Source organism: Oryctolagus cuniculus, chromosome 11, assembly GCF_051225735.1.
Source record: "Oryctolagus cuniculus isolate XC-2025 breed Fujian yellow rabbit chromosome 11, ASM5122573v1, whole genome shotgun sequence".
NCBI classification, from domain to species: Eukaryota; Metazoa; Chordata; class Mammalia; order Lagomorpha; family Leporidae; genus Oryctolagus; species Oryctolagus cuniculus.
Genome location: NC_142877.1, coordinates 71,694,422 through 71,765,846, shown reverse-complemented (window position 1 = coordinate 71,765,846; position 71,425 = coordinate 71,694,422). Strand labels below are relative to the sequence as shown.

The 71,425-nt window shown below is 45.4% G+C and overlaps 2 protein-coding genes and 1 pseudogene across 2 annotated transcripts; 1 reads left to right on the top strand and 2 right to left on the bottom strand.

Moving 5' to 3' along the window:
• The first annotated feature begins 14,994 nt into the window (after positions 1–14,994).
• LOC149123519 (uncharacterized) lies at positions 14,995–40,023 on the top strand. The gene is made up of 4 exons (XM_089309065.1): positions 14,995–15,064; positions 15,319–16,592; positions 38,025–38,131; positions 38,584–40,023. The coding sequence occupies exons 1-2, from the start codon at positions 14,995–14,997 to the stop codon at positions 15,945–15,947; spliced, it is 699 nt and encodes a 232-aa protein (XP_089165191.1). The 3' UTR covers positions 15,948–16,592; positions 38,025–38,131; positions 38,584–40,023.
• Positions 23,103–23,215, bottom strand: LOC127489776 (small nucleolar RNA SNORA40; annotated as a pseudogene).
• LOC103347294 (lysozyme C) lies at positions 23,598–30,001 on the bottom strand. The gene is made up of 4 exons (XM_070052614.2): positions 29,838–30,001; positions 29,121–29,285; positions 26,464–26,542; positions 23,598–24,342 (listed from the first exon to the last, which is right to left on the bottom strand). The coding sequence occupies exons 1-4, from the start codon at positions 29,971–29,973 to the stop codon at positions 24,276–24,278; spliced, it is 447 nt and encodes a 148-aa protein (XP_069908715.1). The 5' UTR covers positions 29,974–30,001; the 3' UTR covers positions 23,598–24,275.
• Positions 40,024–71,425: the final 31,402 nt, after the last annotated feature.

Genomic DNA, 71,425 nt, shown 5'->3' with positions numbered 1-71,425 from the left:
GGTATTGTTCGACTAGTAGTGTTGTTTTTAAGTTTCATAGTAGAACACATTAAGGACAGAGATCCTACGTGGGGAGCATGTACCCAGTGACTCCTGTTGTTGATTAACAACTGGCACTCTTATTTATGACGTCAGCAATCACCCGACTCTTGCTATGAGCTGTCTAGGCTATGGAAGCCCCTTGAGTTCACCGACTCTGAACTTGTTTAGTCAAGGCTGTATCACAGTGGAGGTTCCTTCCTCCCTTCAGAGAAAGGCGCCTCTCTCCTTGATGGCCTGTTCCTTCTGCTGGGGTCTTGTTCACCAGGATCTTTCATTTAGATTATTTTTTGCAACCGTGTCATGGCTTTCCATGCCTGTGAGACTCTCATGGACCTTTTAGCCAGATCTGAATGTCCCAAGGATTGATTCTGAGGCAGGAGTGCTGACATTCTATGAGTCTGCTGTGTGTCCTGCTTCCCCCGCAGGATCCTTCTCTCCCTTTTATTTCTATCCTTCATTATTTGCTTACACTGGTCTTATTTGTAAAGTCTCATCGACACATACCCTATCTTTTTGATCAGTTGTGTATTTATACTTATCACTTTACCAAGTGCGCTGGCTTTGGTACCTGCCTCCTTGTAAGATTGAGTTGAAATCCCCTGGCACATTTCTAGTTCCACCATTGGAGGTAAGTCCGAGTGAGCATGTGCCAACCTATATATCTCCTCCCTCTCTTATTCCCACTCCTGTGTTTAACAGAGATCACTTTTCTGTTAATTTTAAACGCCTAAGAATGATTGTGCATTGATTACAGAGTTCAACCAGTGGTCTTATGTAGAACAAACAGAGCAACAACAACAACAACAACAACACTAAAAGGAATAAAATAGTAAGTTTTTCCTCATCAGTCTAGACAAGGGCTGATCATGTCATTGTCTCTCATAGTGTCCATTTCACTTCAATGGGTATATTTTAGATGCTCGTTTAGTTGCCATCGATCAGGGAGAACATATGATATTTGTCGCTTTTGGACTGGCTTATTTCACTCAGCATGATGTTTTCCAGCTTCCTCCATTTTGTTGTAAATGCCCGGATTTCATTGTTTTTTACTGCAGTATAGTGTTCCATAGAGTACATATCCCATAGTTTCTTTATCCAGTCATCCGTTGATGGACATTTAGGTTGATTCCATGTCTTAACTATTGTGAATTGAGCTGCAACAAATATTGAGGTGCAAATGGCTCTTTTTTTCTCCCCTTTAATTTAATTAATGGAAGTGTTCAACATCTGTGGAAGGGAACATTTTAAAGTGATACATTCCTAAATGCCTACTGGTCATACATCACTAAGCTTTAAAAAGCACTTAAGGGAGCAAGCAGTGGGAAGGGGGGAAGTTTAGCTTGACATATTCAGCAAACAACTGAAAATTTACAATTATAAAATCATTCTAACTTCTACTCACCACTCTGCTGACCACCACCTCTCAGAGCCTCCTATGGGAGAGCAGAATGTTATAGGGCCAGCGTTCGCTGTGGCACAGCAGGTTGAGTCGCTGCCCACGCTGTAGGTCCTGCCCGCTCCACTGCTAATGTGCCTGTGAAAGCAACAGAGGATGGCCCAAGTCCTTGTTCCCTGCCACCCACGTGGGAGATCTGAATGAAGCTCCTGGCTTTGGCCTAGCCTAGCTCTGCTGGTTACTGCCATCTGGGGAGTGAACCAGCAGATGGAAGATCTCTGCCTTTCCCTGTGTGTGTAAAGTCTGATTTTCAAACAAACAAATCTTTAAAAATATGTTATCCAATCTACTTTATGGGGTGACAAAGAAACTAGAGGGGTAAAAAACACAAAAGCAACTTTAAGGGGCTGGCAGTGTGCCTGCCACAGAGGGTTAAAGTCCCGGCCTGAAGCACCGGCATCCAATATGGGCTCCAGTTTGCGTCCCACCTGCTCCACTTCTGATCCAGCTCTCTGTTAGGGCCTGGGAGAGCAGTAAAAGATGGCCCAAGTCCTTTATCCCTTGCACCCACGAGGGAGACCTGGAAGGAGCTCCTGGCTCTTGACTTTGGACTGGCTCAGCTCCAGCCATTGCAGCATTTTGGGGAATGAACCAGCAGATGGAAGACTCTACCTCTTTCCATAACTTTCAAATACATCTTTAAACAACAAAAAAGCAACTTTAAAATGGGACTAGAACCCGGGTGCCGGCGCCACAGGCAGAGGATTAGCCAAGTGAGCCGCGGCACCGGCCATGGCTAACCCTAAATGTAAAATGAAATCGCTGTGCAATTTGTTTTCATTTCTCACCACCTCTTTTTCAGATTTGTTGCAAGATGACATCACTCAAGCTGTAGCTTGTGCAAAGAGGGTCGTCAGTGATCCACAAGGCATAAGAGCATGGTATGTGTTTCATATATGACGTGAAAGGAGACTTTCTTTTTTTTATTTTTATTTAGTAAATATAAATTTCCAAAGTACAGCTTATGGATTACAATGGCTTCCCCCCCTTAATTTCCCTCCCACTCGCACCACCCCATCTCCTGCTCCCTCTCCCATTCCATTCACATCAAGATTCATTTTCAATTATCTTTATATACAGAAGATCGATTCAGTTTATATTAAGTAAAGATTTCATCAGTTTGTACCCACACAAACACAAAGTGTAAAATACTGTTTCAGTACTAGTTATAGCATTACTTCACATTGGACAACACTTTAAGGACAGATCCCACATGAGAAGTAAGTACACAGTGACTCCTGTTGTTGACTTAACAAGTTGACACTCTTGTTTATGGCATCAGTAATCTCCCTAGGCTCTAGTCATGAGTTGCCAAGGCTAAGGAAGCCTTTTGAGTTCGCCGACTTCGATCTTATTCCGACAGGGTCACAGTCAAAGTGGAAGTTCTCTCCTCCCTTCAGAGAAAGGTACCTCCTTCTTTGATGCCCCGTTCTTTCCACTGGGATCTCACTCGCAGAGATCTTGCATTTAGGTCTTTTTTTTCCCCCCCAGAGTGTCTTGTCTTTCCATGCCTAAAATACTCTCATGGGCTCTTCAGCCAGATCCGCATGCCTTAAGGGCTGATTTGAGGCCAGAGTGCTGTTCAGGACATCTGCCATTCTGTGAGTCTGCTGTGTATCCCGCTTCCCATGTTGGATCGTTCTCTCCTTTTTTGATTCTATCAGTTAGTATTAGCAGACACTAGTCTTGTTTTTTGATCCCTTTGACTCTCAGACCTATCAGTATGATCAGTTGTGAACTGAAATTGATCACTTAGACTAGTGAGATGGCATTGGTACATGCCACCTTGATGGGATTGTATTGGAATCCCCTGGCACGTTTCTAACTCCACCATTTGGGGCAAGTCCAATTGAGCATGTCCCAAATTGTACATGAGAGAAGACTTTCTAAGCCCAAAATATGCTGTTGAGAAGTGAATATGGTAGTTTTGAGTCTGTGCTACAGTGTATTGCCTAAATCCTTGAAGAAATAATATACTTTAATGGATTCAGAATCTCATTCTTTCATTCCTCATTTTAGGGGATTTCTAGGGTTTCTTTTTTTTTTTTTTTTTTTTTTTTTTTTTTTTTTTTTTTTTTTTGACAGGCAGAGTGGACAGTGAGAGAGAGAGACAGAGAGAAAGGTCTTCCTTTTGCCGTTGGTTCACCCTCCAATGGCCGCCGCTGCAGCTGGCGCACCGCGCTGATCCTGGCAGGAGCCAGGAGCCAGGTGCTTTTCCTGGTCTCCCATGGGGTGCAGGGCCCAAGCACCTGGGCCATCCTCCACTGCACTCCCTGGCCATAGCAGAGAGCTGGCCTGGAAGAGGGGCAACTGGGACAGAATCCGGTGCCCCAACCGGGACTAGAACCCGGTGTGCCGGCGCCGCAAGGTGGAGGATTAGCCTATTGAGCCACGGCGCCGGCTTCTAGGGTTTCTAAGACTGTCCGCACTCTGCCAGTTCCTTGCCGTGTCTTGAGATTAGGTTTAGAATAAGCGAATGTGGAACGTGCTTTGCACCTGCTGTTGCACAGAGCACCTCACTCAGTGTTTGCACTTGGCATCCTGTGCTCTCCTGAGGGCAGAAGGGAGGCTGAGGTGCTTTGTGTGCGTATTTCCTTTAGCAAGTAGCAATGCCTCAGTCTGTCTGTGGTCTTCACTTTATTTACTTATCTCCTTTTCTTTTATAAAAACTGAACTAGATAGTGTAAAATGTCATAACGTCAGCTGGAACTGCATAAAACATTTTGGCTTCCTTTTCTTCGGAGAAAGGTATTATTTGGAAACTTTCCCATCTGATCCACCCAACGCCCATTCTACATCCAAAGTCAAAGGCAGGCTATCTTACCGGATCCATCACATCTTCTGAATTGTAAAACCACTCATCCCACTTTTTACAAAACTTTATTGAGTTACTAGATTTAAGGGGCAAAGAGACAGAGACAGAAAAGATCTTCTATGCACTGATTCAGTCTGACATGGCCACAACAGCCAGGGCAGGGTCAGGCCAAAGCCAGGAGGCCAGAACACAGTCTTAGTTTCCCACATGGGTGGCAGACATGCAAGTACTTGAGCCATCAGCTTCTGCCTCCCAGGGTGCGCATTAGCAGGCAGCTGGCATCAGAAGGGAAGACCCGGATTCTCACACCAGCACCATGGTGGATGCAGACATCTGGACAAGCATCTTCATGGCTGCACAGAAGCCTGCTCCCCTGCTTAAGCCACTTTTCTCCCATCTTCAGCAACCTAGAAAACTTGTGCTGTGCCAGGGAAGACTCCACAAAAAGGATGGCGCACTTTGTAACACAGCAGCCTCCCATCCTAGGAGGTGAACAGCCCTCTACCCCAGACACAGAACTCTCTTGTTTTCTTTCCATGTCCTTTTTTTTTTTTTAATTATTTATTTGACAGAGTGAGACAGTGAGGGAGAGAGGCAGAGAGGAGAAAGATCTTCCTTCTGTTGGTTCACCCCCTAAATAGCTGCCACAGCCAGAGCTACACCAATCTGAAGCCAGGAGCCAGGAACTTCTTCCTGGCCTCTGACGCGGGTGCAGGCGCCCAAACACTTGGCCATCCTCCACTGCCTGGGCCACAGCAGATAGCTGGGCTGGAAGAGGAGCAACTGTGACCAGAACCCGGCGCCCATATGGGATGCTGGCACCACAGGCTAGGACTAACCAAGTGAGCCATGGTGCCGGCCCCTCCATGTCCTTTTGACTAGACTGAAGCATGTGTTCATTGGGATAGCCGCAGCACAATCTGGTCCCTTCTTAGAGAAATGAAAAACACAAAACACCAGCCATCTAATGACTTCCGAGAAGGAAGTCAGCAACAACATGAAGAAAAATTTCTCTTTTCAACCAAAGATGTGGATTTACCCAGGTAAATATGCATATTTGAGAAGAAACTGAAGATTTATTGACATACGAAATTAACCGTGATTTCTTGTCTTTATGCTTTTTTGTCACATCAAAGGTTTAATTGCAACATTGGACCTCAGTTTTTTTTTTTTTTTTTTTTTTTTTTGACAGGCAGAGTGGACAGTGAGAGAGACAGAGAGAAAGGTCTTCCTTTTGCCATTGTTCACCCTCCAATGGCTGCTGCGCCGCACTGATCCGAAGGCAGGAGCCAGGTGCTTATCCTGGTCTCCCATGGGGTGCAGGGCCCAAGCACTTGGGCCATTCTCCACTGCACTCCCGGGCCACAGCAGAGAGCTGGCCTGGAGGAGGGGCAACCTTCACCCTTGCCTGTGCCTTTCCCTGATCCACATTCATCTCCACCCTGCCTCTCCCTCAAGCCCCTCCCCCACCTCCCCCTGCATCCATTCCCGAGTCACTTGCTCCTGATCAGCAGCCAGGGAACCCACTTCCATGCTACCCCTACAGATAGTGGCAGGGGTGCAAGGCATCGTAAGGGTCCATGTTCCTTTCTCACTTGATCTTTCACAGATCAGAACTCCCTGGCCACAGCAGAGAGCTGGCCTGGAAGAGGGGCAACCGGGAGTGCAGAGGAGGATGGCCCTAGTCCTTGGGCCCTACACCCATATCGGAGACCAGGAGAAGCACCTGGCTCCTTACTTCCGATCAGTGGGGTGCGCCGGCCGCAGCGGCCATTGGAGGGTGAATCAATGGTAAAGGGCGACCTTTCTCTCTGTCTCTCTCACTGTCCACTCTGCCTGTTAAAAAAAAAAAAAATGAAAGACATAATGTTTTTAATTCATTTAAAAATCCTTCAACAAGAAATACACAGAGAAGAAGCAACTACTTCAAAAAGTTAAAAATTTAAAAGCAGATATCTGAGGGCAGTCATTAGGCAAAGCAAAAAAGATGCCACTTGGAAGCCTGCATCCCATATCGATTGCCTGGGTTCAGAGTCCTCACTCTGCTCCCAATCCTAGCTCCCTGCTATCCGGAGATGGAGCAGGTAATGGCTCCGGTAGCTGGGTCCCTGCCACACACATGGCAGGCTGAGATTGAGTTCTGGGATCCTAGCTTTTGCCTGGCCCACACCCTGCTGTTGTGGGTATTTAGGGAATAAGAAGTAGATATGAGATCTGTGTGTCTGTCCTTCTGTATTTAAAATAAAGTACAAAGTTGACTTATGCGGGCCAGCATGTGGTGCAGTGGGTTATATTGCATGCCTACAATGCTGGGATCCGATATGGCTGCTGGTTCCAATCATGGCTCCCTGCTAATGTACCTGCATAAGCAGCAGAAGATGGCTCATGTGCTTGAGCCCCTACACCCACCCGGATGAAGCTCCTGGCTCCTGGCTCTGGCATGCCCAGCCCCTGCTGTTGCAGTCATTTAGGGAGTGAAACAGCAGATGGAAGACCTCTCTGTCTCTCCCTCTCTCTGCATAACTCTATCTTTCAAATAAATAAATTACTAAAATATTTTTTAAAAGTTGCATTAATGGCTGTTTAATAAACTACTATCTCAATTTTCTGTGTATTCAGAACATTTCATAGTAATACATACACAATCAAAAAAGGAACCAAGACCAAATTACTCTTCTCCTCCCCTAAGTCAGCAGGAGGAAAGCATCAGTGAGGCCATTTACAATCAGTTAACAGATCATTTGGAAACATCCAGGATATCCTGGATGCGGTGGATGATGGGCCTGTGGAGGAGGGGCTGAGCCAGGGGTTTATGTGACAGCTGGTGCAAGATCCCAGTCCCCACAGGAGCCAGAGCAATAGCTATTTTGAAAGAGTTTTACAATGAGCTACTGCTGAAATCCTGGTCAAGTTCCAGAACAAATGCAATCATACAGTATTTGCATGGAAGACAGGAAGAGGGGAACTCTTCCAGGATTTGCAACAAAGCATTGCCTGAGAACCTAGCGCTCCTTCAGTCCCTACACTTGCCTATCAGTGTTCTCCAGCAGGAGGACATGCCAGCTCCCCGACCCCAGCACCAAGAAACATGCTGCCTCCTAAGCCCAGGCCCCGGCCTCTACCACCTGTGCTTGCAGCAAGTAGTGCTCCTTCTGCACATTTTTAAAAGCGATGCAATCAGCACTCCAGAGAAACTGTCCTTCCAGATCAACCTATGAAGACAGATTCTGAGCCACACAAGAATACCATCACTTTGTAGCTATCCTTATTTTTCATCAGCGACAGTCTCTTTCTCTTTGGCCTTTACAGACTGTCAGTATTGGCTATGACTGCTGGACCCTGTCCAAAAACCAAGTATAACTCTATGTATTAGGTCAGGCCTAATTTTGAAACAGTGAGACAGATTTTTCAGGATGCAAAGAGACAAAAAAGGAGCTAAAAGAGTTCATCTCTAGTCTCATATATTCTTCTAAACTCAAGGGCAAAGATCATCCAGTTGTTACCTATGCTGGTTTCGACCATGAGATTAGATCTTCTTTTCAAATGTTTGGACAGTTAAAGTCTAATTTCTTGGAATGGAATAAAAAAATATTTGGAAACTGAGAGCACAATAATATGTAACTATTTAAAGAGGTGTTTTTAGTCCCTTTAACTCTGAGATCAAAAGGCCTAAAATGGCCTGAACCCCAGGGAAGAGAAACACCCACTAGATTTATCTGAGTGGCGGCACTGAGCTATTACTCTTATTAGGTTAGTTTGATATGGGTGATGTGTACATCTAGAACAACCCTGAGCTATCCTTTGCTGATATATTTCTTATCTATTCTCAGAAATATTCTCCCTAATGTTAATCTGTAATATTTTCAATAGCTGCTTTCCAACAGACAATACTCTTCCCTGTCCCTGAAGATGAAGAAAACAATACTCAACCAGTAAGAAATTTATTCTCCCCCCTTTACCTAAATCCCATCTTTTTAGGCCAAGCCAATGTGGGCTCACTGGGTGATCCATAAATCATAAATTCTTGCAAGAACTGACCACTAAAGAACACTTCCCAAGTCTCACTGAAAGTCACTGGGCTTCTGCCCTGAATACACCTTAAATTCGTCCTTTTACAGATCTTGCTTATTTCCATCAACAGTATTTTGGTGCCCAACATGGGACCCAGAGAAGACTCAGGACCCCTGGAGGTCCAGATTCGCACTTGGTACCAGCATGGGACCCTTATGCTCCTCTGACGTAAGCTTCTCCCCTGGGTGGAATGCTAACTACTACATTGTTTAAAAAATCTTAAAAAAAAATGTATATGCTGATATCTATATTTAGTTTTTAAAAAATTAAATTGGCTTTATACTGTAATGATGTCTCAATATCTTGCTTGTAGGGGCCAGCACTATGGCATAGAAGGCTAAGCCTTTGCTTGCAGTGGCAACATCCCATGTGTGTGCCAGTTCGAGTCCTGGCTGCTCCACTGCCAATCCAGCTCCCTGATAATGCACCTGGGATAGCAGTGGAGGATGGCCCAATTGGTCGGGCCCTGCACCCACATGGGAGACCCACATGAAGCTCCTGGCTTTGGCATGGCCCAGCCCTGGCAGTTGTGGTCATTTGGGGAGTGAACCAGCAGATGTAAGACCTCTCTGTTTCTTCCTCTCTCTCCTTCTTTGTGGCTCTGCCTTTCAAATAAATAAAATATCTTTAAAAAAAAAATCTTGTATCATAACGATTTATTCTGAGGTAGACTTTCATATGCATCTCTGAAGACTATTTTTGGGAATACTTCATTTCTTTTACAAATATTTAAGTGACCACCAATACTGCTATACCAGCTAAGTAAACAATGGTAATTGTAGAGTCTTGCCCTCAGGTACAAGGCACTTACTGTGGAGTAGGGGACACTCAGTCTAATATGTGTTTTTTGTTTTTTGTTTTTTTTTTTTTTACGATTTATTTATTTATTTGAAAGGCAAAGAAATGGAGAGAAGAAATGAGAGAGAAAGATCTCCCATCCACTGGTTCACTCTCCAAATGGTTGCAATGGCCAGGGCTGGGCCAAGCCAAAGCCAGGAGCTTCTTCTGTTTCCCATGTTGGTGTAGGGGTCCAAGCACTTGAACCATCTACTTCTGTCCCAGGCACCTAAGCAGGGAGCTGGATCAAAAGTGGAGTAGTTGAGACCTGAACCAGCACCCATATGGATGCCAGCACTGCAGGCAGAGGCTTAACCTTCTATGCCACAGTGCCGGCCCCCAATGTAGTATGAAGAGGACTACAGGGACAAGGTCTGTAGTTGGGTCCCGATACGGTGGTTAAAAAGGGGAATTCCAGTGGCCAGCACTATGGCGTAGCAGGTACAGCCACCACCTGCAATGCCAGCATCCCATATTGGTATCTGGTCCCCGCTGTTTCACTTCTGATCCAGCTCTCTGCTAATGCACCTAGGAAAGCAGCAGAAGATGGCCCAATGCTTGGGCCCCTGCACCCACGTGGGAGACCCAGAGGAAGCTCCTGGCTCCTGGTTTCTTTGGCTTAGCTCCGGCCATTACAGCCATATTCTGCCACATTTTATTTATCCAGTCATTGCTTGAGATTTTTCCCCCCATTTTTGGCTATTATGAATAATACTGATATAAAAACTCATGCACAAGTTTTTGTGTGGAATTTGAAGGTTTTATTTTTTATTTACTTGTGGTGGGGTTCTCTTCCAGCTGCTGTTTCACTCCCCAAAAGCCTTTCACAGCCAGCTCTGAGCTGCACCAGACAAAAGCCAGGAACTAGGAACTCCACCTGGGTCTTCCACGTGGGCAGCAATAACTTAGCTACTTAGCCATCACCTGATGCACTCGCAGGAAACACAGGGAGGATCTGAACCCAGGCACTGTGATGCAGGATACAGATGTCCCAAACGACACCTTAAGTGCTGCGCCAAATGCCTGCCCCTTTGAGAGGTTTTAAATAGAGGAGCTCTTCATTCAATAACTACCTGTTGAATACCTACTGCTTACTGGCTATGTTCCAGGCACTGAAGATTTAGCAGCAAAACAAAATTAACAGCAACCAGATTAAACTCATAGAGCATATCTTTCACATTCCCTGATGGTCTTATAACCATACTGTCATTTTAAGTATGAGCTGCCAGTCCTGAAATATCTGGTTCAATCCTGCTACTTTCAGGTGTGATGTCTGGCATTCTCACTTGAAGTATCAGCTGCTATTCCTGAAACATTTGATTCAATACTATGTTAACTTGAGATGTGATGTTTGGAAGGTATACCTATGTGTCTATTTATAGCACACTAGTTCTTGTTTCCTGATTTTAATTAGAAAACATTTCTTGGAAATTGATTTCTACTAATAATTATACGATAATGACAGTTCTTAGTTTATTCTTTCAAACTTATTTGGCAAAATTTTTACAAAGGGCCTATTTTATACTCAGCAAATTACTTTAAAAGAGTAGTACAGGGGCCAGCGCTGTGGCCCAGTGGGTTAACACCCTGGCCTGAAGCACCAGCATCCCATATGGGCACTGGTTCTAGTCTCGGCTGCTCCTCTTCCCATCCAGCTCTCTGCGGTGGCCTGGGAAAGCAGAACACGGCCCAAATCCTTGGGCCCCTGCATCCGCGTGGGAGACCCCGAGGAAGCTCCTGGCTCCTGGCATCAGATCGGCGCAGCTCTGGCTGTTGCTGCCATCTGGGGTGTGAACCACTGGATGGAAGACTCTCTCTCTCTGCCTCTCCTCTCTCTCTGCAACTCTGACTTTCAAATAAATAAATAAATCTCAAAAAAAAAAAAAGAATAGTATAGTTCTGCTTTTTTGTATCACCACATGATTATTCCTCTGCAACCAACTCTGCCACTGCCAGCCTCTATAAGACACCAGAGCAATGCGGTCCCCATTCCTGATCTGTGAACCTCCAAACTGTAAGTCAAAATAAACCATTTCCTTCCCAGGAAAAAAATGGAGGGAGGGTGGGCGTTGTGGTACAGCACTTTAAGCTGCTACTAAGCTTGCAATCAACATCAGTGTCTGAGTCCCAGCTACTCTACTTCCAATCCAGCTTCCTGCTAATGCATCCTGGAAGGAAGATGATGGCTCTAGTGTTTGGGCTCCCAGTTTTGGCCTGGCCCAGCCCTAGCTGTTGTACACATCCTGGGAGTGAACCAGTGGATGGAAGAGCTCTCCCTGTCACTCTGCCTTTTAAGTAGATGAAAATAGACATCTTTTTAATTAAACAAAAACAGAATTTGTTTTCAAGCAAAACAAATTATAGCTTCAAAAACAAAGTTATAGGAAAAATGAGTGCCTACCTCATTTCTATAGGGCTTTACATATACCTCCACTGATGTGTGTGCCCATCTTCTTCTCTTTTCTTTCCAAAATATCGAGCGACATTACCATAAACTATTGGTTTAACAATAGTTACTCCCTAAAAGAAAATAATTTAAAAACCATTAAGTTTTTTTCATAAGCTTTTCCATTACCTAAATAGAAAGGCTGAAAATACTGAAAGCTTATTAAAGAATCCCAGTCTAACAATCTAGAGTTGTTATAACATGGATTTCTCTTATATGAATTTCAGACAGTTACCATCATTTTATAGTAACATCAGATTAATTACAACATTTCCACTTTGAAAATGTTATTTAAATTGCCACATAAACCATTTTGACAGTTTTGTTAAAGGGAACATAAAAAGCCCTGGGCATTGATATAAAAATCACCAATTTTGACTGGCATCCCCTGATGACAATATCCTTAGTCTATGGCAGTGTTCCCAAAGCATGGGGCAAATATCAAAAGCAGTTTGTGAGAGGATTTTAGATAGAGTAAGGGCAAACATTTTTCACTTTATTACTTTGTGTTTACTTTAATCAGTACGAGAAAGATCGTAACTGTAACTAGAATTTCAAATCCACAATTTCTAAAATATTAGTGCTTAAGGAAGAAGCTTTGGAAAACTGGATCAATTTAAAGGTGTCACAATAAATGTTACAGTAAGATTCAGCCAAGGCAAATACGGTAAAGTGGTGCCTGTATAATGCAGCCTGGTCAGCACCGGCTGATGCATGTCTGCTCCATTTGTGCTCAGCTCTGAAATGCAGATGCTTGTTTCTCATCACATTTGACAAGTATAAAGGAAGTTGAGTGTTGACACAGTCAGATGGAGGGTTTAACATTTTTAAATGAAAACAGTGACAGTTCCACGTGAATGTAAGACCAATTGTTCAACAGTAGGAAAGAGCAAGCTATACCATGTGGAAAACAAACAACAAAATTAGAAAAACACAAGGAAAAAGAATAAAAGGGAAAAACTTAATTGTAGTTGGATAATTTACAATGAAGTCCAACATTGGGGCCGGCGTCGCGGCTCACTAGGCTAATCCTCCGCCTTGCATCACCGGCACACCGGGTTTTAGTCCTGGTTGGGGCACCGGATTCTGTCCCGGTTGCCCCTCTTCCAGGTCAGCTCTCTGCTGGGGCCGAGGAGGGCAGTGGAGGATGGCCCAAGTGCTTGGGTCCTTCCACCCACATGGGAGACTGAGAGGAAGTACCTGGCTCCTGGCTTCGGATCGGCGCAGCGCCGGCCGTGGTGGCCATTTGGGGAGTAAACTGACAGAAGGAAGACCTTTCTCTCTCTCTTTCTCTCACTGTCTATAACTCTACCTGTCAAAAAAAAAAAAAAAAAAAAAAAAAGGCAAGCAGTTTGGATAAAAAGTTAAATAATCATAGTAAATTCTACTGCTGACATTTTTATGGCGAGCAGATAGGAACGCAGGTTCAAGGCCTGACTGAGTACAAGCACCCTGATGTGGTGAGTGCGTAACAGACCCCATAGCTGCTATGGTGTTGCTAGGAACTTGCAGTTCAGTGAAGAGAGCACTCACCCAGAGGCTACCTGGAAGAAATTTATCTAAATGGGAAAAAGATGCCTAAAAGAGCACATAGTAATCAGTGAGGAAGAGTAATAAATCCCCTAACTTTGAAGCTTCATGTCATTAGTCATTATTATTGGTGAAAAAGCATTTGCAGACTGTAAAATTTACCTTCTCAAATCACTCTGGACTGAAACCTAGAAACTTTTAGAACCCAACACAATTTCATCTAGAGAAAGTTCTCTAACTTTTTCTCCTAAATCTAATGTTTTAACCCTTTGTCCGATAGCAGCTTCCTATCAGTCCAAACCCTGCCCCAGAAGGCTGGGCAAAATGTATGTTTTTTTTTCAAAGATTTATTTATTTTACTTGAAAGTCAGAGTTACACAGAGAGAGGAGAGGCAGAGAGAGAGAGAGAGAGAGAGGTCTTCCATCTGCTGGTTCACTCCCCAGTTGGCTGCAAGCCAGGAAGGCCGAAGCCAGGAGCCAGGAGCTTCTTCCGGGTCTCCCACGTGAGTGCAGGGGCCCAAGGACTTGGGCCATCCTCCACTGCTTTCCCAGGCCACATCAGAGAGCTGAATGGGAAGTCCAGCAGCCGGGACTCGAACTGGTGCCCATATGGGATGTCAGCACTTCAGGCCAGGGTGTTAACCCACTGTGCCACAGCACCGGCCCCCAAAATGTATGTTTATGGAGCTTATGTTTATGTTATGAAGCTGAGATAGTGAACTGGCTATCTCTTTCCACTTCTAGGATATTTCAGTAGTTTTTGATTTTTAGAGAATTTCCACCGTGTGTGGATATTAAAACACAATGTGACACCGGCAATTAATATAAAGTGTAGTCTTATAGTGAAGGTGTATGCAAAGTTTCATGAAAAAGTTAACCAAAAGCACACTTACACTCTTAAACTTTTCCCACCTAGACTGACCATACCCAGTCATAACCTGAATATAAAAAACTCAAATAATTTATTTTTATACAGCATCTAGGGGCCGGTGCTGTGGCGAAGCAGGTTAAAAAGCTGCCTGCAGTGCCAGCATTCCATATGGACGCTGGTTAGATCCTGGCTACTCTACTTTCGATCCAGCTCTCTGCTACGGCCTGGGAAAGCAGTACAAGTTGGCCCAAGTCCTTGGGCTGCTGCACCCGCCTGGGAGACATGCAAAAAGCTCCTGGCTCCTGGCTTTGGATCAGTGCAGCACCGGCCCATGCGGCCACCAGGGGGGTGAACCAGTGGATGGAAGACCTCTCTCTGCCTATGCCTCTCTGTGACTCTGCTTTTCAAATAAATAAATCTTTTTAAAAAACACAATGTAATCATTTTAGACACACTATAATTAAGATAATGTAAAACATAACATGACAAGGAGGACTCAGAAAGAACTACAGACTAACTAGATTGGTGCACAAGTGGGCGTTTGGCTCAGCAGTTAAGCTGAGTTGTAGAACCCACAGCCAAGTGCATGAATCAACACAGCTCCTCCGATTCCCACCCAGCTTCCTGCTAATACACACACTGGGGGCAGCACAAGCCATGATTCAAGCACTTGCGTCCCTGCCACCCACATGCGAGACCTGGATGGAGTTGCAGGTCCTTGGCTCCAGCCTGGCCCTTACGGGTATTGGGGGGAGTGAACCAATACATGGGAGATGACTGTGCTTGTCTTTAAAATGTAAAGAAGTTTTTTTTTTAAAGTGGTCGATTTCTTTTTTAGAGAAAAATCTCCTTTCTGCGCTAAGAACCAGGAGGGGGTAGGAACAGGTTCTCAGCATCAGGAGCAGCCGCCGTCCACCGCTTCCTAGATGCCGGGCAGGCACAAGTGTTGTTCCTCGCACGCATCCAGTCGTCTCTTGCCGGCCGCCTTGGCGTCTCGTGAACCACGGCCAATTTCCTGAACTTCCTACGCCTGGGTGCCTCCGCGGGGCACCCGCCTACCGGGGACCTGGGCGGGCAGCAGCGTCGGGGCTCCCCAAGTCCCCGCTGGTCGTGTCTGTGTTCTGGCGGGGGTGGGGGTGGGTGGGGGCGGTGACGCGCCGAAGCTGGGGACCAACAGACACTGCTTTTTCGCTCTCCGCCTTTGGCTCGCTCTCCGCCTTGAATTCGCGGTTCAAATCCCCGGGGAGAAGGCGCGAAGGGGAAACACGCGGGAGAGAGCGCCACCCCCGGCAGGGCGGCGCGGGCCGGCACTGACCTTTACTCTCCCGCCGGAGTCAGGCCCAAATTCGGCCATTCTCTTGAACATATTGTCCCCCGGAAGAAGCCGCCGCCGCCGCCGCCAGGGAAAGAGACTGGGGCCGGCGGGGTCGCCGCTGCCCTCAGAGGGCCCGCTCCTCCCGCGCGGGCGCAGGCGGAGGCTTTCCGGCTAAGGGAAGGCGAGTCACAGCGGCTCGAGGCGCGCAGCTGCCGCCAACCCTTCCAGGCGGACGCCGTCCCTGAAGGCCATTCAGCCCCGGCACGGGAGGAGGGCAGAGCGGGAGGAGGGGCGGCGGCGACGCAGAACGCAGGCGCGCCGGGGTGGCGCGCGCACGCCGGGCACACCGCGCACGCGCCTGAGCGCGGCCCTGCCGACACCGGAGGGCCGCTCAGAGAACACAGTGGGAGGGGGGGCGTAATTAATACACGGTTTCAGAGGGCTTGCCGGAACTTAAGGATAGGAGTTTCCACACTGGAAGGGTCCACCCTGTGCCAAGATGCAGACAGACCCACCTGGCGAACTTTGCAGAGCATCGGGGACCCTCCACATGGCCAGTTATGAAGATTCTGGAATCAGAACGGCTTCAGATTGCTCAGTAGCAGCAGTCTAGGGAGCAGTGAAGTGCTACCCTCGATTTTCTGAAGGAAACTTACTTCCAACTTAGTTGTCAACACTTGGACGACTAGCCTCCAAGTTTCAGACATGCGCAATCTAAACTAAACGTGCCTCTCAGTCACCTTTCTCAGGAAGATGCTAGAGATGTGATCCATCACAATGCGGGAATAAGCCAAGAAGGAGAACATTGGGAAACCCAGGAAACACAATAGATACGAAAGGTAAGGGGAGCATAGTGAATGCCAAGAGGATGCTGAAAGAGCCCGCAATGCCAGCTGTGCGCAGGCAGCCAGCCAGCTGCCCCGGCCAGATTTCCTTTTGGTCAGAAATGTCTGGGAAATTCTGTGTCAGAGGATGGATTTGACAGCACTCCGGCTGCACCTGAACCTGAAGAGATTTAATGTTCAACCTAGAGTCTGGGAGTTGAACGGATACACAGAAACCCAAAGAGATTCAAGGATCATGCAGGTACTAGCTTCAGGGAAAACAAGATCTGTGCAACAGAAGGAGCTGTATTTATGACTACTGAGTATTGATTTAACCCCACGCGTGGAAGGCCGGGCTTTGGAGAGAGTGATCTACATGATTAAGGTAGGAGAGGAGGGTATAGAGCTTCATCTTTAACTCCCATAGGTTTAGAAACCAATATCCTAAAATGTGTGTGTGTCGGGGCGGGGGGGGGGGGAGAGTAATATAAACCTAATATTTATTTTTTAAAGATTTATTCATTTATTTGAAAGTCAGAGTTACACAAAGAGCGTAGGAGAGGCAGAGAGAGAGAGAGAGAGAGAGAGAGAGGTCTTCAATCCATTGGTTCACTCCCCAATTGGTCGCAGTGGCTGGAGCTGGACTGATCTGAAGCCAGGAGCCAGGGTCTTCCTTCAGGTCTCCCATGCAGGTGCAGGGGCCCAAGGACTTGGGCCATCCTCCACTGCTTTCCCAGGCCATAGCAGAGAGCTAGATGGGAAGCGGAGTAGCCAGGACTAGAACCGGCACCTTATGGCATGCCAGCGCCACAGGCGGTGGCTTAACCCACTACACCACAGCGCTGCCCCCAAACCTAATATATAAAGCCATCAAAGTAACTACAACACTCCTCATGGTAAGCTAAAAGAGAGGAAAATTACAACTGCTAATTTTTAGAAATCCCAGCAAATTTTAAAGAAAGATTTATTTATTCATTTGAAGGGCATAGTTACAAAGAGAGAGAAGAGACAGAGAGAGAGAGAGCTTCCATCTCCTGGTTCACTCCCCTAAGGCCACAACAGCCAGGACTGAGCCAGGCTGCAGCCAGGGGCCAGGAGTTTCTTCCAGGTCTCCCACATGGCTGCAGTGCATCTTCCACTGTTTTCCCAGGCGCACTGGCAACAGAGCTGGATCGGAAGTGGAACAGTGGGGGCATGAACCAGCACCCATATGGAAGCTGGCGTGGCAGGTAGTGGCTTAACGTACTGCCCACAGGCGGGCCCCAGCCTGCCTTCTTCAGTCGACTTTTGTTGATCTCTGGCCATTTCTCCAGTCAGCCCGTTATTGGGCTATCATATAGGCCCCATCTTTGTTTATGAACTGTCATTCTCCAAGTCTCAGTACTCTACTTTGACTCATTCTTGTACACGTTGGGCTATACTGATCTGAATTAACTCAAATTCTTTCTGAGTATATTGGCATCAGAGTGGCACGAGAATTGAAGCCCAAGCATGCACCAGCATAAAGGCCCTCTGCTGCCCTCTCATGGCTGATCTATGAACTACACTTACATAAACAGTTCAAACTGGATTGCAGAAACTATTGCGTGGGAATCCTGTGGGTTAAAGAGTAAGGAAAATCTTAGAGTGCTCAACACAGAAGGAATGTACTACATGAGCAATATGGCTATTCAGTCGACTTAAGTTCATTCCAATCACTGCTCTAGGTGTTTGAAATAAGGAGGTGACCAAGAGCCAAACACGTCTCTCTTATCAGGACAGTGGCTCTGCATGGTGTGTCAGAGATGTGACAAGATAGAGAGCATCCAGTGGGGAGAAGGAGCAGCCCCCCGAGGGGCTTCAGAGCCTTAGTGGAGGCACCTGTTACATGGTGTGCCTGTGTTGAGAGATTGATTGATATATTTTGAGGCTATTTATTAAGCACGGTGGATATATGTTTCTCATTGTCAGACAATCGAGCACAAAACATGGAAAAGGAAAAATTCAAACCCCATGGCATGGTGTAAGATTAGAATTGCAGGTATTGGTGTGAATTAATGAATTTTGATATAAATATAAAGATATAGGGGAAATATAATTGGGGCGAGCATTTGGCACAGCAGTTAAAATACCACTTGGCATACTCATATCCCATATTGGAGTGCCTGAATTCAAGTTTCAGCTCTGCTTCCCATCCAGCTTCCTGATAATGTGCACCCTTAGAGGCAGCAGGCAATGGCTCAAGGAGTTGGGTCCCTAACACTCATATGGGAGACCTAGATTGAAATCCAGGCTCCTGCCTTTGGCCTGGCCCAGGCTTGGCTGTTATGGGCATTTGGGAAGGAACCAGCAGACCGAAGATCGGTCTCTCTGTATCTCTTTTCTGAGTCTCTGTGTCTGCCTGCCCTCTGTTTCTCTGTCTTTCATATAAATAAAAATACAAAAATGGGGCCGGTGCCGCGGCACAACAGGCTAATCCTCTGCCTGCGGTGCAAGCACCCTGAGTTCTAGTACCAGTCGGGCCTCGCATTCTGTTCCGGTTGCTCCCCTTCCAGTCCAGCTCTCTGCTGTGGCCCGGGAGTGCAGTGGAGGATGGCCCAAGTGCTTGGGCCCTGCACCCGTGTGGGAGACCAGGGGAACCACCTGGCTCCTGGCTTCGGATCAGCGTGGTGCACCGGCCACAGCGGCCATTGAGGGGTGAACCTACGGCAAAGGAAGACCTTTCTCTCTCTCTCTCTCTCTTTCTCACTGTCCACTCTGCCTGTCACAAAAAAAAAAAAAAGTACAAAATGTTCTTTAATAAACCTCAAGGGGACGCCAGCGCTGTGGCATAGTAAGTTAAGCTGCTGCATGTGGTACCAGCATCCCATATGGGTTGCCAGTTCCTGTCCTAGATGCTCCACTTCTGATCCAGTTCTCTGCTTTGGCCTGGGAAAGCAGTAGAAGATGGCCCAAGTGCTTGGGCCACTGCAGCCATGTGGGAGACTTGAAGAAGCTCCTAGCTTCTGATTGGCTCAGCTTCCTCTGTTGCAGCCATTTGGGGAATGAACCTGCAGAAGGAATAGCTTTTACTCTGTCTCTCCCTCCTTCTGTCTGTAACTCTACCTCTCAAATAAATAAATAAAATCTTTAAAAACACAAGAGGATGGGGCTGGCACTGTGGCATAGTGTGGGTAAAGCCACCACCTGCATTGCCAGCATCTGATATGGGTGCCAGTTTGTGTCCCAGCCTCATGTCCGATCCAGCTCCCTGCTATGGCCTGGGAAAGCAGAAGATGGCCCAAGTCCATGGGCCGCTGTTCCCACGTAGGAGACTTGGAGAAAGCGCCAGGCTCCTCATTGGCTCATCTCTGGCCATGAAGCCAATTGGGGAGTGAACCAGAGGATGGAAGACCTCCCTAGCCCTTGCCCCTGCCCCCGCCCCCGCCTCCGCCCCCTTCTCTGTGTAATCTTCCAGGTAAATAAGTCTTGCCGCTGCCTGCAGCACCTGCATCCTTTTGGATGCCGATTCGAGTTCCAGCTGCTTCACTTCTTACCCAGCTCTCTGCTAATGAGCCTGGGAAAACAGCACAAAGCAGCCCAAAGCCCTGGGTCCCAGCACCCACTTGGGAGACCCAAGGGAAGCTCCTGGCTCCTGGCTTCAGATCACCCCAGCTCTGACTGTTTGCGGCTATTTGGGGAGTGAACCAGTGTATAGATCTGTCTCTCCCTCCCTCTGTTTACTCTGCCTATGAAATAAAATAAATCTTTTTTTAAAACCCCAAAACTTTAAACATTCTTTAAATTAAAAAATATGGTGTGTGTGTGTGTGTATATATATATATATATAATCTAGCTCTTTCGACTGACACTGTCACCTAGGAACACCCTAATGTCCAGATCGTGTTTTTAAAATATTATTAAGCACTGTAATAAATTAGAGTTTCTTGAATAAACGGCTATTCCAGGGCTGGAGCAAGGAAAGAACAAGGCAAATCTTAGAGTACCTTGTGCCAGGAAACAACTAAGTGCTCAAAAAATTATAGACAAGTCAAAATGAAACAGAAGTCAGCTTGCAGGGGCTCACTGGCTAAATAGGGCACAGTGTGGACAGCAAAGTAAATGGTGGTAATGAATTATAACTCATTATAATTTCACTAAGACAGAAACCATGGGTCCACAGTGATCTCATAAATGAAGCTGGAAACTTGATGAGCAACAGTCTCCTAGTACCTCCCTTACCAGAAACTTTACAATGGACATGACTTACAACCTCATTTAAATCAAGTAATCTAAGTGAACATCATCAAATCAAAACTGCATGCCACTTAAGGCAATGAGAAGGGAATCACTTCTGTGGTATTCCCACCAAAGTTGCAAAACCTACTCTAATTAAGAGAATATCAGAAGCACCTTAGAGAAATTCTGCAGTATAACTGGTCTGTGGTCTTCAAGAATGTCTAGGTCATAAAAGCAAAGAAAGAAATAATCCTTAAGAAATGACCCAGAATGAAAGAGACTAAAAAATATGGCAATCAAATACAACACATGATTTTTTGGAAAGATTTATTTTGTTTCTTTGAAAGGGTTACAGAGAGAGATAGAGAGAGAGAGAAAGAGATAGAGAGAGAGATAGGTCTTCCATCTGCTGGTTCACTCCCCAGATGGCTGCAATGGTGGGAGATGCACTGATCTGAAGCCAGGTGCCAGGAGCTTCTTCTGGGTCTCCCACGCGGATGCAGGGGCCAAAGACTTGGGCCATCTTCTACTGCTTTCCCAGGCCATAGCAGAGAGCTGAATCAGAAGAGGAACAGCCAGGACTTGAACTGGCGCCTGTATAGGATGCATGCACTGCAGGCCAGGGTATAACCTGCTGCGCCACAGTGCCGGTCCCTCACTGAAGGGGTTTGTAAGGGAAGTGATTTACAACCAGTAAGAACTGTGTCCCTCAGCACTTAGTGAGTCCTACCTCTTGGGTAAAGCCAGTGTGTGCTCACTGTGACATAGGTAAATGCTGACTAGAACTGACTCCTTGAAAGTCACTGGGCCTGTGTCTCCCAGGCTTATGTCACTCATCTTCTGCCCTGAATAAACTTAAAAGTAACCTTTCTACAGATCCTGTTTGTTTCCACCAACCAAATGAGGATGCCAAATGTGGGGCTCAGCGAACACTCACGAATCCTTGGAGGCCTTACTCAGATCGGCTCTTGGTATGAGCCTCAGCCCGTTATGGTCCTCCAGCCCTGAAATCCTCCCCTGAATGGGATGCTAAGCCCTCCTGGGTCTCCAGAATTTCTTGTTGGGTCAGTGGATCCCCAGGTTTATTCTTGGCCCATTTTTCTGGTCTTTCTTGCTGAGAACATTTGAGGAAAACATTTTTCAGCACCTGGTGTTGTGCCTTTAAGAGGCCTCTCCTCCTTGATCCTACCCACTGCCTATTTCAAATACTAAAGAACAAGGAAAAAAAAAAAAAAAGAACAAGGAGATAAACTTCTTTCTGGTGCATCAGCTGGCTTTATGTTTAATAACTGTGGCATTTTTTTCCTTGCAGTTATTTGAGTAAATGGGAAAGTCTTAGAAAAGATGATTTAAGTCTTATATTTCCAGAACAGGGAACATTCGACACTCTGAAACTAGTTTTTCTTAGGTCGAAATTGGGAAAGGCACTTAGAGCAACCCTATCCCATGTCAGAGTGCCTGGTTCAAGTTCTGGGTACCCAGTGGTTCTGATCCAGTTTCCTGCTGTTACTGGCTAGTCAGGCAGACAGGTAGGTCTGCTGAGCTAGAGGTACCAGCAAGCCACCATACCCTGTGCCCATGTGTGATTCTATCCGCCTACTTGTCAATCAAAATGCCCCCTTTCCCAGGATGCATCTGCTTTATCTGGGACCAGGGGGGATGATGCCATGAAAATATGCATATTGAACTCCACGGGGAGCTTGTGGAGGTGCCATATAATTCCCAGGAGCTCCACACGGAGAGGCTGATAAAGGAGACCAACAACTGGCAGAGGGTCTCTCTGCCACTGCAGACCATGACTGCAGGGACTGGCAGGTGCCCTTTCTGTCCCCACCCCTTCTCCTTTTGGGCAAATCTTTCGGCTCATTTCCTACCCACAGTGGGTGTTTTTCTGTGTGGGGCACCACATGCTAATGTGTGTGTGTGTGTTGGCTTTCTCACCTTTTGAATAAAATTTACCTTATTTGAGTCAGTACTTAGAATGCATATCTTTGTGCATGACAAGGACCTGCAGTGAAAAACCAAATAAATCCTCCCACTCACCCACATCACTGCTAATGCTTCTGGCATGGAGGATTGTCCCAGGGCACTTCTCAGACTGGGAAAATCCCTAGCTAAGGGTAGTGCAAATTTCCCAGCCCCACCAAGACTTGCAAATTACCTACCTGGAAAAACCTGCTGGACCACAAGAAAACTCTCCCTAAGAAGAGACTGCTATTACAAGTATATACCTCAGATTATGGTCCACGTTGCAGCCATTAGCCTCTGCCTGCCTGCCTGTTGTTCTCGTTCAGCTTCAATGAATTTAACTCTCTCCACTCTATCTGACTGCTCTGGTGAATTCTTTGAACACCCATGGTGCTGGCCTCAATCAGTCACATCCTGCAACATTTTGATGGCGCCTACAGGGACTTTTCCTCTGATCACTGGGAGCCAACCTTTAGAGTGTGGCGCGATATGTAGTGGCAGCTTGTCTGGGTGAACCCACAGCTGCTGTTAGACCCCGATCACTGTCAGTCCTTTCTCCTTGACCTGGTCCTTAAGGAACAGCTTACCCCTGTTAGACCAACTGCTGATTCCTGGCCAGGGCAAATGCCTGGTGGAATTTGAAGGCCCCTGTTCAATGCTACCCAGTACCTGTTGCCCTCAGGGTTGGGGAGTGAACTTCTATCTGTTCCATCTTTTTTTTTTTTTTCATTTTATAAATGCTTGTATATATCAAAACTCATACTGATCAATGAGTTCTGGGTTGCAAAACAGGATTTATTTTTTGCACCTGTATGTCCACTAGTTGAAACACACACAAGTGTAAGGGGCCAGGGCTGTTGCGCAGTGGGTTAAAGCCCCAGCTTGCAGCGCTGGCATCCCATGTGGATCCCGGTTCTAATCCCTTTATGCCACAGTGGCGTGCCTGGGTTTGAGACCCAGCCCCACTCCCAGTTCTAGCTTCCTGCTATCCACATCCTAGGATGCAGCAGGTCATGGTTCAAGTGGTTGGGTCCCTGCCACCCACAATGCAGACCTGGACTGAGTTACTGCTTCCCGACTTTGGCCTGCTCCTACCCCAGTGGTTGTAGTCATCTGAGGAGTAAACTGGTGGATGGGAGACCTCTGTGTGTTCATCTATCTCTGCCCCTTTCCTTTCAAATAAAATAAGCAAATAAATATTTTTTAAGGAAGAAAGACAAAGGTATGCACTGCAAAGCCTTTAATGATAATATACTTTTTTTACAACATGCATAATCTCACACCTGTGGTTAATCAGCAATCATTTCAATACCTGTGAGCTCACCTGACTCAGATTTAGTTATAATGCACAAATCTAAATTAATAAAGTTAAGAAACAGCAACTGCTCATCTAACCCCTCCACAATAGCAAGATGCATCCAAATGTTCTTTAAGGGGCTAAAACAGATCGATATTTAACTGGACGTTCTTTTTGTAAAGATGTATAAATGAAGTCTTTCCCAGAAAATATGCAAACCAAAGGTCACATACACCTTATGAAAACAAAATTCTTAACGCAGGCAGTACAACTGCTCCTTTAACAGCTGTGTATCACCCACTGAAGAGGGGTCACTGTCCCTGTGTTGGAGGTGCCTGACAGGAGGCATCGGGGCCCACGCAGCTGGAATTCTGCCCTAGACACATGTGTTATGAGACTGTCCTCTTTAATGTTTTCATCCAAAACTGAGGAAGAGTAAGTCTGGGTTATTTCTGTTTAAGAACTGAGTGCACTGGCGATGTATTTGGTAGCTAAGAAGAAAGGCCATATTTTGCTCCTGCTTCTGGGACAATGTTAGTTTGTTTGAAAAGGCAATGCTGGCTACTGAAAAGGAGACAAGATGAGCGGAAGAAGAAAATTCTGCAGTTACACTCCACAGCCCTGAATATACGAAGTGAGATCTTGGCTTTGACAATGATTTTTCCATGCCACCCTGTAGAGAAAGGCAAAACAAGTGAAGGGGTTAAAATATGTCTTCATGGAAAAATACAAGTACAGACTTCAAACATTTTGGGAGAACAAAACACCTCATGAACAAAAACATCATATAAAAGGAGAGCAATGGCCAAGTGTAGCTGCTGCACCATGCGAGCTTCCACAACACGGGAAGAACATTAGCCTTGACCTCTGCGTGCTTTCGTGTTCATCTTGAAGACAGAATTCTGATCCTATCCAGTCTCTCTCCCTGTTCTGGAAAGGTGGGGGTCTTCTCCACATACTTCCAGGATTTGGAATGCAAACGGACACTCTGCTTTTGCCCTTGGGATGCAGCTATCCTGCCTACTTCTCCAGGAAGAAAGTAACAGCTGAAGCGGGCCTTCTGCTCCAGTTTGCTTCACTATGAAGAAATGACTTTACAAGCTGAAGACCTGTGAGTTTGAGACAGGTGTTTGTGAATTCTTTGCTTCTTGTTCCAAACAAGAAGGCGACACAAATAGCAAGGATGGATGACCTAAGGGCTTTTAAAAAATGTCTTCCGGTTTCAGCCACTATCAACAGCACAGCTGAGACCACGGCACTACATTTCAAATACATGTTCTAATTTGAAATGAGGAGAGATGCTAAAAAGTGACACATATTGATGTCTTCAATCTTGACTGCTCCTGAGACACAGATTTACTGAATAAGAACTGAGGTCCAATGTTGCAATTAAACCTTTGATGTGACAAAAAAGCATAAAGATAAGAAATCACGGTTAATTTTGTATGTGAATAAATCTTCAGTTTCTTGTCAAATATGTATATTTACCTGGGTAAATCCACATTTTTGGTTGAAAAGAGGAATTTTTCTTCCAGCTTGCTGACTTCCTTCTCAGAAGTCATTGGATGGCTGGTATTTTGTGTTTTTCATTTCTCTAAGGAGGGACCAGATTGTGCTGCAGCTAGCCCAATGAATGCATGCTTGGGTCTAGTCAAAAGGACATGGAAAGAAAACAAGAGAGTTCTGTGTCTGGAGTGGAGGCCTATTCACCTCCCTAGGATGGGAGGCTGCTATGTTACAAAGTGCACCATCCTTTTTGTGGCATCTTCTACGGCACAGCACAAGTTTTCTGGGTTGCTGAAGATGGGAGAAAGTGGCCTAAGCTGGGGTGGGGGGCAGGCTTCAGCGCAGCCATGAAGATGCTCGTCCAGATGTCTGCATCCACCATGGTGCTGGTGTGAGAATCCAGGTCTTCCCTTCTGATGCCAGCTGCCTGCTAATGCGCACCCTGGGAGGCAGAAGCTGATGGCTCAAGTACTTGCATGTCTGCCACCCATGTGGGAGACTAAGACTGTGTTCTGGCCTCCTGGCTTTGGCCTGGCCCAGCCCTGGCTGTTGTGGCCATGTCAGACTGAATCGGTGCATAGAAGATCTTTTCTGTCTCTTTCTCTTTGCCCCTTAAATCTAGTACCTCAATAAAGTTTTGTAAAAAGTGGGATGAGTGGTTTTACAATTCAGAAGATGTGATGGATCCGGTAAGATAGCCTGCCTTTGACTTTGGATGTAGAATGGGCGTTGGGTGGATCAGATGGGAAAGTTTCCAAATAATACCTTTCTCCGAAGAAAAGGAAGCCAAACTGTTTTATGCAGTTCCAGCTGACGTTATGACATTTTACACTATCTAGTTCAGTTTTTATAAAAGAAAAGTAGACAAGTAAATAAATAAAGTGAAGACCACAGACAGACTGAGGCATTGCTACTTGCTACAGGGAAATACGCACACAAAGCACCTCAGCCTCCCTTCTGCCCTCAGGAGAGCACAGGATGCCAAGTGCAAACACTGAGTGAGGTGCTCTGTGCAACAGCAGGTGCAAAGCACGTTCCACATTCGCTTATTCTAAACCTAATCTCAAGACACGGCAAGGAGCTGGCAGAGTGCGGACAGTCTTAGAAACCCTAGAAATCCCCCAAAAGGGGGAATGAAAGAATGAGATTCTGAGGCCATTAAAGTACATTATTTCTTCAAGAATTTAGGCAATACACTGTAGCACAGACTCAAAACTACCATATTCACTTCTCAACAGCATATTTTGGGTTTAGAAAGTCTTTTCTCACGTATATATGAAACACATACCATGCTCTGATGCCTTGTGGATCGCTGACGACCCTCTTTGCACAAGCTACAGCTTGAGTGATGTCATCTTTCAATAAATCTGAAAAAGAGGTGGTGAGAAATGAAAACAAATTGCACAGCGATTTCCTTTTACATTTAGGGTTAGCCACTTTTATTCTGTTGGGCTGAGGAAAGAATATTAAGAAATTATTTTTCAAGAGTCCATTAGGCAGTAATGGTGGGGAAAAACTCTCTTCACCCTTTTCCATCTGGCAGCAAGTAAAGCATTTTGTCTCATTTACAATGCAAGCTCTGGAATTACCACGATATGGAAGGTCCACTGCATACTAGACACTATAGGAAAAAGCATGCCTAGTGATTTTTTACTCGGCAATTATACTATTGCAACTTCCTCATAAAGAACTAATAAGACATATATCCAAAGGTGTTTGCAGAAAGATGTTCACAGCAATTATTAAGTGAAAAACTGTAAACAACGTAAGTGCTTAATAGTAGGAAGTAGATAAACACATTACAGAATATTCAGAGTGGAATTCTACTCATCCTTTAAAATGACAATAGAGATTTGTATTTGTTGATATGGACATAATTTTGTGTGAGAAGTAAACCGTATAGCAGTCTATATAATACAATTTAATTTTTGTAAAAATTTACATTGCTGTCATGTTTATATATGGGTACATATATACATGATATAATTTTATTTTAAGGTTTATTTATTTATTTGAAAGGTAGAGTTACAGAGAGAAAAAGAGGGAGAGACAGAGATAGCTTCCATCCACTGGTTCACTCCCCAAATGGTCGCAAAAGCCAAAGCTGGGCCAATCCAAAGCCAGGAGCCAGAAGCTAATTCCAGGTCTCCCACTTGGGTGCAAGGGCCCAAGCACTAGGGCCATCTTCTGCTGCTTTCCCAGCACATCAGCAGGGAGCTGGATCAGAAGTGGAACAGCTGGGACTTGAACCAGCATCCATATGGGATGCCATCACTGCAGACGATGGCTTTACCTGCTACACCGCAGTGCCAGTCCCTGTAATTTTACTTGCATGTCCATGATTGATGTACATTCTGGAAGAATATATACCAAAAGTGACAATGGTCAGACAACTCTGGTAGTAAGGTTACGGTTGCTATTTTTTTCCAATTTGTATTTTCTAATTTTTATTTAATGACTACATGCTATTATACAATGCAAAATATATTTGAAAGTAAATTAACTAGATTATAAAAGAATATGCTAAATTAATCTTCTTGATGTGGGTGTTGTGTGGTACAGCAGGTCAAACTGCTGCTTGAGACACCAACATCCCCTTTTAGAGAACTTGTTTAGGTCCTGGCTGCTTCATTCTGACCCAGTTCCCTATCAATGTGCCCGGGAAGGCAGCAGAAAGAGGCCTAAATATCTGGGTTCCTACCACCCATTTGGGAGACCAAATGGAGTTCCTGGCTCCTGGCTTTGGCCTGGCCAAGTGCTGGCTGTTGTATAATGATTATGTATGAACTGCGGTTTTTTGAGATACAAACTAAAGAATTTAGAAATGAAAGACATAATGTTTTTAATTCATTTCAAAATCCTTCAACAAAAAATACATAGAGAAGAAGCAACTACTGCAAAAAGTTAAGAATTTAAAAGTCAGATATCTGAGGTCAGTCATTAGGCAGAGCAAGAAAGATGCTGCTTGGAAGCCTGCATCCCATACTGGATTGCCTGGGTTCAGAGTCCTCACTCTGCTCCCAATCCTAGCTCCCTGCTATCCGGAGATGGAGCAGGTGATGGCTTCGATAGCTGGGTCCCTGCCACACACATGGCAGGCTGAGATTGAGTTCTGGGCTCCTAGCTTCTGCCTGGCCCACACCCAGCTGTTGTGGGTATTTAGGGAATAAGAAGTAGATATGAGATCTGTGTGTCTGTCCTTCTGTATTTAAAATAAATAAATAAAGTATGAAGTTGGACTTATGGGGGCCGGCATATGGTGCAGTGGGTTATGCTGCTCGCCTGTGATGCTGGGATCCCATATGGTTGCTACTCAATTTGTGGCTGTTCTACTTCTGATCCAGCTCCCTGCTAATGCACCTGGGAAAGCAGCAGAAGATGGTCATGTGCTTGAGCCCCTACACCCACCTGGATGAAGCTCCTGGCTCCTGGCTCTGGCATGCCCAGCCCCAGCTGTTGCAGTCATTTAGGGAGTGAAACAGCAGATGAAGACCTCTCTGTCTCTCCCTCTCTCTGCATAACTCTATCTTTCAAATAAAGATAATAAATAAATAAAAAGCTGCATTTATGGCTGTTTGTTATACTGCTACCTCCAATTTTCTGTGTATGCAGAACATTTCATAGTAATACATACACAATCAAAAAAGGAACCAAGACCAAATTACTCCTCTCCTCCCCTGAGTCAGCAGGAGGAAAGCATCAGTGAGGCCATTTACAATCAGTTAACAGATCATTCCAGAAACATGTGCATATGAAAGAGCACCAACCTTTCATAATACCAGCTCTTTACTTTCTTACTTGGGGAATTAGGAGGAGGATAACAAAACTTTCTGGAAGCTGTGATGGGAGTTTTCCTAGGTCCCTCATGAATTTGTCTTGAATCTCTACTCTTACAAGATACCCAGAGGGGTCCTGTGCCATCACTCAAGTATTATCCTGTCTTACCACTGCAGGGTATATGGCAGGCGTTAACTGCTCGTGGGGTTTTGCCATCGTTACACCAGTAGCGGCTATTGATCTGAAATATTCCATAATCGGTGCTTTTGTCTCCAGGGTTGTAGTTTGTAGCTTGCGTGTTATAACCGCTCTCCCATTTGGTCAAACACATCCCTGAAAAAGTAATTTTTGTAATGAACAGCAACATAAAATGACTTACAGTGTAAACAAAAAGCAATCCATGTGTCTAACTCTGTTTTACCAACGACTTGATGTGTTTAACTTATAACTGAACACTTTAGTGAAGAAAGGCCCTTAAGAGAACCATTTTTGTAATGCAAACCAACTTCTGAAACTACTGCAGCAAGAGAAGGTGCTTTAAAAATATTAAAATAACAGTTTCTTCTTTGCTTTTACCCTTTCCCTGCTCCCATGGCTCAGGCAACATGCAGCCTTGAATAGAAAAATCAAGAGTTGATAGGCTCAGGTCTATCTGAGTCTAACAGCAAATCGGATGTTCCTTTCTTTGTTGTGGGCCTGTGAGTCACTGTAAAATCTACCATTAAGATGCTAACTGTGCTAATATGGGCAGTTTGAGTCTTCATGATTCCTGGTCTCTCTTCACAGGCCAGGGGAGAGATTCTGGGGCCCGACATGATCTCTATCAAAGGCATTGGGGAATGGGCCGGGTATGGTCTCGGGAAGTTGGAAAGAGTGGAGACTTACAGTTCGCCAAGCTGACTCCCTTGTAGCCATCCAATCCAAGTTTTTTCAGAGTTCTGGCCAACTCACACCTTTCATAGATCTTGCCCTGGACAGTGGTGGAAAGGAGGAGAAGCCCCAGGATCAGGAGTGCCTTCATGTTGACTGGGAAGCAAGACCTCTATGCTGACAGGAGAGAGGCAGCCCCAGTATTTAACCTCTTTCAACTTCCTTCTTCCCCAGGTGGCGTGAGGGCTCCACCCTTTGTGTGGAAAGCATGCTTGTTTTTCTGATTCACTGACTTGAAAGGGTTTTTTTTTTTTTTTTTTTTAATGTTTGAAGAGAAACGGTCTGATGTCCTAAGCATTAATCTCAGTAAAATGATGAAAAGACATTGCTTAAAGATTTGTTCAGGAAGAATTGGGAAGTAGCACATTTCCAAAATAGAAGTTTTCTTCTATTTTATTAGGAGTTAAACAAATGTGAAGAAAAAAAAGGACTGTTTTATGTAACTTAAAATGAGCTGGGATTTTTTGTCTAATATTTTCATTTCCATTAAATGGTCTGTGTAAATTCCCTATTTTGTATTCATCTCCACTTAGAATTATTTGGTATATACTTTTCTAGAGAATAGACATGGCACTTGGACCTCTTGTCTCATGGGTACATAGCCTGTTATCAAGCAAGAACTCAGTCCCTAACCCCAGTGCCAATCAAAATAATGAGGCCGAGGTTTGGGATGAAGGGAAGAGAACATTTAATCTGCTGACAGATGAAAGCATGGCAGACCCCAGGGTCTCCACAACCACCACCCTCCTTCAGGGGGTTTGGGGCTTTTAAAGAACTACAGGGGAGTCAGGAATAAGAGGGACAAAGGAAAGGGCCAGCTGCATGTTGGCCCACTGGCCAGGCACCAAGGCCTGCACACTCCTTTTGTGTTTAATGCTCTGGTTGTCTGGTTGTCTGTAGAAGAAACTGAGGTAAGGAAAAAAAGCAATGTGTGCTTCAGACAGCGGTGAGTGGGAAGCCAGGAGTCCAGCCCGATGCATCACCCAGATGCTCTGCTGGTAGGGCAGTCAAGTGGCCTTTAATCAGCCTGGGGACTACATGCAGGTAGTTATTTTGTGCCCCGACCTGGGATTCCCCGGCACAGATCCAGGATTTCCCCTAATGGAACCCCTGGAGAAAATACTGGCCACCCACATGTTACCCACTGAAGAAGCAAATGACCTCATGAGCTTAGAGACCGGAATCTTGGAGGGCCAGCTGTACCACTCCCTCAGTTCAGTGAGTTAAGCCAAGACAGAATTTCTAGAGGACTGAGGCCTGATGGTATCTAGCCTCTGCACTCAAAGCTTTTTTTTTTTTTTTTTTTTTTTTGTGGGGGCAGGCAGGGAGAGCCCAGTCCAATCATGGCATCCCAATGTTCAGCTGGTTTTCTACTTCAGACTGGTTGTATATATTTTATTATTATAAAACAGTGTTTTACAGTTACAAACAAGGGTCATATGAACAACTTTCCTAACTCCTTTTCCATAGTGACTGGCCTCCCAGTTTTATGTCAGAATGGAATAGGTCACTTTTTTAAAAAAAGATTCATTTATTTATTTGAAAGGCAGAGTTACAGAGAGGCAAAAGCAGAGAGAGAGAAAGAGGTTTTCTAGTTGTTGGTTCACTCTCCAGATGGCCGCAATGGCCAGGCTAGGTAGATCCAAATCCAGGAGCCAGAAGCTTCTTCCAGGTCTCCCACATGGGCAAAAAGACCCGAGGACTTGGGCCATCTTCCACTGCTTTCCCAGGCCATAGCAGAGAGCTGGATCAGAAGTGCAGCAGTCAGGACCCGAACCAGTGCCCATATGGGATGCCGGCACTGCAGGCTGTGGCTTTACTTGCTATACCACTGCACTGGCCCCCAAAGAGGTCATTTTAAAGCAATAGGACTTTATTCAACTAAGTGTTACCTTTTAAAATACCCATCTGAGGAGGCTTTGCACATTTTTTTGGCTTGTAAGTAATTTTTTTTAAGATTTTATTTATTTATTTGAGAAGTAGCGTTACAGACAGTGAGAGGGAGAGAGAGAGAAAGGTCTTCCTTCCATTGGTTCACCCCCTAAGTAGCCGCAATGACTGGAGCTGTGCCGATCCAAAGCCAGGAGCCAGTTGCCTCTTCCAAGTCTCCCACGTGGGTGCAGGGTCCAAGCATTTGGACCATCTTCTACTGCTTTCTCAGGCCACAGCAGAGAGCAAGATTGGAAGTGGAGCAGCCGGGACCAGAACCGGTGCCCATATGGGATGCCGGTGCCACAGGTGGAGGATTAACCTACTCTGCCATGATGCCAGCCCCAGCTTGTAAGCAATTTATTTTTAAATTATAAGATTTGTAGGCCAATGCCACAGCATACCAGACTAATCCTCCGCTTGCGGCGCCGGCACCCCGGTTTCTAGTCCCGGTTGGGGCGAGGGTTTCTATCCCGGTTGCTCCTCTTCCAGTCCAGCTCTCTGCTGTGGCCTGGGAAGGCAATGGAGGATGGCCCAAGTGCTTGGGTGCTGCACCCGCATGGGAGACCAGGAGGAAGCACCTGGCTCCTGGCTTTGGATCGGCACAGCACGCTGGCCAGAGCAGCCATTTGGGGGGTAAACCAATGGAAGGAAGACCTTTCTCTCTGTCCTCTGTCTCTCTCTCTCTCTCTGTCTCACTGTCTAACTCTGCCTGTCAAAAAAAAAAAAAAATAAATAAAAAATGCCGGAGCCATGGCTCACTAGGCTAATCCTCCGCCTAGCGGCGCCGACACACCAGGTTCTAGTCCCAGTTGGGGCGCCAGATTCTGTCCCGGTTGCCCCTCTTCCAGGCCAGCTCTCTGCTGTGGCCAGGGAGTGCAGTGGAGGATGGCCCAGGTGCTTGGGCCCTGCACCCCATGGGAGACCAGGAGAAGCACCTGGCTCCTGGCTCCTGCCTTCGGATCAGTGCGGTGCGCCGGCCACAGCGCGCTGGCCACGGCGGCCATTGGAGAGTGAACCAACGGCAAAGGAAGACCTTTCTCTCTGTCTCTCTCTCTCTCACTGTCCACTCTGCCTGTCAAAAAAAAAAAAAAAGATTTATAATGATTTGATTACTCAAAATAGCATATTGGAAATCAAAGCACATCAACAGACAAAAGAAAGTTGAGTTTTTGACTATCAGCACTGAAGCCATCTTTATAAGTATCTGACATCCAACCATGTCTCATGTCGAAAGAAGAGTAATCTCACACGTTTCACTTCCAGGCTTAGTTCCTAGTTTTCAAATTTTAGGAAGTGTAATGTAATTTACTTCAAATCCCATTACACTTAGTGTTTATATTGCAACAGCAGCAGATTTCACATGGAACAAGAGCACGGCTTTTAGCTTTTAGCCACATACAGAAATTATATACCACATTCAGTACAGTAGAGTACACTATATTAACAAGCGCAAGTTTAGTAAACTTAATGCATTGTTGCTGTATCTTTCCCTCTAAACTGAACCAGCTGAGCTTCTGAGCAGACAGATTGCTGCTATGGAGAGTAAGACTGCTGTGGGGGCTCAGGGAAGGGACATGAAGGTTGCTGGGGTCCTGGGTGATACACTGGAGGAAACAGCACGTTATACCTGCTGAGGGTGAAAAGATTATAGTCCATGGGCATGGAAGTTTGGCAACATCCAGGATATCCTGGATGCGGTGGATGCTGGGCCTGTGGAGGAGGGGCTGAGCCAGGGGTTTATGTGACAGCTGGTGCAAGATCCCAGTCCCCACAGGAGCCAGAGCAATAGCTATTTTGAAAGAGGGTGCCAAGTTTTACAATGAGCTACTGCTGAAATCCTGGTCAAGTTCCAGAACAAATGCAATCATACAGTATTTGCATGGAAGACAGGAAGAGGGGAACTCTTCCAGGATTTGCAACAAAGCATTGCCTGAGAACCTAGCGCTCCTTCAGTCCCTACACTTGCCTATCAGTGTTCTCCAGCAGGAGGACATGCCAGCTCCCCGACCCCAGCACCAAGAAACATGCTGCCTCCTAAGCCCAGGCCCCGGCCTCTACCACCTGTGCTTGCAGCAAGTAGTGCTCCTTCTGCACATTTTTAAAAGCGATGCAATCAGCACTCCAGAGAAACTGTCCTTCCAGATCAACCTATGAAGACAGATTCTGAGCCACACAAGAATACCATCACTTTGTAGCTATCCTTATTTTTCATCAGCGACAGTCTCTTTCTCTTTGGCCTTTACAGACTGTCAGTATTGGCTATGACTGCTGGACCCTGTCCAAAAACCAAGTATGACTCTATGTATTAGGCCAGGCCTAATTTTGAAACAGTGAGACAGATTTTTCAGGACGCAAAGAGACAAAAAAGGAGCTAAAAGAGTTCATCTCTAGTCTCTTATATATTCTTCTAAACTCAAGGGCAAAGAACATCCAGTTATTACCTAAGCTGGTTTCAGCCTCTGACAATGAGATTCGCTCTTCTTTTCAAATGTTTGGAGAGTTATAGTCTAATTTCTTAGAGTGGAATAAACAAATATTTGGAAACTGAGAGCATAATAATATGTAACTATTTAAAGAGGTGTTTTAGTCCCTTTAACTCTGAGATTATAGGGCCTCTAAAAGGCCTGAACCCCATGGAAGAGAAACACTCAGTAGACTTATCTGAGTGGCGGCACTGAGCTATTACTATTATTGATTAGCTTAGTTTGGTGTGGGTGAAGTGCACATCTGGAGCAACCCTGAGCTATCCTTTGTTCTTTGACAATACATTTCTTATCTATTCTCAGAAATATTCTCCCTAATGTTAATAGGGACCTTTTCTTTTTCTTTTTTTTAGAGAGGCAGAGTGGACAGTGAGAGAGAGAGACAGAGGGAAAGGTCTTCCTTATGCTGTTGGTTCACCCTCCAATGGCCGCCGTGGCCGGCGCGCTGCGGCTGGCGCACTGCGCTGATCCGATGGCAGGAGCCAGGTGCTTCTCCTGGTCTCCCATGGGGTGCAGGGCCCAAGGACTTGGGCCATCCTCCACTGCACTCCCTGGCCACAGCAGAGAGCTGGTCTGGAAGAGCGGCAACCGGGACAAAATCTGGCGCCCTGACCGGGACTAGAACCCGGTGTGCCGGCGCCGCAAGGCAGAGGATTAGCCTAGGGAGCTACGGCGCCGGCCAATAGTAACCTTTTCAATAGCTGCTTTCCAACTCTCATTGTCCCTGAAGATGAAGAAAACAATCTTCAGCCAGTAAGAAATTTATTCTTCCCCCTTTACCTAAGTCCCATCTTTTTAGGCCAAGCCAATGTGTGCTCACTGTGTGATCCATGAATCATAAATTCTTGCAAGAACTGACCATTCAGAACACTTCCCAAGTCTCATTGAAAGTCATTGGGCTTCTGCCCTGAATACACCTTAAATGTGTCCTTTTACAAATCTTGCTTATTTCCATCAACAGTATTTTGGTGCCCAACATGGGACCCAGAGAAGACTCAGGACCCTTGGAGGTCCAGATTAGCACATGGTACCAGCATGGGACGCTGCACCCCTCTGACCTAAGCTTCTCCCCTGGGTGGAATGCTAACTACTCCTGGGCCTCCAGACATCCCTTCTGGTCATTGATGTCCTGGGTTTATTCCTGGCCCATTTTCCCCTTTTTGTTTTTGTCCTTCTTGCTCAGAGCACTTTTCAGTACCTTAAGTCACATGTAAGAGGCCGCTCCTTCTTGATCCTATCTATTGGCTATTTCAAAAACTAAACAACAAGGAGATCAACTTCTTTCTGGTGTGCATGGAAATATCTGAGTAAATAAAAACATTTTATTAAAGGTGATTTAAGTCTTACATTTCCAAAATGGGAAATGTTTAATATTGTGAAATTAGTTTTTCTTCGGTAAACATTGGAAAGGCACTTGGGATGACTGCACCCCATGTGGGCATGCCCAGTCTGCATCCCAGCTACTCCATGCTTCTTATTTAAATCCAGCTTCTTGCTAATGCCCCTGGGAGGCAGTGGATGACGGCTCCAGTACTTGGGTCCCAGCCGCCCATGTGGGATACCTGGATGGAATTCCTGGCTTAATTCTGGCCTAACCTTGGTTGTTATAGGCGTTTGGAGAATGAACCAACAGATGGAAGATCTTTTTCTCCCTCTTGAACCCCACCCAGCAATTTGCCTTTCAAATAAATAAATCTTTTCTTAAAAAATTAGAAAGGGTAGACTCTTGAACAAAATCTATAGAATAAGAAAGCTATTTTGACTAGTACTTTGAGGTTAAAAAAAGAGGATGATAAATTCATCTCAATACATGAAGCAAGTAAGAGAATTTTTGGACTGTCACAGAACTTAAAAGGGCCACTGGAGCTGCAACAGGAAAACCAACCATATTGAATCTGCACACCCACTTGTTCTACATGCAGTTCCTCTCTGTCCTTCCTCCCCCTAGTTTCCTCATACACTGGATCTCAGCTTTCCTCACCTCCCCGCAGCTGAACCTTTGCTGTAATTAATCAAAGGAAGGAAACCCTACATGAAGGGACAAATCTTGTAACTCATCTTTTAGAACCAAACCCACTGGATGTGGGGAACTACATACTACGTATGTTCCCTGGACAAAAAGAGTTAAAAGCCTTAGTCTCAGAATTACATGATCCAATGCAAGACATACTATGATCTATAAAAGAATTTAAAATTACTTCTCAAAGTAATTACTCTCAAGAAGTCTTACCCGGTGCTGTGGCTCAATAGGCTAATCCTCCGCCTTGCGGCGCCAGCACACCGGGTTCTAGTCCCGGTCAGAGCGCCGGATTCTGTCCCGGTTGCCCCTCTTCCAGACCAGCTCTCTGCTGTGGCCAGGGAGTGCAGTGGAGGATGGCCCAAGTCCTTGGGCCCTGCACCCCATGGGAGACCAGGAGAAGTACCTGGCTCCTGCCATCGGATCAGCGCAGTGCGCCGGCCGCAGCGCGCTGGCCGTGGCGGCCATTGGAGGGTGAACCAACGGCAAAGGAAGACCTTTTTCTCTGTCTCTTTCTCTCTCACTGTCCACTCTGCCTGTCCAAAAAAAAAAAAAAAAAAAAGAAGTCTTGACATAGGCCCCTGCCCTAGGACAAGCCTGTTAGTTATGGTAGCCAATGATGTGGACAGGCAGGTAGCTAGGGAATGAGAAGCTGAGGACTGCACACGTGAGCAGCCCAAACCCCATCTCCTTTTGTGAGTGACACTTGGCAGGCTGGGAGTATCAGTCTGACTGCAGGTTCAGTACACCCATTCCCCATCATGCACTGGAGCCTCACTTCCCATGGTGCATAAGCTGCCATGACGCCTTCCCAGAGAGAGCACTGTGTACTCCAGCCCTGCATGGAGACACCATGATACTTCTGAGATCCCCAATAAAGCAACATCAAAGCTAGTGGTGTTCAAGTCCCGCCCAAACCCCACCACCATTGAATACTGCCCTGCCCTGGGCACCATCCCCTAGCCTATAAAAGGATGACATGCTGGTGGGGGCAGCAGCACTGCCCTCCTCCTAAAGAGAGGTTGCCCGGACTCACATCTGAGCATGTGCTATGTCTTTCAATAAATCCTGCTCTCCTCTATACCTTTGCATCTTCTCTTCCATTTCTTTTTTTTTTTAAGATTTATTTATTTATTTGAAAGGCAAAGTGACAGAGACAGAGACAGAGAGACAAAGAAAGAGACAGAGAGAGATTGTCCATCCACTGCTACACTTCCCAAATGACTGCAATGGTCAGGGCAAGGCCAAGTCAAAACCAGGAGCCAGGAGCTTCAACTCCCACATGAGTAGCAGGGGCCCTAGGACCTGGGCCATCTTCCACTCTTTCCTGGTGCATTAGCAGGGAACTGGGTCAGAAGTGGAGCAGATGGAACTCAGGCCAGCTCAGATGGGCTGCTGGTGTTGCAGGCAGTGGCTTAACTCACTGCACCACAATGCTAGGCCCTCCTCCCTAAATTCTTTTCTCACGTGGAAGCAAAAACTTGGAGCAAGTCCAGCTGGGGACTGAATTCCCCACAACAATTAGACCTTATAGGTCAAGAACATGCCCTTGCATGAGGGTGACTTCGGTGGCTCCCAATGAAACCATGGACAGCAAGCTTCCCAACACTGCATAACACACTAACAGCTGACAATAGTCATTTGCCCACCTACTGCACAGTAACATAATACTTTGGGATTAAGAAAAAATCTGCTGCCATGTCTTTCCAGAACCCCTGATATGACTAGACATAATTTGTGGCAGCCAAGATTGTAAACGGAGCCTGTGCAGATCGACTCAGACTGACCTGAGAGTTACCTTATGCTTCATTATCACGGTAGGTGACACACATGCTATGATGTTTCTGCAGCCATGTTTAACCATGCGATGTGAGGGCATGATTTATCAAGGTGCATGCTTTAAGGACTTTCCTTACCCTTCACCTCTGCACCTGTCACGTTCTGTCACACTGCTGTGCCCAGTTACACTCCATTTACTCTAACTCATCAATTCCCTAACCCCATTTGAATGGGAAGATTTATGGGGCTTTGACATGATCTGCTCATTTCTATAGGCCTATAATAATAATAAATGTTCCCTTTCTCAGATGAATTCACTTTTTATAATAGTAATAATGTGTGCAAATAGGAGGACTCGTGGTTCAACAACAGCACCCTTTGTAAACGTATAAGCCAACATTTCCACCTTGTGTATTACCTCCTGTCCTCTGGGTTGGAGGAACAAGTTCTGTTAGAAAAATAAAAAATCGCTAATTGAGTCTTTCCACAGTGAGCTCCTGGGAGATGAAGACACCAAAGACCACAGACTGAACCCTGGGCTTCGTGGGGCTGGCATTTTACAGCTGTTAAGAGGCTGCTTGGAACTCCCACATCCCATTTAAGAGTAGCTTTAAGACGTGAGAGTTCCTCCACCACTTCTGATTCCAGCTTCCAGCTAATGTGCACGCTTGGACACAGTGCTGACAGCTCAAGTACTTGGGTCCCTGTCACCCATGTGGGAGATCTGAAGTTGAGTTCTGGCTCCTGGCTTCAGCCTGGCCCAGTCCTGGCTATTGTGGGCATTTGGGGGAGTGAATCTGCAGATGTAATGTCCCCCCGTATCTCCATCTTTTGGCCTTTCCAAAAAAAATATCCCTGGAGATTTTTTGCTTTGGAAAAGAAACCAAATAAAGGAGTCCCCACATCCTTGATGGAAAGGACCCTATCAAGCACTTCTTACCAACTCCTGCACTGCCAAACGGAAAGGAGTCAATCATTGGACACACATCCACACTTCAAGCTTGCACCTGATTCGACACCTAAACCAATGAGGACTGTGAAAGCCATCACTGACTCGTCTTTTACAAACATAAGATGAGCCAAACAGGATAACTGATGACCACAAACTTTAACTTCTTACCTGTATGTTGTTATATGATATCTCCACTGACCCTGAATGTCTTAATTTAGCCACTGAAGACTTTCCTTTGGAAATCCAGCATGATCCTTGGTATATGCTCTTATAGGGTTCTGATAATGATTAGAACTGTATTTAAACTTTATCATATATTCATAAGTAACATATTTCCTTTGATTAATGCTCTATGTCTTCTAGAGATAGCACCCTCAAACCTCCTCACGATGTAATCAGTGTAGAAATAGCTTGGCCTAGGGTCAGCATTGTGGTGTAGCAGCCACCACCTGGGATAACCACACCCCATGTGGGCACTGGTTTGAGTCCTGGCTTTTCCACTGCCAATCCAGCTTGCTGTTCATGTGCCTGGGAAAGCAGTGGAAGATGGACCAAGTGTTTGGACCCCTGCACTCAGGTGGGAGACCCAGAAGTTCCTGGTTCTTGGCTTCAACCTGGCCCAGCTCTGGCCATTGCTGCCATTTTGGGTGTGAACCAGCAGATGGGGGATCTCTTTTTCTCTGTCTCTCCCTCTCTCTGTGTAACTAACTCTGCTTTCAAACAAAAGCAAATCTTGAAAAAAAAAAAAAAAAAGAATGGCTTGGCCTGAGGAAACGTTAACAATACAAACTAAGAAAATAACAGTACTACACACCTCTAATGAGGTCACAGGGTCTGAATGATGGAGATAACAGAACCTCTGAACCCCTCAAAAGAAGGATGGGAAGATGACCTTCTGAGATGATGAACCACAGTCTCTGGGATGGATGAAGGCACAGCTAAAGGCGGGGGTACGACACCACAAAGGAAACACGCAAATGAAGTGAAAGTCTGCATGCTGAGCAGGAAGCCATCCATAGCTCTCCACTTGCCCCCACTGAGCTTCACAACTGGCTGGCAAAATGACCTCCCTGGCAGGAGCCAGCAGCACTCCTTTGTGGGATGCCTGCCTGAACCAGAAGAAACGTCCCCCAGGTACAAATATTTAGGGCCCACAATGAAATTTATTTATTTATTTATTTTTTACTTGAGAGTCAGAGTCACACATAGAGAAGAGAAGCAGGGAAAGAGAGAGAGAGAGAAAGAGGTCTTCCATCCGATGATTTACTCCTCAACTGGCTGCAACGGCCGGAGCTGCACCGATTGGAAGCCAGGAGCCAGGAGCTTCTTCCGGGTCTCCCACACAGGTGCAGGGGCCCAAACACTTGGGCCATCTTCTACTGCTATCCCAGGCCATAGCAGAGAGCTGGATTGGAAGAGGAGCACCCGGGACTAGAACTGGCTCCCATATGGGATGCCGGGGCGTCAGACTAAGGCGTTAACCCACTGAGCCACAGTGCCGGCCCCTGAGCACTACAGACTTGATGATAACTGCTAATGTGGATGACAGATCCAATTAAATAGAGAAGAGGAAACAATGGCAACACAAAATAAAATAAAAACTGTAATGGATATATGAAAGAGAATAGACAGGGGCCGGCCCTGTGGCACAGTGGGTTAAGCCTCTGCCTGTGATGCCTGCATTCCATATGGGTCTTGGCTTGACACCCAGCTGCTCTACTTCCCATCCAGTTCCCTGCTAATGTGCCTGGGAAAGCAGCAGAAGATGGCCCAAGTACTTGGCCCAAGTACTGCACCCATGTGGCAGACCTGGAAGAAGTTCTGGGCTTCTGGCTTTGGCCCTGCCCAGCCCCAGCTGTTACAGCCATTTGGAGAGTGAACGCGCAGAGGGAAGATCTCTGTCTCTCCTGCTCTCACTGTAACTCTGCCTTTCAAGCAAATAAAAAAAAAAAAATCTTTAAAAAGTGAGAGACAAGAGAAATATCAAGTCCATAGAACAAGCAAGTATGTTATAATAAAGAGATAATTAGAGAATTTAGAAAGAAGCACTATGGGAAAGCACTTGGTGCAGTGGTTAAAATGCCCTTTGGGAGGCCTGTGTCCCCTATCAGGGTGCCTTGTTTGAGTTGTAGCTCTGCTTTTGCTCCAATTCCCTGCTAATACACATCCTTGCGAAGGCTCATCACAAGGCTCCCTGGCACTCCTGTGGGAGACCTGGATGGAGTTCCAGGCTCCTGGCTTCTGCCTGGCCCAAACCTGGCTGTTGTGGACATATGGGGGAGTGAACCAGCAGATGTTACATTTCTATCTATCTGCCTTTTAAATACAAGGAAAATAAAGAAATTTTAAAAAGTTCTTAAAAGGAGCCCTTGGCATTTAAAAATATGACCACCTTAATAGCCCATTTCATAGAAGAATTAACACATGCCCTGGATCCTACTTATTGTGGGGCCCAGAGGCAATGCTAAAGGCCTCTTGGATGGCACATAGAGCTTCTGGGGCAAACGGGCACTACTGCCCTGCCTTGGGAGTCACACAGCTGAGAACAGGAGCCACCTGTCTTTGAATGGCCACGTCTGCCTGGGCAGTAACCACAGTTTGCACAGCTCAGCGTAATCCCGACAGACTGAAGCTTCAATGTTTTCACCAGGTTTTTCTGGACTTTGTAGTTTCTTGAGAAGCTTCTGCACCGGGGATCAGCTACAGACATGAAAGAAAAGTGGTGTTGTGGTGCGGCAGGTTAAGCGGCTGCTTGCGACACCAGCATCCTGTATTGGAGCACCTGTTCAAGTCTTAGCTGTTCTGCCTCTGATCCAACTCCCTGATAAAGCACCTGGGAAAGCAGCAGAAGGTGGCCCAAGTGCATGGGCCCCTGCCACCCACGTGGGAGATCCAGACGGAGTTCCAGGTTCCTGGTTTTGGCCTGGCCCAGCCCCAGGCACTGTCGCTATTTAGGAAATGAGCCAGTGGAGAGAAGCTCTCTCACATTCTCTCTCCTCTCTCTTGCTATCATTCTGTCCATCCAATAAATACATATTTTTTAAAAAGCAAATCAAAAATCAAAGAAAAAATATTATTGCTTCACTATTCATGGAGAGGTGGAACTTGGACATGAGTTTTGTTTAATTTAGAAAAATCAGTGGGGACTGGCGCCATGGCGCAGTAGGTTAATCTTCTGCCTGCGGCGCCGGCATCCCATATGTGTACCGGTTCTAGTGCCGGTTGGCTGCTTCTCTTCTGGTCCAGCTCTCTGCTGTGGCCTGGGAGGGCAGTGGAGGATGGCCCAAGTGCTTAGGCCCCTGCACCCACATGGGAGATCGGGAAGAAGCTCCTGGCTCCTGGCTTCGGATCGGTGAAGCTCTGGCCGTTGCACCCATTTGGGGAGTGAACCAACGGAAGGAAGACCTTTCTCTCTGTCCCTCTCACTGTCTGTAACTCTACTTCTCAAATAAATAAAATCTTTAAAAAAAGAAAAAAGCAGTGATGTTTCTTGCACCCATTTTTGGTAGAGCCCATTTATACCCACTACAGTACAGTATCTTGACTTGCTTGGTCTGAGTAGCATAAGACTGCAGAGTGGACAACGAGAGGGCTCCTAGGATCCCTAAGACTTAACTCTTGTCCTGAAAATGGCTCCGTGTTCCCATGAATGGGGTCACCATCAACCCCACAGGCAGTCCCAGCTATTCTGATTTTCAGTGACTCAGACTGTTGGGACAGTCCCCTCTGCTTTCATAATTCTGTTTCACTGTAATTTACAGCACTACTACTTTGGTGTCTTTGCTGCTGCTGCTGTTGTTCCTGCATTCCTATTTTCTCTATTGGTGTTCAATAATTACCGTCTGTTTGTGCCACTGGGAGAGAAACATGAAACGCTGTAAAAAAAAAATGCCTCAGAAAACCACTGACGGAGGCAAACAGTGCTCACATTCAGGGAAGGAAGCGGTGCATGTGTTTTTGTCAAAGGGTCCAAGTCCTCACTTGCCTGTGAAGCAGCACTCCCCCCTGATGCTGTTGGGGACCTTAGGAGCCCAGTCAGGCCAGCTGCACCTGACTCTTTACTCAGCTCATGCTGCCCTGCCGGGTTTGGCTCGTGGGTGCACAGGACCTAGACTTGTCTCACTGCAGCAGCATGGATGCTGGGATTGGGGACGGACAACACCCTCAGGCTGAAAGCTGAAGGTGAAGCCAGGTGGTGCTGCTGCCTTTGCCTGGCTGTGTCCTGGCTGGGAACAGAAGCAGCCCCCCAAGCAGCCGCTTCCTGCAAGGGCAGCAGCCTGGCGGAGGGTCGGGGTGGTTTCTTGTAGGGACCTTCCTTGCCTCAGGAGCAGGGCTTGGCCCCTGAGGTGCACTGGTCACCAGGAAAAAATGCAAATGATTTGAGTGTGTTTAATCCAGACCAGTGCATTTTCTTTCCAAGGATGGGTGATCACTTTCTGTTCTTTTAGTGCTCAACATCTTCGTAATTTATGTTCCTGCTCATTGCAAAACAGATCAAACAAGGAAGATTATTTTCCTCAGTTCTCTGATGCCATCAAAACTCCAAAAATCATATATATAAATGTGTGTGTGTGCATGTAGTTTATTTTCATCTGTTTGAAAGAGTAAGACATAAACACACATACACACAGAGACCATCCATCCTCTGGTTCATTTCCCCAAATTCCTGCAACATTCAGGATTGGGCCAGGTCTCACATGTGGGTGGCAGGGACCTAGATACTTGAGTCATTGTCTGCTGCTTCCCAGGATGCATGAGTTGAACTGTCACTCAATATGGAATGCAGCTCAACCCACTGCGCCACTATGCTCACCTCAAACGCTCACCTAACTTTGATTTATGCTATGGTCTTGCTGTTGTTGAATTTTGAGCCAAATTACTAGTTAATGCTGGGAGAAACTAATGCTATTCAACATACCCAAAGGTCCGAGTAACAGGAATTATTGCTGACATAGTGCCAATACTCTGCTAAAATAGCCTCTACCAAGAGCCACAAGCTCCTGAGCTTGAAACCCACCACCTGCTCATTTAGCCTGACACACACTCGAGCTAGTAAGACCCAGCTGTGCACGTTCCCTCCAGCCACTGAGGAAAACACACTGTTCCTGGTGTTTCTTGTGCACTTGCTCTCTCCTCTGCCTTGTCTCCTGTTTCTTCAGTCTGCATGCTCTTCTCTCATCTACTCTGCCTAGGGAAACCCTGCCAATTCTATAAAGTTCAACTAAATTCCATCAGGATCAATTATTCTTTCATTTTTTAAATTTTTTATTTTATTTAATTTTAATTTGACAGGTGGAGTCACAGACATTGAGAGAGAGAGAGACAGAGAGAAAGGTCTTCTTTCCGTTGGCTTACCCCTAAATGGCCGCTACAGCTGGCGCTGCGCCGATCTGAAGCCAAGAGCCAGGTGCTTCCTCCTAGTCTCCCATGCAGGTGCAGGGCCCAAGCACTTGGGCCATCCTCCACTGCAATCCTGGGCCACAGCAGAGAGCTGGACTGGAAGAGGAGCAACCGGGACTAGAACCTGGTGCCCATCCTTTTTATTTTAAACGACATTTTCTGGAAGTCTCATATAGTTGGTTACCTAATTCCCTCTCTTACTAGACTTGAAGATCTTTTTATGTATCTCCCTTTCCCATGACACCTAACCCTGTACTTGGCACATGGTAGGTCTCCAATAAACACTTATCAGAGTGACTACCATGGCTGAATTGGAGGTGTAAGGAAATGTAAGCTGTGGATAACACTCTATCTCACAACTGCAATCATGGGTCTTATTTTCATCATCAGAGCACAAATCCCCTAACAGGGAGGACTCAGTGTTTCGCCAATCCTGACTTCATTCACTTCTCAACAAAAACTAAGCACTGACTAGACCATTCTGTGCCAGGTGCAGGGGGTTCTAAGACATCAGAGGGAGCAAGGAAGACGGGGCAGTCCTGGATGAGAGTCAGGCCCATTTAAGTAGTTGAAAAGTTAGTGCAAAGAAAACCAGGGGCCTGGAGGGCATTGAGGGTAGGTGGGCAGTGTCCTAGACGGAGGAGGCAGGATGAGCAAAGGCAGGGAGCACGGGGAGTGGGCCTCACCTGGAGAAGTCACTGAAGGTAGTTTTGAAAGAGAACACTTGTGTAAAGTTAAGACTCGTGGAGGTGTGCTTGAAGTGTAGACACAGTTTAGCAAAAGCTACCGTGACTTCACAGCTCCTGTGTTTCTTTCCCCATGTCTTTTATTGTGGTTGTCTTTGCCAGGTGGCAAGCTGAGTGAGAAACACTGTTTGACAGTATTCTTTAGAGCTGTTTTTATTGTCTGCTAAGCAAACACCGGAACTTAGGCCGTTAGAGGAACTATGAAGATCTCATCCTTGCCCACAGAGAATTTATGGCATAGTAAGCCATGCTGATTGACAGCACATAATTTTAAGTGTGACAGGCATGACAGACTGGAGAATGCAGTGCGTATGGGAGAACTCAGCAGAGAGAAACTTGTGTAGAAGTTTCCAGCTGAGACTTGAATGAATGAGCTGTGGTTCTCCAAATAAGAGTAAGGAAACTGGGGGAGAGAGAGGCTGAAACAGCAGGTTCGAAAACTCAGAGGCCACGAGGCAAGAAGAGTCGATGTAGACACTGAAAGAACAGCTAGGATGTCTGGTGAAAAAAAAATAGCAAAGAAAACGAGCGGATGGGTAGGGCCAGACCCTGATGCTTGGGAGCTTTAGGATGGAGACAAAGGGAGACTATTCCTGAGTATTTAAATGGGAAAGTAACAGGATCAAATCTTTAAAAAAAAAAAAATCACCCTAGATGGGATGCAGGAAGAACTGCTGGAGACCTGAGAATCCAGATGGCAGGAGAAGGTGGGAAGAAATTGTCACCAAGAAAGGGGAGTGGGCTCATAAACTGGGTTGTATTTTTCCCTCCCTTGACAAACAAGCATTTTATTGTAACTCTTAGAAGCCAATCAGATAAAATGCTTACTGTATTGTTAACAATTTATATGTACATTAAATTGAAAATGATGCTGTTCCCTCTTTTGGCATCACTCTAAGTTATTCTGGATGCAGCTACATTATTTAAAAAAAAAAATGGCGGGGGGACCAGCACTATGGCATAGTAGGATAAGCCTCCACCTGTAATGCCAGCATCCCATGTGGGTGCAGGTTTGCGTCCTGGCTGCTCCTCTTCTGATCAGGCTCTCTGTTAATGGCCTAGGAAAGCATGCAAGATGGCACAAGTGCTTTGGAGACCTGGAAGAAGCTCCTGGCTTGGGATCCGTCCAGCTCTGGCCATTGCAGCCATTTGGGGAGTCAACCAGCAGATGGTTGACTGTCTCTCCCTGTCTGTAACTCTGCCTCTCAAATAAATACATAAATCTTAAAAAAAAAAAGATTTACTTCATTTATTTGAAAAGCAGAATTACAAGAGAGATGGAAAGATCTTCCATGTGCTGGCTCACTCCCCAAATGGCGGCAACGGCCAGGGATGGGCCAGGCCAAAGCCAGGAGCTCCATTTGGCCTCCCATATGGGTGGCAAGAGCCAAGCACTTGAACCATCTTTTGCTGCTTTCCCAGGTGCATTAGCCAGAAGCTGGGTCAGAAGCAGAGCAGCTGGGATTCCAACTATCACTCACATGGGAAGCTGGCATTGCAGACAGTAGCTTAACCTGCTGCAACACAGCGCTGGCCTCGGCAGCCACACTACTTTACTCTTCAGTCCTCCCCCGAACAGCACACCTCGGTGAAGTACTGGAACAGTCTGTTTCCAACCCACCAACATCGCTGCATTTACACACAGGTCTTGTAACAAAGTCAGCTTATCGTAAAGATGATGAGGGCTGGTGATAGAGTCTCACACATCTATCTTGGAAAACAGCTTATTTGATGACTCAAACTGATGTTCAATTAAAGAATCAGTAGGGACTGGTGCTGTGGCATAGCGGGTAAAGCCGCTGCCTGCAGTGCTGGCATCCCATGTGGGCGCCAGTTGGAGTCCTGGCTACTTCACTTCCAATTCAGCTCTCTGCTGTGGCCTGGGAAAGCAGTACAAGACGGTCCAAGTCCTTGGGCCCCTGCACCCATGTGGGAAACTAGGAAGAAGCTCTTGGCTCTTGGCTTCAGATCTGCACAGCTTCAGCCATTGCAGCCAATTGGGGAATGAACCAGCAGATCGAAGACCTCTCCCTCCCCGCCCCCACCGCCTCTCCTTCTGTGTTAACTCTGATTTTCAAATAAATAAATTTTTTTAAAAAGTCAGTAAATTAAAAATGTATAGAATGATAAACTCCAATCTGCTTTAAAATTGATTTTTTAAAAAAAAATGTATTTACTGAAGAGACAGAGTTAGAGAGAGAGGGAGACACAAAGAGAAAGTGTTTCCATCCGTTGGTTTTCTCCCCAAATGGCTGCAATGGCTGGGCCTGAGCCAAGAACTTCTTCTGGGTCTCCCACGTGGGTGCAGGGGCCCAAGGACTTGGGCCATCTTCTACTGCTTTCCCAGGCCACAACAGAGTGCTGGATCAGAAGTGAAGCAGCCGGGACTCAAACTGGCGCCCATATGGGATACCGGTACTGCAGGCAGAGGCTTAGCCCACTGTGCCACAGCTCCAGCTCCTAAACATGGACATTTTTAACAACTGGGAAGCAAAGATATTTTTAAGCTGCTCCCCTAAGTGTACTATCTTCTAAAAGAGAAAAGTTGGGGCTGGTGTTGTGGTTTAGCCTGAGACACCAGCATCCCATATGAGCACTGGTTCAAGTCCTGGCCACTCCACTTCTGATCCAGCTCTCTGCTAATGCTCCTGGAAAGTCAGTGGATGATAGCCCAAGTCCTTGGACCTTGCCACTCACATGGGAAACCAGGACGGAGTTCAGGACTCTTGGTTTTGGTCTGGTCCTGTCCTGGCCATTGTGGCTATTTGGGTAGTTAATCAGTGGATGGAAGATCTTTCTAACTGCCTTTAAAACAAATATTTTTTAAAAGAAAGGTTTACACATGTATACATACATGACTACTAATTTTTGTAAAAAAGAAAATGGGAATACAACAAACCTAAAGCCATAAAGATTACATTTAAAATTAAAATATCTCCCTTAAAATTAAAATCTCTCTCAAAATCAGACTGCAAGTCAAATATCCTCTGTGGACTTCAGAGTGAGGATTGTTTCAGACATGAATTTCCTGACTGGACCACCAACATGGCCTTCTACCTCATCTCCTTAACTCCAGTCTCTCCCTCTGACCCACTCTACACCCTGAGCACACCATCTCTGAGCTCAGAGGACTCAGCACTTATAGCACGTACATGTCAATCACACGTCATCTGTGATTGACATTTATTATCACAAATTCATACCTGCCACCATGTGCTCTTTGAGGACTTACGCTCCTTGAAGGCTTGTCCTGCGCATTCCCACTGAGGTGCACAGTTACTTGTGTAAAGTCACTGTATCAAAAATGCACTCTACCTGCCATGGAAGTGTTGCTCTTGTCTTCTGACCACCATGTGTTAAAACAGGATTCCGGGCTGGCGCCGCGGCTCAATAGGCTAATCCTCCGCCTAGCGGCGCCGGCACACCAGGTTCTATTCCCGGTTGGGGCACCGGATTCTGTCCCGGTTGCACCTCTTCCAGGCTAGCTCTCTGCTGTGGCCCAGTAAGGCAGTGGAGGCTGGCCCAAGTGCTTGGGCCCTGCACCCCATGGGAGACCAGGAGAAGCACCTGGCTCCTGGCTTCGGATCAGCGCAGTGTGCCAGCTGTAGTGGCCATTGGAGGGTGAACCATCGGCAAAAGGAAGACCTTTGTCTCTCTCTCTCTCACTGTCCACTCTGCCTGCCAAAAGAATAAAAAAAAAAAAAAAAAAAAAAAACCAGGATTCGGGCATTACAAGTAATGAAATGAAGTAACACGAATGAACAAACAAAAACCAACCACAAACTGCTGAAGGACATCCTTCTTGAACATTAGAAAATCATTACAAAAAGAAGGAGGTACCTTTCTCTGAAGGGAGGAGAGAACCTCCACTTTGACTATGACCTTGTCTAAACAAGATAAGAGTCGGAGAACTCAAGGGGCTTCCATAGCCTTGGAAACTCATGACTGGTGCATAGGGAGATTACTGATGCCATAAACAGGAGTGTCAATTTGTAAAGTCAACAACAAGAGTCACGGTGCACTTACTCCTCATGTAGGATCTCTGTCCTTAATGTGCTGTACATTGAGGCTTACTGCTATAACGAGTACTCAAACAGTATATTTCACTTTGTATTTCTATGGGGGTGCAAACGGTTGAAATCTTTACTTAATGTATACTAAACTGATCTTCTGTAAAAAAAAAAAAAAAGAAATTATCAATTCCCAACTTGACTCTCACTGGGATTAAACATGACAATAGGTCTGATCTGATTTCATCATCATTTAAAAAAAAATCATCTATTATTTTTCACTTTATGTTTCTGTGTGGGAGCAAACTGTTGAAATCCTTACTTAATGTATACTAAGCTGATCTTCTGTATATTAAGATAATCAAAAATGAATCTTGATGTGAATGGAAGGGGAGAGGGAATGGGAAAGGGGAGGGTTGTGGGTGGGAGGGACGGTATGGGGGGAAAGCCATTGTAATCCATAAGTCGTACTTTGGAAATTTATATTTATTAAATAAAAAAAAAGAAAAAAAAAGAAAATGAGCAACAAAGGAAATATAAATGAATGTACATAATACAGGGTTACCATCAGTGACAAAAATGTCAACTGACAGTACGTAATTTGATTATTTCATTTTCCCAGATGTTGTCATCTAGACAAAATGTGTGTGCTGACTGAATTTGCTATGAGCTTGAGTATAAGCCAGCTCATTTGTAGCCTTTGGTAGAGAGATTTGAGAATGTGAAATCCTCAGGGTGTTTAAAGACAGCATGGCAGGATATCCTCCCTTGGAATCTCAAATCAGTCATTTTGTTAAGAAAATTTAAAACATTTCAGTTCTGCATTTTAAATAAAGCTAACGAAACCTAAAAAAAAAAAAAAAAAAAAAAAAAAAAAAAAAAAAAAAAAACAAAACCAGGATTCGGACATTACAAGTAATGAAATGAAGTAACACGAACGAACAAACAAAAACCAACCACAAACTGCTGAAGGACATCCTTCTTGAACATTAGAAAATCATTACAAAAGACAGCTTGGAGTTTCAAAAAAAAAAAAGAATAATTTTAGAAACTTTTTAATTTCAAAATAGTTTGATTCACAAAATAGAAATTGTGAAGCAGTACAAAGTGCCCATATACCCACACTCAGCCTCCCCATGAATACATTAATGCGATGTATATGCCATAATCAATAAGCCATGTCTAGCTTCCTGGTTTTTTAGAATTAAGCAACAAGTCTGCAATATCATAAAGCTGTTAATAATAGTGAAGTAGTGCTCACATTTTACTCTTTTTAAATATGTCACAGAATTCAAATCACAAGTTGGATTCTCAATAATTCAAGTGTTCCACCTTGCACAATAAGGGTTTATCTGTTTTAAGATAAAAATCCCTCCAGACATGCATCCTCAAGTCCTCCATACTGCCATCCCTCCACTTACTCAGTGGGGGAGCTGGCTCTCCTGGAAATGACACAGTGATTGTCTTTGTCTTTAAAGATTTTTACATAGCCATTGCTGCCCCACTCTGGACCCCAGCTGTTCTTCACAAGCCAATGTTTAGTGATATTCCGATGTGTTCCTTCAAAGCCACAGCAGCCAACCAGCAGGATACCATGATCCAGTACAGCAGCTTTGCTGCTACGGCCTGGATTGTAATCCATGCCTGATTTATAGAACTGAGCTTCCTCTATTATTAGCAGCTTGTAGAGTATATTTGTCACAATTAATAAACCACATCTCTATTTTTCCAAACTCTTTCCATTCCTTCCACTGCTCTCCACCTGTAATAGTCAACTTCTGTGCTCAGATTGAGGTATTTTATTATTTTTAAAAGACATTTACTTATTTGAAAGTCAGAGTTACAGAGATAGAGGCAGATAGAGAGAAAGAGATCTTCTATCCACTAGTTCACTCTCCAAATGGCTGCAGTGGCCAGGGCTGGGACAGGCTAGAGCCAGGAGCTCTTGCCAGGTGTCCCACGTGGGTGGCAGGGGCCCAATCACTTGGGCCATCTTCTGCTGCTTTTCAAGGCCATAAGCAAGGAGCTGGATCAGAGGTGGATCACCGGGGCCAGCGCTGTGGCATACCAGGTAAAGCTACCGCCTGCAGTGCCGGCACCCCGTATGGGTGTTGGTTCGAGTCCCGGATGCTCCTCTTACAATGCAGCTCTCTGCTATGGCCTGGGAAAGCAGCAGAAGATGGCCCAAGGGCATCCCTGCGCCCGTGTGGGAGACCCGGAAGAAGCTCCTGAATCCTGGCTTCAGATCAGCGCAGCTCTGGCTGTTGCAGCCATCTGGGGAGTGAACAAGTGGATGGAAGACCTCTCTCTGCCTCTGCCTCTCTGTAACTCTCTGTCTTTTCAATAATAAATAAATCTTAAAAAAACAAAAATGAAGACGTGGGCTCTGCTCTGGCCATTGCTGCCATTTGGGGAGTGTACCAGTGGATAGAAGACCTCTCTCTCTTTCTCTCTCTCTCTGTCTGCCTCTGCTCTCTGTAATTCTGCCTTCCAAATAAATAAATCTTTTTAAAAAAAGTAAAGTTCACAAGGATAAAACATTAATCTATACTGTCAAAGAATTATGTGTAATTTTATTATAGAAAAGACTACAGTGTAATATTTGGTTATAAGGTTTAAGGATGCATCCATTCATAATTCAATAAATAATAAATGTTGGTTGAATATTTTCAATGGAAGAGGTGCTAAACTGGTGTGAAGCATGCCAAAGTCAGAAAGAACGGCCGTTTGCTTCTAAAGGACAGGCAAACAACCGTAATGCAGTAAGATGTTGTCTTTTTGCTGATGCATAGCGTGCTGATGGAGCAGAGAGAGAACCTAAAGTCTATTCAGAAGAGACAGTGAAGGCCTCACAGGTTTCCAGCTGACTGAGAACTAGAGGCAGAACAGGATTCTGTTTGGTGAGCAGCTGAGATAGAAGACTTATGGTAGAAACTTCAAGTACTCTTGCATGTTTGGTTCTGTGTCCTTCCCGGCACAAAGAGGACCATACTTACTCAGTCTTTTTTTTTTTTTTTTTTTGACAGGCAGAGTGGACAGTGAGAGAGAGAGACAGAGAGAAAGGTCTTCCTTTGCCGTTGGTTCACCCTCCAATGGCTGCCGCGGCCGGCGCGCTGCGGCCGGCGCACCGCGCTGATCCGATGGCAGGAGCCAGGAGCCAGGTGCTTTTCCTGGTCTCCCATGGGGTGCAGGGCCCAAGCACCTGGGCCATCCTCCACTGCACTCCCGGGCCACAGCAGAGGGCTGGCCTGGAAGAGGGGCAACCGGGACAGAATCCGGTGCCCCGACCGGGACTAGAACCCGGTGTGCCGGCGCCGCTAGGCGGAGGATTAGCCTAGTGAGCCGCGGCGCCGGCCCATACTTACTCAGTCTTGAGTGGTCTGGCAGAGCTATGTAACTAGTTCTGGTCAATGAACTAAGGATAGAAATGTCATTTTTTGGAACTGATGTTGTGGTACAGTGGGTAAAGCTGCTGCCTGTGAAGCTGGCAACCCTTATGGGCACTAGTTTGAGTCCTGGCTGCTCCACTTCCCATCCAGCTCTCTGCTATGGCCTGGAAAGGCAGTGGAAGATGTCCCAAGTCCTTGAACCCCTGCACCCATGTGGGAGACCCAGAAGTTCTGGCTCTTGGCTTTGGCCTGGCCCAGCTGCAGTCATTGCAGCCATTTGGGGAGTGAATCAGCAGATGGAAGCTCTCTCTCTCTCTGTGTGTAAGACTACCTTTCAAATAAATAAATCTTAAAAAGTAAAATGGAAATGTCATTTCTGAAGCATTTAATTGCTGCTGCAAAACACTGCAGTGCTCTTACCCTGCCTTGGCAGCTGATAAAGGTAAATGTATCAGAAGGTGTAGCTGCCTGGGGCTGGCACTGTGGTACAGTGGGTTAAACTACCACATGTGACTCTGTTATCCCATATCAAAGTGCTGGTTTGAGTCCTGGCTGCTCCGCTTCTGATCTAGCTTCCTGTTAATGCACCTTGGAAGCCAGCAGATGGTCCAAGTGCTCGGGTCTCTGCTATTCACGTGGGAGACCAGGATGGAGTTCCTGGTTCCTGGTTTCAACCTGGCTCAACCCTGGCTGTTGCAGGCATTGGGGAGTGAATCAGCAGACGGATGCTTGCTCTCTCTGCTTTCAAATGAATTATATATTTATATAATTAAATTTATATATTATTTATTTAAAGGAAGGTATAGTTGCTTTATGGTAAAACTTCTGGCAGATGAATCTCTGAATGACTAAATGGGATACAGCCATTTGTTGAACTGTGATAAACATTTTGGAATGAACAAGGAAAAAATGTGTGTTGAGTCATTGAAATTTTGACATTGCTTTCTTATTTCACCTTTCCAGATAGAGGTTAACAAACTGAAAAATGAAGAGGAGGGGGGAGAAGAGACATATCTGAATTTTCAGTACTTTACATGGATGCTGCCCTAAAGGAAGAGCATAATGAAACTAAGTCAATTCAGCATGTGGTTGAGCTGCAACAGATTCAGTTCACCACCAGCTTTATGTGTCAATGAAAATGGGAACAGGACTTTCACCTCAGCACAGCCTGCGTTCTGAGAACAAGACCCTAGAGATCCCTGGTGGTTCCCAGCCCCTCCGCAGTCATGCTGTGGGGGAGTGTCTTCCTGCTAGGAGAGCGGGCTGCTAGGGAGATTTGTCCTTCAGTCTGACCTGTTTCTGAGTCTGATGGTCTCTTGCAGCCTCGCTGTTGTGAGGAGTCCTGATCCACTTCGGCTAGGACAGTGGGACCCTGGAGGGCCTCGGATGTTCTGCTCTGTTGCTCCGGCCTCCAGAGAGTGCTACAAACCTGAGGTGCCACACACTTCAGGAGGCATCGCTCCCAGCTTTTTCCTTCTCTTCCCAACTTCTTTGTCCACTCTCCCTGAGTAAACCCCTTTCACCCCTGGGAAACAGTGAACGAATGGATGCAGACCTGCCCTGTGGCTGGGTGTCCCTGGCATGCATTCCGTCACACTAACCCATGTGTGGCCACGAACTGTTGATGAAAACTTGGCCAATTTCTCTTTGTCCATCTATTAATTCTTTCTCCTGCTATTTCATGAGTGATGAGAACAGCTGTGAGGCAATTCTCTCCCAGAAAGGGCTCATTACTTTCCAGAGTTTGTGGTTCCTTTCTTCCTAGGTTTCTTTGCATCTTCAGCTCTCTTGTGTCTTCCAGACTGGTGGTTTCTATCATAATCCAGCATCTGTCAATCCCATTCTCACATCAGCAGCTCCTGGAAGATTTTTCTCTTGTCTTTTTGAGTTTGGTTTCTCTCAACCATAGCCACATCCTGGTGGACCTTACCTGGGAAAGGCTCAGAGCCATTAGGAGGGAGACCTTCCAGATTCTGCTGTGGCAGGGGCAGAATTTGGAAAATAGTAGCATGGAAGGGTCTAGCTTTTTGGGGGACAGTTATCTCTGTTCTGGGGCTGGAAAACAGGAAGCCCCAATCCATATATCAGCATCCTGGTGAAAGAGAAGGTATACAGAAAACCTATGCCCCATGACAGGCTGCCAAGGGTAAACTACATATTTCAACAACAACTGAGTCCAGGCTGGTGAAAGGGCAGTCTGGGGGCTTGTGTTGGGGTATAGAGTTAAGCTGCTGGGATGCTGGTTATTTATAACAGTCATTAAATATCATAGAATCACATAGGAAAAAATATATACATATATTGTGTGCAAATATATATAAGCACAGAGATGAGTATCAGTGTAACTGACAAAATTATATAAGCCTTATAGATTATACCAACATAATTTCTTAACTTTGATATTATACTATGGAAGTGTAAGAGGTTATCACTGGGGAGTCAGAAAAAGTTGATCATGGGGTCAGTGCTGTGGCGCAGCGGGTTAATGCCCTGGCATGAAGTGCTGGCATCCCATATGGGCACCAGTTCTAGTCCTTCCTGGCTGCTGCACTCCCGATCCAGCTCTCTGCTATGGCCTGGGATAGCAGTAGAGGATGGCCCAAGTCCTTGGGCCCCTGCACCTGTGTGGAAGTTCCAGAAGAAGCTCCTGGCTCCTGGCTCCAGATCAGCACAGTTCTGGCCATTGCAGCCAATTGGGGAGTAAACTATCGGATGGAAGACCTCTCTCTCTCTGCCTCTCATCTCTCTGTGTAACTCTGACTCTCAAGCAAAAAAAAAAAAAAAAAGTTGATCATGTTCCAATAATATTCAATGGAAGATTGCAGCAGAAATAAACAATTCAGTACTTTTAAATTGGGTACCATTCTGAATAATGTGATGAAATCTCATGCTATTTTGGTTTATTCTACCCAGGATGTGACCTGTCCCTCTGTACAGTGTAGCCACACTGTATATGCTACCTGTCTGTTAGTCACTTTGTCTACTCAGTTATCAGGTCAAATATTTTGATACCACAGTGCTTGTGCTTAAGTAACTCTTACAGAGTAGCCTAATGTTATGTCATTATGCTTGCTATTCGCCCTTCATTTCATCATGTGAGCATTGTATCATTTTACATCATCACAGGAAGAAGAAAGGTGAGTTTAGCACAATTAAATATTTTCAGAGAGACCACATTCACATAACTTTTATGACAATATATTGTTATAGTTATTCTATTATTTGTTGTTAATCTTGTTCTGTGCTTAGTTTATAAATTAAACTTTAGGGTATGTACACATGTATAGGAAAAATATATAGGTAGGTTTTATGGCCCTTCATTTTACTGCTTTTTTACAAAGTGAAGGCCTGTGGCAATCCTGCACAGAATAGGTCTACCAGTCCCATTTTCCCAATGGTTTGTGATCACTTCATGTCCCTGTGTCCCATGTCCCATTTAGGTAACTCTCAGATCATTTCAAGCTTTTTCATTTTACTATGCTGATCTGAGATTAGACTTCACTACTGTAATTGTATTGGGGTGCCATGAACTGCATGCATAGAAGATGGTAAATTTCACAAGACACATGTCTTGCTTTAAATGTTAAAGTTAAAAAGGGTTAAACTGGGGCTGGTGCTGTGGCGTAGAGGGTAAAGCCGTCGCCTGCAGTGCCAGCATCCCATATAGGTGCTGGCTCAAGTCCCAGCTGCTCCACTTTCAATCTAGCTCCCTGCTAATGGCCTGGGAAAGCAGTGGAAGATGGCCCAAGTGCTTGGGCCCTTGCACCCATGTGGGAGACCCGAAAGAAGTTCCTGGCTCCTGACTTTGGATCAGCCCAGCTCCAGCCATTGCAGCCATTTGGGGAGTGAACCAGAGGATGGAATACCTCTCTCTCTCTCTCTCTCTCTCTCTCTCTCTCTCTCTCTGTAACTCTGCTTCTGAATTAAATAAGATAAATCTTTAAAATAAGGATTAAATTTAGTGAAGAAGTCATGTTGAAAGCTGATACAGACTAAAATCTATGCCTCTTGTTCCAAACAGCAAGCTTTCAATGCAAAGGAAAAGTTCTTCAAGAAATTAAAGATGCCATCCCAGTGAACACAGGAATGATAAGAAGGCATCATACTTATGAAAGCATACTGCTGATATGAAGAAAGTCTTAGTGGTCTAGACAGACAATCAATCCAACCACAACATTCCTTTAAGTCAAAGCTTATTCCAGAGCAAGGCTTGGACTGTCCTTAGTTTCATGGGGGCTGAGACAGGTGGGGGTAGCTGCAGAAGAAAAGTCTGAAGTTAGCAGAGCTTGAATCATGAGGTTTAAGAAAAGATACCGTCTCACAACTTCAAAGTGCAAAGTGAAGCAGCAAGTGCTGATGTACCACAGGCAGCAGGTTATGCACAAGATCTTGCTAAGATCCCTGATGGCAGCGGTTGCTTTAAACAGATCTCAGTGTTGATGAAACAGCCTTCTACTGGAAGAAGACGCCACCTAGGACTTTCATGGCTGGAGAGAAGTCAGACCTGGCTTGGAGGCTCCCAAGGACAGACTGACTCTCTTGTTAGGGGCTAAAGCAGTTGGTGACTTTAGCTTAAAGTCAATGTTCACCTACCATTACAGATGTCATAGAGTCCTTAAGAATTACAGTAACTCTATTCTCGTGCTATACAAATGGAACAACAGAGCCTGTATGACAGCACATTTGTTTACAGAGGTGGGGAACCTTTTTACCACCAGGGACCATTTGCATATTTATAAATTAGTCGTGGGCCATATAAAATTATCAACTTGAAAATTAGCGTGCTTGGGGTCCAGCACTGTGGCATAGCGGGTAAGGCTGCCGCCTGCAGAGCTGGCATCCCACATAGGCACCGGTTGGATTCCCGGCTGCTCCACTTCCCATTCAGCTCTCTGCTATGGCCTGGGAAAGCAGTGGAGGGTGGCCCAAGCCCTTGAGCCCCTGCACCCACGTCAGAGACCCGAAAGAGGCTCATGGCTCCTGGCTTCAGATTGGCACAGCTCCAGCCATTGTAGCCGACTAGGGAGTGAACCACAGGATGGAGGACGCTCTCTCTCTTTCTCTCCCCCTCATTCTCTCTCTCTGTGTAATTCTGACTTTCAAGTAAATAAATAAATCTTTAAAATTAGCCTGCTACAGATTCATTGAATTTTGAGTCACACCTGTGGTTGCTTTGGGAGACACAGTCCAAATGATTTCTCAGGCCTTATACATTCTGTGGGCTACACATCCCTCATCCCTGGTATACAACATGGTTGCCTGCATATTTTAACTCTACTGTTGGGACTTATTGCTGAGAAAAAAAACATTCCTTCCAAAATATTACTAGTCCTTGATAATGTACCTGGTTACTTAGGAATTGTTATAGATGTATAACAAGATCAATATTGTTTTCATGGTTGTTAATACAACACCCATTCTGTAGTCCACGGGTCAAAGAGTAAGTTTGACTTTCAATCTGATGATTAAAACCTTAATGAGGAGTTGCTTCTTATGAATGAGCAAAAAAGTCGTTTCTTGAAATGGAATCTACTGGTGTAGATGCTGCAAATATTGCTGAAATGACAACAAAGTATTTAGAACATTATATACATTTAAAGAGCAGTGTCGAGGCCGGCATTGTGGTGCAGGTTAATCCTCTGCCTGTGGCACTGGCATCCCATATGGGCACTGGTTTGAGTCCCAGTTGCTCCTCTTCCAATCCAGCTTTCTGCTATGGCCTGGGAAAGCAGTAGAAGATGGCCCAAGTGCTTGGGCCCCTGCACCCACGTGGGAGACCTGGAAGAAGCTCCTGACTCCTTGGTTTGGATCAGCCCAGCTCTGGCTGTTGCAGCCATTTGGGGCATGAACCAGCAGAAAGAAGACCTCTCTCTGTCTCCTCTCCCTTTCACTGTCTGTAACTCTACCTCTCAAATAAATAAATAAATAAAATCTTAGAAAAGAAAAGAACAGTGTCAGTTTAAGAGAACTGCCACGAATTTCCTTTTAATATTTATTTATTTGACTGATTTGAAAGGCAGAGAGACAGAGAAACAGACAGAGATCTCCCATCTGCTAGATCATCGTCCCTATAACAGCTGGGGCTGGGCCAGGCTGAAGCCAGGAGCTGAGAACTCAATTTGGGTCTCCCAAGTAGGTATCAGGGACCCAAGTACTTGGCCTGCTGTCTCCCAGTGTGTGCATTAGCAGGAAGCTGTAATAAGAGGTGGAGCCAGCACTTGAACCCAGGCGCTCTAATTTGGGAGGCAGGCATTCCAAGCAGCATCACAACTGCTGTGCTCACTGCTGACTCATATTTTGAAAGAAGTTCGACTCTGGATAAGATGCTATCAAACAGCATCACATGCTACAGAGAAATCCTTCATGAAGGGAAGAGTCAATCAATTCTACAAACTGCCACTCTCTTATTTTAAGACATTGTCGCAGCCACTTCAAGCTTCAACAATACTACTCTGATCAATCAACATCCATCACCATCAAAGCAAGACCCTCCACCAGCAAGATTACAACTCACCGAAGGCTCTGTGGATTGCCAGCATCCTAAATCAATAAAATATTTTCAAATTAAGACACACATGGTCTTACATATGCTGTAGACCTTGGTATAATTTAAATGTAACTTTACATGTTTTGAGAAATCAATTTGTGTCAGTTGCTTTATTGTGATGTTAACTCCACTGCAGTGGTCTGGAACCAGATCTGCAATGTCTCTGAGGTCTGCCTGTATAATAGACAGTCTACAATGCCTCATTTCAAAAAAATTGCCAAACATATTACACAGCAAAGGAAGTGTGGGAGCAAAGTTTCACTGAACAAAGGTAAAGTTCAACAGTAAAGTAACAGTTTTAGTTATGCATCATTAGGGTTGAATGACAGATGTAACATGTATTATAACAATACCTCAAATCAAAGTGGGGGTGGGACAGAGCTATGTAAGAATGCCCATCAACAGTAGACTGGATAAAGAAATTATGGGACATGCACTCTATAGAATACTATACAGCAGTCAAAAACAATGAAATCCGGTCATCTGCAACAAAATGGAGGAATCTGGAAAACATCATGCTGAGTGAATTAAGCCAGTCCCAAAGGGACAAATATCATATGTTCTCCCTGATCAGCGACAACTAACCAAGCACCTGTTGAAGTAAGTGAAATGGACCCTATGGGAAACAGTGACTTGATCAGCCCTTGTTCTGATTGTTGATGTACAATTTAATACTTTATCCCTTTTAGTATTTTTTTTTGTTCTGGTTAATACTATATATTGGTTGAATGTGGGGAGCAACTGAGACTAGACTAAGTTACTGGAATTAAGACTTATTCTATGCATCTGCTCTCCCACAATATGGTGCTGGGGAGGAGTAAACTTCTATGCAGCTGCCTCTCGCCAACTTGACTGATAAACTGCAGGAGCTGATCCTGCTCCTGATTGCAGGAGAGCAGCGTGCTCGGTGTGTGGGTAGCAGAGTTGGGATTGGTGGAAGAGGACTATAAAGGAGGAGAGAGACAACATGCACCAGGAACATCTGAGGGAACATCTGAAGGAACACCTGAGCAGCCCCCGAGAAAGCTGGCCGGAGGTGTGCCGCTCCTCCGCGGAAGCGGGGAAAGTGGCAGGAGGAGCAGCCCCTCCACGGAGGTGGAGGGGTCGGCAGCCAACCCGGGAAGGACCAGCAGCAAACCCGGGAAGGGCCGAGCAGACAAAAGAACAGCGCAGGGTTTAGTGTCGTTCCTCCGCGAAGAGGGGGAGCGACAGTTGAACTCTGTAATTAACACACAATTATTCTTAGGTGTTTAAATTTAACTGAAAAGTGATCCCTGTTAAATATAAGAGTGGGAATAAGAGAGGGAAGAGATGTACAATTTGGGACATGCTCAATTGGACTTGCCCCAAATGGTGGAGTTAGAAATGTGCCAGGGGATTCCAATACAATCCCATCAAGGTGGCATGTACCAATGCCTTCTCACTAGTCCAAGTGATCAATTTCAGTTCACAACTGATCATAATGATAGGTCTGAGAGTCAAAGGGATCACAAAACAAGACTAGTGTCTGCTAATACTAACTGATACAATCAGAAAGGGAGAGAACGATCCAACATGGGAAGCGGGATACACAGCAGACTCACAGAATGGCAGATGTCCTAAACAGCACTCTGGCCTCAAATCAGCCCTTAAGGCATGCGGATCTGGCTGAAGAGCCCATGAGAGTATTTTAGGCATGGAAAGCCAAGACACTCTGGCAAAAAACAAACAAACAAAAAAACTTAAATGAAAGATCTCTGCGAGTGAGAGCCCAGTGGAAAGAACAGGCCATCAAAGAAGGAGGTACCTTTCTCTGAAAGGAGGAGAGAACCTCCACTTTGACTATGACCTTGTCTAACTAAGATTGGAGTCGGCAAACTCAAAAGGCTTCCTTAGCCTTGGCAACTCATGACTAGAGCCTAGGGAGATTACTGACGCCATAAACAAGAGTGTCAACTTGTTAACAACAGGAGTCACTGTGCACTTACTCCTCATTAGGATCTCTGTCCTTAATGTGTTGTTCAATGTGAATTAATGCTATAACTAGTACTGAAACAGTATTTTACACTTTTTGTTCTGTGTGGGTGCAAACTGATGAAATCTTTACTTAATATATACTAAATCGATCTTCTGTATATAAAGATAATTGAAAATGAATCTTGATGTGAATGGAATGGGAGAGGGAGCAGGAGAGGGGAGGGTTGCGGGTGGGAGGGAAGTTATGGGGAGGAAAATCCATAAATTGTACTTTGGAAATTTATATTTACTAAATAAAAGTTTTTTAAAAAAGAAAGCCACGGACCAATATTTCTTATAGAAATTGATATAAAAATCCTCAAAAAATACCAGCACACTGAATGCAGCAACACAGGAGAATAATCACAGGGCAGTGTTTGGTGCAGCAGTCAGGACACGGCTTGGGACACCCGTATCCGACAGTGGAGTGCCCAGGTCAGGTTCTGGCTCTGCTGGTCTTTCCAGCTTCCTGCTAAAAGGCACGCTGGGAGGCAGTAGGTGACGGCTCAAGCACTTGTCTTCCTGTCATCCCAGATACAGCTGTTGTGAGCATCTGGGGTAGTGAACCAGTAGATAAAAGACCTGTCTGTCTCTGTTTCTTTCTCTGCCTATCTTTCAAATACAATGCAAACAAATATGCAAAAATTAAAAAAAATATAGACTATGACCCAGTGGGACGTAACCTAGAAATGTAAATTTGGGTTAATATCAGAATATAAATAAAATGTACAGATTTTAAAATTACATGGTAAACGCCATAGATTCAGAAAAAGCATCTGAAAAAAAAATCCAAACCACTTTCATGATGAAAACATACAAGGGTTTTCCTAGGAATTGAAAGAAACATCTTCAGTCTGATAAAGGACACCCACAAAAACCCACAGATACTGTCACACTTCATGAGGAAAGACTAGATGCTTCCCCCCAAGACCAGGAACAGAACAAGGATGTTCTTCTCACCCCTTCTAGCCAGTATTGTACTAAGGTGCTAGCCAGGCCAATTAGGCAAGAGAAAGAAAGAAAAGGCATCCAGATTAGAGAGAAAGAAGCAAAACCACCTCTAACCGTGAATGACATGATTTTGTATGTAGAAAATTCTAGGGGCCAGCGTTGTGGCGTAGTGGGTTAAGCTGCTCCTTGGAATGCTGGCTTCCCATATGGGTGCTGGTTCAATACCCAGCTGCTCCACTTCTGATCCAGCTCCCTGCTAATGTGCCTGAGAAAGCAGCAGATCAAGGTCCAAGTGCTTGGGCCCTTGCACTCATGTGGGAGACCTGTATGAAGCTCCTGGCTCTGGTCTGGCCCAGCCATGGCCACTGCAGCCATCTGGGGGAGTAAACAAGAGATGGAAGACCTCTTTCTGTCTCTCTGTAATTCTGACTCTGAAAATAAATAAATAAATCTATAAAGCAAACAAAAAAATCAAAAGAAGAAAATCCTGGAGAATCCACTTAAAACTCTTGGAATTATAAATGAGTTCAGCAAAGTTGCAGCACACAGAATTAATGTATAAAATTCAATTGTATTCTATACATTTCCAATGAGCAATTCAAAAGCAAATATGAGAAAATAATTCCTTTTACAATAGCACAAGAAAGAATAAAACACTTAGGAATAAGTTAACCAAAAAAGCTCAGGAGTTTGCATTGTTGGTGCAGTGGGTAAAGCTGCTGCCTGCAATGCCAGCATCCCATACTGGAACAGTTCAAGTCCTGGCTACTCCACTTCTTATCCACCTCCCTGCTAATGTACCTGGGAAAGCAGCAGAGGTTGGCCCAAGTGCTTGGGCCCTGCCACCTGTGTGGGAGACCTGGAAGAAGCTCCTGGCTCCTGGCTTCAGCCTGGCTCAGCCCTGCCCATTGCCAGTGGATGGGAAACCTCTCTCTATATATCTCCCTCTCTGTAATTCTTTCAAATAAATAAAATAATTTTTTTAAAAAAGCTCAAAACTTACCCTCTGAAAACTACAAACTATTGTTGAAATAAGTTAAATATCTAAATAACTGAAAACTGTAAAACATTGCTGAAAAAAATTAAAGCACAAAAATGGAGACATCTTGTGTCACATATTGGAAGAATCATATTAAAATGTCCATATTGGGCCAGCGCAGCGACTCAATAGGCTAATCCTCCGCCTTGCGGCACTGGCACACCGAGTTCTAGTCCCGGTTGGGGCGCCAGATTCTGTCCCGGTTGCCCCTCTTCCAGGCCAGCTCTCTGATGTGGCCCGGGAGTGCAGTGGAGGATGGCCCAAGTGCTTGGACCCTGCACACCATGGGAGACCAGGAGAAGCAGTTGGCTCCTGGCTTCGGATCAGTGCAGTATGCCGGCCGCAGCGCGCCAGCCACGGCGGCCATTGGAGGGTGAAGCAACGGTAAAGGAAGACCTTTCTCTCTGTCTCTCTCTTTCTCTCACTGTCCACTCTGCCTGTAAAAAAATAAATAAATAAATAAAAATGTCCATACTCAGCCAAGCCATCTACACATTCAGTACAATCCTTATCCAAATCCCAATGACATTCTTCACAGGAGTAGAAAAAACGCTACTACCCTGGGGCAGGCATTAGCTGCAGTGGGTTGAAGCAACCGCTTGAGACGTCCACATCCCATAGTGCAGTCTTGGGTTCAAGTCCCTGATCCACTCTCCGTTGCAGCTTCCTACTCTGTTCTGGCTGGCAGCAGGTGACGGTTAAGTAGCTGGATCCATCCCAGTGTGGGAGACTAGACTGAGTTTTTTTTTTTTTTTTTTAAGATTTACCCATTTATTTGAAAGTCAGAGTTACACTTAGAGAGAAGGAAAGGCAGAGAGAGAGAGGGGTCCTCCATCCACTGGTTCACTTCCCAATTGACCACACGGTGGAAGCTGTGCCAATCCAAAGCCAGGAGCCAGGCGCTTCCTCCAGGTCTCCCATGTGGCTCTAGAGGCCCATGCACTTGGGCCATCTTCTACTGCTTTCCCAGGCCATAGCAGAGAGCTGGTTTGGAAGTAGAGCAGCTGGGACTTAAACTGGCACCCACATGGGATGCCAGCACTGCAGGTGGTGGCCTTAATTGCTAAGCCACAGTGCCAGCCCCCAGATTTGAGTTTTGACTTCCTGAATTTGGCTTGGCTCAGCCTTAACTCTTGTTGGTATTTGGGAAGTAAACCAGGGAATGGGAAATCTCTGTCTGTCTCAGCCTTTTAAAGAAGTAAATGAATACATTTTTAAAAAGCACTAAGCAGCCAGCGCCGTGGCTCAATAGGCTAATCCTCCACCTTTGCAGTGACAGCACACCGGGTTCTGGTTCCGGTCAGGGCGCCGGATTCTGTCCCAGTTGCCCCTCTTCCAGGCCAGCTCTCTGCTGTGGCCCGGGAGTGCAGTAGAGGATGGCCCAAGTACTTGGACCCTGCACCCCATGGGAGACCAGGAGAAGCACCTGGCTCCTGGCTTTGGATCAGTGCGGTGCGCCGGCCGCAGAGCACCAGCCATGGCGGCCATTGGAGGGTGAACCAACCGTGAAGGAAGACCTTTCTCTCTCTCACTCACTGTCCACTCTGTCAAAAAAAAAAAAAAAAAAAAAAAAAAAAAAAAGCACTAAGCCACCCCCCCAAAAAAAACAAAACCAAACAAAAAACTCTGAGTAGCCAGGAGGCGTCGGGGGCCCCACGCTCACACCCATGCGCGCCACCTCGCATGCCTGTGTTTGCTCAAGATGTTTCTTGAGCAAAAAAAAAGTAGGAGGCTGGAGGCTGGATTCTCAATGTTTTCACCACAAAGAAGTGATAAAAGTTTGATTAGATAGATATGCTTACCCTGATTTGAACATTATACAATGTGTATATATATCAAAATATCAATGGCCCATAATAGGTAGAATTAAAATACATCAATTAAAAATTGTCACATGTTCATAGGTCATTTCCATCATTAAGATAACAATATTCTCTCAGGGCTGGTGCTGTGGCATAGCAGGTTAAGCCTCCACCTACAGTGCCAGCATCCCATATGGGCACCAGTTCAAGTCCCACTGCTCCACTTCTGATCCACCTCCCGGCTGATGTTCTAGGAAAGCAGAAGATGGCCCATGTGCTTAGGCCCCTGCACCCATGTGGGAGACCCAGAAGAAGCTCCTGGCTCCTGGCTTCAGACTGGCCCAGCTCCAGCTGTTGCAGCCATTTGGGGAGTGAACCAGTGGATGGAAGGTCTCTCTGTTACTCTGCTCTCAAATAAACAAATACATGTTTTTTAAAAAATAGCAATACTCTCCAAACTGATCTACAGACTCAACCAAACTGCAATCCGAATCCCAGCTAGCTTCCTTGTGGAAACTGACAAGCTAATTCTAAAACCCGAAGGAATTGTCAAGAACCTGCAATTGTAAAGGACCTGGAAAAGAGTAAGTTGAAGGATTCACACTCCTCAATTTCAAAACTTTCTACGGTGCAACAGTAATCAAGGTACTGGCTAGGATGCATAGAATTAAAAAGATATTAACAAGCACTGGTAAGGGTGTAGAGAAACTGGAATCTTGTATGCTGCTGGGCCACATGTACAATGGTACAGTTATTTCAGAAAATAGTCAGGTACTGAGTTATTGCCTGATCCAGAAATTTTACTTCAAAAGAGAAATGAAAACACAGTCACACAAAAACTTGCATACAAATGTTCACAGAAGCAATATCCATAACAACTCAAACATCCATCAACTGAAAACAAAAATGGATTTAAGAGGGAAATAAAATGGATAAATAAAATGTTGTATATGCATTTAATGGAATACATACAATGGAAGATTATTTACCTCTTAAAAATTAAAAAACCAAACAACTGATACATGCTACAATGTGTGAAAAAAGCTTGAAACATTATGCTGGGGGCTGGAGCTGTGGCATAGTGGGTAAAGCTGAAGCCTGCAGTGCCGGCATCCCATATGGGCACCGGTTCAAGTCCCAGCTGCTCCACTTCCGATCCAGCTCTCTGCAGTGACCTGGGAGGGCAGTAGAGGATGGGCCAAATGTTTAGGCCCCTGCACCCATGTGGGAGACCTAAAGGAAGCTCCTGGATCCTGGCTTCAGATTGGCACAGCTCCAGCCATTGCAGCCATCTGAGGAGTGAACCAGCAGATGGAAGATAGACCTCGCTCCCTCTCTCTCTGATGCTCTATAACTCTGCCCTTCAAATAAATAAAGAAACATTATGCTGAGTTACAGAAGCCAATCACAAAATATCACATATTGTATGATTCTGTTGATATGAACCGCCAAACAGGAAATTCTATAGGGACAGAAATACATTAGCGATTGCCCAAGATTAGGGATGTTGGAGAGAAATGGGAAGGGGCTGCTAAAGTGTGATGAAATGTTCTAAAGTTGTGATGGCTGCACCTACCATCTGTGTAGATATTAACTTCTACTGAGCTGTACAGCTTAAGTGGGTCTATTGCATGACAGAGTAATTAAATTTCAATAAAGCTATTACATTTTTCCAAACAGCCAAGAAAAATGCATACAGAGGAACAAAAGAGGACAGTGGCATTCTTTTCAGAAACAGTACAAACATAAAGACACTGGAGCAACATCTTTAAAATGCTTAAAGGCAAAAACTGCCAACCTAGTACTCAATACCTGGAAAAATGTCTCTCAAGATGATCATGAAACACACTTCTACAGAACACTTGCATCAAAGATAATATCTCAAGAGCAATGAAAAAATACTTTGAATGACATGAAAATTAAAAATCGACATCAAATTTTGTGGGAGTTAGCAAAAGCAGTATTTAGAAATACATAGCATTAAATATATAAATTCAAAGAAAAGAAGCTTTAAAATCAGGAATCTAAGCTTTCCCCTTTGGAAACTAGAGTAACAGGAATAATTTAAGTTGAAAGCAAATAGAAGAAAAGAAATAATAAAACTAAGAGCCTAAATGTATGAAACTGGAAATGCGAAGCAGTGGAGAGAAATCACTGAAAACAGAACCTAGTCTTGAAAAAGATCCTATGATCGACAAACCTCTACTAAGTTAATCAGGAGCAAGAGGGAAGACACAAATCACTAAGTGCTGATACATGCTATAAACCTTGAGGGCCAGCCTTGTGGTGCAGTGGGTGAAGCTGCCACTTGCAATGCTGGCATCCCATACAGGAGTGCCAGCTTGAGATCCTGTGCTCCACTTCCAGGCCAGCTTCTTGCTAATCTACTAGGACCCCTGCCACCCAGGTGGGAGACCAGGATGGAGTTCTTGGCTACTGGTTTTGTTTAGAACAAACAGCCTTGGCTGTTGTGGCCATTTGGAGAGTGATTCAGCAAATGGGAGATGTCTATCTCTCTGTCACCCTGCATTTCAAATAAGTAAATAAATAAGTAAATCTTAAAATATATATCTGCCTGTCAAAAAAGTTTCTTAAAAAAATAGATAGATAAACCTTGAAAACCTTATGCTAAGTGATAAAGAAGCCAGTCACAAAAGACCACATATCCTGACTCTATTCATGTACAATATGCAGATCAGAGGAATAACTGGTATATGCTTGGTAAATAGATACAGCAAGTCTCTTAGGGAGTGGGTACTTAGCCTTGCAGTTAAGATGCCTTCACCTGGGTTTGATTCCTAGCTCCAGCTTCTGAGTCCAGCTGCTTGCCTATGTAGACCCTAGGAAGCAACAGCAATGACCCAAGTGACTGGTTTCTTGATACCCAATGAGAAACCTGGGCTTTGTTTCTGGCTGCTTGCTTCAGCTCTGGTCCAATTCTGGCTGTTGTGGGTAAAGCCCTCTCTCCATCTGCCTGTTCCTCTCCATCTCTACCTTTCAAATAAATAAAAATTAAAAAATGAAAGTAGTTGTCTAGTTCAGCACCGGCCCCATCTTAACCACTTTTAAGTGCACAGCTCGCTGGTATCGAATATTGTACAACCATACCACCATCCATCTCCAGAACTCTTCATTTTATAAAACTGATGGCTGTGCGGTGATATCTCACCATGGATTTGACCCACATTTCTTTTATGATTGGTGATGTCGCACATCTTTCCATGTGCTTATTCGCCATTTGGATACCTTCTTGGGGAATAATGTCTGTTCGAGTCTTTTGCCACATTCAAAAAGTCTTTACCACGCTGAGTGTCCTGAAACTTTTCCCTCCTATTTTTCTTTAGGTACTTTATAGATCTACCTCTTACAGGCAGGCCTTTAATCTTTTGAATTAATTTTTCTATGTGGTGTTAAGAAACCAACTTCATTTTTTGCATGTAGATATTGTCTTTCCAATACCATTTGGTATTTACTTATTTGAAAGGCAGAGTGACAGTGGGAGAGAAATCTTCCAACCATTGGTTCATTCCCTAAATGGCTGTTATAGCCAGGTCTGAGACAGCCTGAATCCAGGAGCCAGGAATCCCATCCTGGTCTCCCAGATGGCTAGAAAGGACCCAAGCACTTGGGCCACCTTCTGCTGCCTTCTCAGGCTGATTAGCAGGAAGCTGGATTGAAAGCAGAGCAGCAGAGATTTGAACCAGGGCTCCAATGTGGAATGCCAGCATTGCAAAGATCACTGGCCCCTCCCAACACCACTTGTTGAAGAGGCTGGTGTAGGCAGTGTGGAAGATCATCTGCCCATGTCTGCTAGGGTTTTCTGGGGGCTGTGTATTCTGACCCATCGGTATGTGTGTGTGATCACATCTTTATTAGCTAAATACCCTTAATTTGGTTAGGGGAGCACCCATGTGGCTAGTTCTGGTCCTGTGGATGTTGCTCCCCCACTCTGTGCCTTCTGGCACAAGATGCTACATTCTCATCCCTCACTTTCCCTCAAGAAGCCTCAAAACCAGCCATTTTTCTAGAGATCCCTGATTCCTTTTAGTGGATATGACATTAAGAAGCCAAGATCTGTTGCTAGGTAAATTCATGATTTTGAAATTTCACTGGTCCCTTGAGTCTAAGTGGAAAGAAATGGAAAATTATCAGGGCCAGTGCTGTGGGATAGTAGGTCAAGCCTCCACCTGTGGTGCTGGCATCCCATGTGGGCTCTGGTTCATGTCTCAGCTGCTCCACTTCAGATGGCCTGGGAAAGCAGAAGAAGTCGGCTGAAGTTCTTGGGTCCCTGCACCCACATGCAAGACCCAAAGAAGCCCCCAGCTCCAGGCTTCAGATTGGCCCAGCAGTGGCCGTTGCGGCCATTTGGGAATGAACCAGCGGATGCAAAAATCGCTGTGTCTCCCTCTGTAACTCTGCCTCTCAAATAAATACATCAATCATTTTAAAAAAAAGAAATGGAAAATTATCTTCAAAATTATACTCCAAGAAGTTCATGGGAAAATGGAATTAAAGGTAGTTTATCTTGGTGCCAATTATGTTAAAGCCATGTGCAGTTTTTGTAGTACACATTTCCAGATCTTTTTGAAGCCCCCTGATATATCTACAACCCCAACTCAAACTATGGGGCTCATTCTAATTTCCACCCTTTCTGTATTTTTCTCATTGTTAGGCAATGAGGAACCAGACTTCCACTTTCCTCTTTCATATTTGGTCATCTCCATTTGCAACACCATCATCTTCTTTCTCTCCGTGCTTGGGCTCTAACAGCCCACACCAGGCCAGCCCCCTGCAATGATGCCCTCCTTGCCCAATAGACTATGGCAACTCACACTCATTCTTCCCCTTCCCCAGGCTCTGACATCCATGCCAACCTGCACCCAATCCCAGACATGTGGGCTGCACTACACCACAAGACTAGTTCTCCGTCCATACCGGGGGCTCCTGCCCACTTGGACTCTCACTTCACTCCCAGCCCAGGCTACCCTTCCTCATGGACCCTCCTCATCCCCTTTGGGCTCTGACAGCTTTGGTATGACTGTCCTGTGAAGGCAGCCTCATCACCAGGTGTGGACCCTTCCACCACGTGCTGGGCTAGCTTCCCACATGGACTTCCTCTACATTTTCTTTAGGCGAGGTAGGGAACCCTATTCTAGTCTCTAAAAGGTATTTTTGCAATTGGTATTATTCTGCCAGCAGATGGCAGACACTTCTCTCCCTCCTTTTCCCTCCCTCTGTAATTCAGCCTTTCAAATTAATAACAACATTAATGCTATTTCCATTTCTTAAAACATAAAGATTAAATTCTCCTTGCTCTATGTAGCCATGTGTATTTATCCATTTTTCATTACTTTACCCAAAATACCCAAGAGGAGCTTCCTGGGAAGGAAAAGGTTTAGTTCAGCCAAGTTTGGATATTAAGGTCAGGACGGGGTGGTCCCATAGAGCATCTCTGGTGGAAGCTAGCCATGGCAGTGTGGAGGAGTGATGACATGGTGAGCCAGGAAGCCCAGCGAGCAACTAGACTTGAACCCAAGTCGCCAGCCTTGTTGTGAGAACCACCCTCTGCAGGTACGACCTCAGTGACCAAAAGGCCTCTCATCAGAGCCACCTCTTAGATGCCGTAACTAGATCAAGTCTCCACTCTTCACCTATCAACTGTTAAGACATTAAACATCCACATGAGTTTCAGGGAGACAAGCTCTACTCAATCATAACATTGAGTCAGTGGAAGTACCACCTACAAAGCTGAGTGGTATTGGGACATAATTACCCTTCATTCTGAAGACACACAAAGGATTTAAGGAGGATTTCCCTGGGCCTGAATGGTGTTACAACAGACGTTTACAGCTATGACTTGCCCTGTGCTGGCACTGAACAGCAGATCAGAAGTGACAGAATCACCTAAGTCCTCGTTAATCAGTTTCCATGTTTGTAATACACATCTGGATCCCTCTGAAATATAGAACCCAGAGCAGTTCCCCATTTTGTCTGGGTCAAAAGGGGGCATTGATATTTGCTTACACTTCTCATCTTTCCTGCAAAGTGTTTTTCTGGTTACTTTGATGTCAAGTTTTACTGCTCTTACACATATTTCCTTTGGTGCCTTTGTATAGGTACAGTGCATTTTAGACCATACAGTCTTTCCAGGAACGGTTACCCAACTCTCCTTCCCTACAGCTCCAGCAGCTCTCTGTCCACACCTGGTTTCCACACTACTCACATATCTGGGCACTTGAGGATTTTGATTTGAAACCTAATCTTGTTTGAGTTCTATGGAAGACATGTTCACATCCTAACCACCTAGTATCTCTTATTTGGAACCAGGTTCATGGCGGATGTAACTGGTTTAGGATGAGGTCATACTGGACTGGGACCCTCATGCTATACGAATAGTGTCCTTCTAAGAAGTAGTCATGGGAAGTCAGAGACAGACCAAGAGGGGCATTTGATGACAAAGGCAGAATTGGAATTGGGTGACTTCAAGCCAAAGAATATGAA

What these genes read in the sequence shown, in the direction of transcription:
- LOC149123519 (XM_089309065.1), top strand. Translation starts at nt 14,995, where the DNA reads ATGCCGGGCAGGCACAAGTGTTGTTCCTCGCACGCATCCAGTCGTCTC. An exon ending in GCCGGCCGCCTTGGCGTCTC is followed by an intron (nt 15,065 to 15,318) that starts GTGAACCACGGC and finishes CCCGGGGAGAAG; the next exon opens with GCGCGAAGGGGAAACACGCG.
- LOC103347294 (XM_070052614.2), bottom strand. Translation starts at nt 29,973, where the DNA reads ATGAAGGCACTCCTGATCCTGGGGCTTCTCCTCCTTTCCACCACTGTC. An exon ending in CTGCCATATACCCTGCAGTG is followed by an intron (nt 26,543 to 29,120) that starts GTAAGACAGGAT and finishes CCTCTTTTTCAG; the next exon opens with ATTTATTGAAAGATGACATC. An exon ending in CCACAAGGCATCAGAGCATG is followed by an intron (nt 24,343 to 26,463) that starts GTATGTGTTTCA and finishes CTTTCTCTACAG; the next exon opens with GGTGGCATGGAAAAATCATT.